We start from the raw sequence: 72,089 nt of genomic DNA on the forward strand, positions 1-72,089 counted from the left end.
CCTAATAAAGCACAGAATAGGAGAGAAGAAAAATACAATAATAGCGGCCTGCTGCTTGTGTTGCTATTTTGTAACACATTGACCAGGCCAGACACTTTTTAATGTGATGTGCTGCAACCTTTTATTTCTGCTTCTTGGTTTGTTCCTTTTGTCACTTCAGCCAAGTCTTTCCATTTGATCTGCTCTGTAAATCAGCAGAAGGCAGAGAGGCAACAGAGCTGATTTTACCACGTACTCCAAATGAGATAAATTCAAATTCATGATATTCTTTAATTAAGATTGAAAATGTGAAGCAGTGTACCTCAGGGGCGATAATCCTATCGGTGGCATGGTGACGCAGCTGTAAGCTACAGCGCCAGAGATTCCCGGGTTTGATCCTCACCTCGTGTGGTATGTAGTTTGTATGTTCTTTCTGGGACTCTGTGGGTTTCATTCAGGTGTTCTGTCTTCCTCCCATATCCCAAGGACACGCAATGCAGATTTGGAGGTTATCTGGTCCTTGAAAAAATCAATTGCCCCGAATGTGGGCGTGGATGAGAAAGTGGGATAACATAGAACTTGTGTGAACTGGAGACCAATGATCATCATGAATTCGGTCGGCCAAAGGGCATCTTTCCATACTGCACAACTAAACTAAAACTATATTTATAATAATTATTATTTACATATTAATTATATACTAATAATAACAATTAAAATAGTGAATTTATCATGCATCTCGGGTAAATGTCTGCATTTTGAAAGACATTCTAATTTTGTGGTGTATCACAGCCAGTACAAAGTAGATGTGAGTAGAGTTATAGGTGATGTGAAATAACGTACCCAACAGTTGTTTCGTGCAACCAATTTTCAGATGACGAGGAACTGAGTTTCTAGAAGATTCTCCAATTTTATGTACATCTCAATTAGTGGAAGGAATAATTGAGAACAATTATTCCGTTCTTAAATGTGACTTCTCCAATCTTATGGCACAGGGTACCAGGATACGATCATATCTACAGTGAAAACATAGAAGAGTACAGTACAGAAACAGGCCCTTCGGCCCGCAATTTCCGTGCTGAACATGATGCAAGGATAAACTAATCTCATCTGCCTGCACATGATCTATTTTCCTCCACTCCCTACATATCTATGTGCCTATCTAAAAGCCTCTTAAAATGCCACTATGATATCTGCCTTTGTCACCTCCCCTAGCAGCATGTTCCATGCACTTACCACCCTCTGTGTAGAAAAACGTTCCCTGTACTTCTCCTTCAAATGTTGCCTCTCTCACCTGAATGCTATGCTCTCAAGTACTTGACATTTCCACTCTGCGAAAAAGGCTTTGACTGTCTACTCTATCTGTCTAGCATATTTTTATATATTCTATTAATGGACCTGTCCCACTTAGGTGATTTTTCAGCGGACTGCACAAACACACACAAACACTTCCCTTCCTTTACCAGCCCATGTGAATTTTTTAGACAGCGCTCCCCCGCTTGCCCTGTTTAAGAAATTCACACAGTGCAAAACCAAGGTGATACAGACACACACCGCGATGAACAGGAAGGTGGGTGCTGTAATTAAGACAGCTAAAGCACAGTGTATGGTAAGAACTTTAAAAGAGGGGGAGAAGGGGGGAGAAGGAGTGTAGACAACTTTAAAGAAGCCACAGAAACACGGCTGTGAAGCTCGGTGGACATTTAACATGTCCTTGGTTCTGAAAACTACTGCTTACCTTTTTTTTCCCCAATGAGCCAATGAAATTCACTGGTCAGCATCGGCTACAACCTACGAGAACCTCCAAGAACCTTCGACCTCCTGGCAACCCATTAGGACCTCCTGGCGACCCACCTACGGCTCGAGAATTCTCGCTACTCTCCATTCTAGTCGCTGCTAATTTTGCAACATGTTGAAAAATTTGCGCCGACCATAATGATTCCGTGACTAGTTCCCAGAATGCGGGAACTCTTCACGACCATGAAGGCGACTCCCCGGCAACCACCCGCGAACATGTGGCGACCATGTGGCAACTGCATAGTGTCCTGCAGTCGCCTAAAAAGTCGCCTATGTGGGGCAAGCCCATAAGTCTCCCCTCAACCTTTGGCATTCCAGAGAAAACAATCCAGTTTGTCCAACCTCTCCTCGTAGCTAATAACTCCTATTCCACGAGGCATTCTGGTAAACCTGGCAACGCTCTCCAAAGCCTCCACATTCTGCCTGTGATGTGCAAACAACACTCCAAATGCGGCCAAACCAAAGTCTTATAGCGTGGTATCATGACTTCCTGTACTAAATGCCCTGCCCAATGAGACAAACATACCACATGCCTCCTATAGTTATTTCAGGGACCAATGGACTTAGACGCCAAGATCCATCTGCACTCAATGTTGTTCAGGGTCTTGTCATTAACTGTCTACTTTTCCCTTACATTCAACTCCCTAAAGTGCAACACATCACACTTGTTTGGATTAAACTCCATCTGTTATTTTTACCCTCATTTCTGTAGCTGATCTCTGTCCTACTGTCTATTTTGACAGCATTTCTCATTATCCACAACCAACAATCTCTGTGTTTGCAAATTTACTAAACAGCCCATCTACATTTATTATATGGCAAGTTGGAAAGGGTACATAGAAGATTTACGAGGATGTTGCTAGGACTCGAGGGTCTGAGCTACGGTAAGAGGTTGAGCATGTTGGCAATCTATTCCTTGGAGTGCAGGAGGATGAGGGGTGATCTTATAGAGGTGTATAATATCACACGTAGATGCACAGAGTCTCTTGTGCAGAGTAGGGGATTTGAGAAGCAGAGGATACAGATTTAAGGTGAAGGGGGAAAGATTTAATAGGAATCTGAGGGGTAACATTTTCACACAAATGTTGGTGGGTGCATGGAATAAGTTGCCAGAGGACATAGTTGAGACAAGGACTATTGCAACATTTAAGAAACAATTAGATAGGTACATGAATAGGACAGGTTTAGATGGATATGAGCCAAACGCGATCAGGTGGGACTAGTGTGGCTGGGAGATGTTGGTCGGTGTGGGCAAGTTGGGAGAAGGATCTGTATCACTCTATGACTCTATTTAAGAAGGATGGGCCATTTCAATGTTTTAGAAGAACATGTGATTCAAGCAAAGCAGACTGATTGCAACAGGTACATCTACCCCTACAACACACTCCCATCCATGGAATGCTGCTTTATTTCCTGGGGCTCATCTATCCACTAGCACAGAGGACATGTTGCTCAACTCATTGAACTGAGCTGGATAGGCACAGCACTGAAAGACAAGCCAGTCTGCTCTTCACCTGTATTTATCTGGAGAGTCATTGGAGAGAGACCAAGGGGAAATTTTATGACTGATTCTTAATCTATTCATGTCAAGGGCGTGAGGTTTGTTCAAAACTCCCTTAACCATCCTGTCAGTCATTAATTGCAACATCACACTTGTTTGGTGATTTTAATGTAACAAAATATCTTATTCACCTCAGGAGTTTTAGCTATCAATAGTGTAGTGTAGCATAGTGTAGCATAGTGTAGCGTAATGTAGTGTTGCACAGTGTAGTGTAGTGTAGTGTAGTGTAGTGTGTAGTGTAGTGTAGTGTAGTGTAGTGTAGTGTAGTGTGTAGTGTGTGTAGTGTAGTGTAGTGTAGTGTAGTGTAGTGTAGTGTAGTGTAGTGTAGTGTAGTGTAGTGTAGTGTAGTGTAGTGTAGTGTAGTGTAGTGTAGTGTAGTGTAGTGTAGTGTAGTGTAGTGTAGTGTAGTGTAGTGTAGTGTAGTGTAGTGTAGTGTAGTGTAGTGTAGTGTGTAGTGTAGTGTAGTGTAGTGCAGTGCAGTGTAGTGTAGTGTAGTGTAGTGTAGTGTAGTGTTGTGTGGTGTAGTGTAGTGTAGTGTGGTGTTTAGTGTAGTGTAGTGTAGTGTAGTGTAGTGTAGTGTAGTGTAGTGTAGTGTAGTGTAGTGTCGTGTAGTGTAGTGTAGTGTAGTGTAGTGTAGTGTAGTGTAGTGTGTTGTGTAGTTTAGCTTAGTTTAGTTTAGTTTAGGTCATTATTGTCATATGTGCCAAGGTACAGTGAGAAGGTTTTTTGTTGCATGTTATCCAGTCAGTGAGAAGACTATACATGATTACAATGAAGCCGTTAAAGTCACAGGATAAAGGATTATTTAGTGTAAGATAAAATACGTTGAGTCCGATTAAAGATAGTTCAATAGTCTCCAATGAGGTAGATAGTAGGTCGGGATTGCACTCTAGATGTTGGGAGGATGGTTCATTTGTTTGATAACAGTGAAACTTACCAGACCTCATTAGATCAGGTGACAAAAAGACTGGTGAAAGAAATAGGAGTGACTCTAAGGAGAGGGAGAGAGAGAGAGAGAGAGAGAGAGAGAGAGACACGCACAGAGAGAGAGAGAGAGAGAGAGAGAGAGAGAGAGAGTGAGAGAGAGCGAAAGAGAGAACCAGAGGATGGATACCAGAGGATTTGTAAAGTTGGAGGTGGTTACAGAAAGAGTGAGGGGAGAGGATACGTGGTGAAGTTATTAGCTGAAAGGAGAGCTTGGGCAAATTTGGACTGTTTTTTACGGAGCGTAAGAGGCTGAAGGTTGACATGATAGACAGTCCTTTTCCCTAGGGTGGAAATGTCAAAGGCAAGAGGGCATGAATTTAAGGTGCGAGTAGCAAAGGTACAGTAAAAGAAGATTGTGGGGCAAGATTTTGTACACAGTGGTGGGTGCCTGTAGCATACTGTGGTGGTGGAGGCTTTTGATGGTGGTATTTAAGAGGTTTTTGGAAAGGCATATGGATACGCAGGGAATGGGGGGATTTTGATCACGTGTGGGCAAGGAGATTTGGTTATCTTGGCATCATGTTTGGAGTTGACATCATGGGCCGAAGGGCCTGTTCCTGTGCTATGTACGCTTCTATGTTTTATGAAAAGCAGAAAAACAGAATATTGCTTAAATGGACAGAAACTGCAAAATGCTTTTGTATGGAAGGAGCTGGTTGTCTTTGAAAATGAAACACAAAACAAATTACCATGCAGGTAGAGCAAGTCTCACATAAATGAAATGTTGGACTTTTATTGCTAGGAAGACGAGTACTGCTGCAGTAAAGTATTGCTACAACTTTACAAAAGGTTTGTGAAATCCACACCCTGAATATTGTATACAGTTTTGATTTCCCTGTTTCATAAAGAATCTGACTGCATTGGAGCCAATTCAGAGGAGGTTGACTAACTTGGTTCCTGAGATGAAGGTGATTTCTTATGAGTAGTGATTGAGCAGGTTGGACCAGTACTCTTTGCAAATTTAGAAGTACAAGATGTGACTGTAATAAAACATTGAAGAAGAACAACACCATTAAGAACTTAGCAGCCTGTTTGATAGGCACCACATCTAAAATCATACACTCATACCATCCCTATTGCACAATCTACAGACACATTACAGCAACTCACCAAAACTCCTCAGATTGCACCTTAAACACACAACCTTGACGAGCTAGGACGACAAGGGCAACAAAAGCTTGAGAACACAACCACCTTGAAGCAAACATTCCATCCTGACCTGGAAATATGTTCCTTCACTGTCACTGGGTCAAAATCCTGTATACCCCTGCCTAACAACACTGTGGGTTTACTAACACCTCCAGAACTGCAGCAGTGCAAGAAGGCAGCTCAATTAAGAATGAGCGTTTAAATGCTGGCTCAGCCGACAGAGCCCACATCCCTTGAATGAATAAAATAATAAGTTATAAGATCTTTAAGAGGGTAAGACCTGGGTGGCACAGTTTCAGAAGAACAGGTCATTTTAGCAAGGTGCATATGAAGAAGACTATGATCCTGGTGGGGAATAGATAGGGTAAAGACACAGAGTCTTTCACCCAGAGTAGGGAAATCAAGAACCAGGGAACATGGGTTTAAGGTTTGAGGGGAAAGATTTAATAGGAACCTGAGGGGCAAGTGGGTAGGTATATGGAATGAGCTACCTGTGGAGGTGGGTGAGACAGGTACTATAACACAATTTAAAAGACATTTAGGCAGGAAGATGGATAGGACAGGTTTAGAGGCATATGGGTCAAATGTGGGCATAGAACTAGTGTAGATGAGGCATGTTGGTCGGCAAGGGCAAGCTGGGCCAAATGTCCCCTTTCCATGCTATATGACTCAATGGCAGGTTTTCCTCAGAGGATCACAAATGTTTGGAATTTGCTCTTCCAGCGAGGTGTGGAGGCAGAACCGTCAACTATATTCAAAGATGAGATGGATTTTTGGCTTATTGAGAAGTCAAAGGTCATGGGGACCAGGCAGTATAATGGAGCTGTCCAAAATCCAAATTTTCATTGAACAATGGACCACACCAAGGGAGGCATACAGCTTATTCCCGTTCCTATTTTTATGTTGACATGTTCTAATAAGTTTAGAACAATTGTGAGAAATTTTAAAATCGTCATTCTCTTCCTGTTTATAGCTAACTGTCCTCTTATTGGCAACAAGTGGTGATCCACCTACTAAATCAGAAATTTGAAATATGTAAACAAAAATAATATCCACGTTTTAAGTTCAATACGAACTGTCAAGCATGAGACCATTTCAATGTTTTTCAGCAAATAAAATATCCTTTTTCTTAAGACTAACACAGCAAACTTTGTTTCCTGTGCCAGTTGCCTTGAGCAATTGCACATCACAGTGAATGGAAGTGATTTAAACTGGGAAGAGAAACCTAGCTTGACACTGGATTTAATTTTGATCAGAAAAATCTCAAGAGGCATCCCACTAGAGAAGGAACGGAAGTCTAAAAGTGCAAATCAACAGCACCGACACAGCATGGCATCACTTGAAGAATAGTGACATGGGCATTCCATACGTGCTGAGAATTATTTAATTTTTTCCATGTAAAACATTCAAAGATAATACAGGTTGAAATCAAACAATTAAAAAAACAAGAAAAGTAAACGTAACTCTTTAATAAGAGAGGAAACATAAGCAGTCACCATACACCATACAGCGGCTCAGAGGAAAGCGCTCCAGAGGGCCATTGACAACGCCCAGAGGATTGTCGGCTGCCCTCTCCTTACCTTGGAGGACTTACACAGTTCCCGCTGCACCAAAAAATCCCAGAGTATCATAAAGGACATTTCCCACCCCGGACACTCCCTGTTTGAACTGTTGCCGTCAGGCAGACGGTACAGATCTACAAGGACAAGGACGAACAGACTAAAAAACAGTTTTTACCCCACTGCTATAAAAGCACTAAATGTAGCCGCCAAGGAACGCAGGGGCGAGACATACTAAGGGACTGTGGTACACTGTGAAATCGACAGAAGGATGGAGGGTTGGGTGTTTATGCGTGCTATTTTCGCGATATTTATTTTAGTTGTTTATCTTTTAATATTTTACCTTGTATGTATCGTTAGCTTTTAGAAATGTTTGAATGGTGCACTGACTGGCTGACATTTTTAAATTTCGTTGTACATGGTTCATGTAACAATGACAATAAAGAAACTATTCTATTCTAAACTATTCTATTCTATTCTACATTGATGGCCCTATTCCTCAGAGTAGGATACAGAGTGGGCTTTACTTCATAACCCTAGAGTCTTCTTCATTACTCTAATCCCCTAAAACAAAAATCTACAACTAAAGTTTGGGAATTAAAAGATCACCACTATGAATCCTGAATTAAAAGCAGATGTTTTGGTACAGTAACCCTATGATTTTCTCAACTGAATGTCTATTGTCTGACAACAACCTGGCCCTTAACTCCAAGAAGACCAAGGAACTCATTGTAGACTTCAGGAAGTCTAGGTGCGGCACGCACATCCCCATCCACATTAACGGGATGGAGGTGGAACGTGTTTCCAGCTTCAGGTTCCTGGGGGTCAACATCTCCGATGACCTCTCTTGGACCCACAATACCTCAACTCTGGTCAAGAAGGCTCACCAGCGTCTCTTCTTCTTGAGGAGACTGAAGAAGGTCCATCTGTCTCCTCAGATTCTGGTGAACTTCTACCGCTGCACCATCGAGAGCATCCTTACCAACTATATCACAGTATGGTATGGCAACTGCTCTGTCTCCGACCGGAAAGCACTGCAGAGGATGGTGAAAATTACCCAACGCATCACCGGCTCCTCGCTCCCCTCCATTGAGTCTGTCACCCCAACCATGGACTGTTTACCCTCCTACCATCCGGGAGGCGCTACAGGTCTCTCCATTGCCGGACCAGCAGATCCAGGAACAGCTTCTTCCCTGCGGCTGTCACACTACTCAACAATGTACCTCGGTGACTGCCAATCCCCCCCCCCCCCCCCCCCCCCCCCCCGGACACTCCTTCCACAGGAAAAACACTACCATTTCGTTGTCTCTGTACTGTACACTGACAATGACAATTAAAGTTGAATCTGAATCTGTATTTGTTCCGCGCAAAACAACAATGCCTCGAAATTCACCCTAACCCGCACTGCTCCGCATCCTTTATATGTGGAGATACTGGTTGTCCTCTGATTCCAGAATTTAGTTCCATGAACTTTGTAGGCAGAAGTGCAACACACTACAGGGGCTGACCCACTGCGGCGACCTAATTGGCGAGTTTAGAAGAGTTTGCCCTCGACTCATACACGCATCATGGTTGACACGAGGTCCTAGGAGGTCTTTGTAACTCTCCTTCTTGCTCGAGAGTAGTTCCCGCGTACTCGAGGCCTCAGCTGGGTCGCGGTGTATTTTTCAACAGTCTGAAAAATGCACACGAGTAAATATTTTTAAAGGGGAGTTTGATGGGTTATTGCTGGGATGTCCAAGATTGCAGTGTGAAGGCAGGAAGTTGAGTTGAGAGGGAAAAATAGATCAGCCATCGTTGAAAGGCAGAGCAGACTCAATGGGCCAAATTGCTTAATTCTGCATCTATGACATGAACATGAACCTTATGAATTAATTCCCAGTTTGTATCACGAAGGGCATCATATAGTTTGAATTCTGGAAGGAAAGCAGAACCCTCGGCTGCGACTGATAACATATTTTATTGCACCAACTGGTGAAGAGCAGACTGATGAAGTCCAGACCAATATTCTATTAACTTGGTCTGCAGGAAGTGCAGATGCTGGTTTACAGAAAAAGGTCACGAAGTGCTGGAGTAACTCGGCGGGTCAGACAGCACGACTGGAGAACATGGATAGGTGACGTTTCGAGTCAGGACCCTTCCTCAGACTGATGAAGAAGCTGAAGAATTCCATGAACTTAGTTCAGAATCAGGAACAGTGTTGTGCAGCATTCAACAAAATAGTTAACAAAAATGGAAAGTGGTCTGCTTAGTTGTGATTTACAGGGAAATGGTGAGTTTGAATCACTTTACTATTCCATCCTTCAGTACCAATGATGCCAAGAGATTGAGTTACGCTGTGTTCAGAAAATGCAGCAATATTACAAAGAAAAAGACACGTGGCATATAAAATCCAAAGCATTCTGAAAATATATAATTAATGTTGAAAATCCACTGATTTGAATAAATACTGCACATTGTTTGTTTAACCTTGTAGTCGCTCTTCCCCTGTTTAAATGCAGCCAGCAGTACTGCTTCATTATAATACCAGCTTGTGGGATGTTTTATAACATTCATGTGGTGAAGCTTAATGAGAGTGTCTGGTAGTACTTTGGATCATGGCCAAGGTCCCACTAGGTTACCACTATCAAAAAAGGAAGGGACTATTTGAATTCCATCTTAGCATCATAACAGAAGTCTGGTTTGCTTTTAGCATCCATGATCGCTGGCAGTTAATAACCGACTACTGAAGAACTGATTCATTAAAAAATGATTTAGACTAACCTTGGCTAACAACTAAAATTTATGTTTTTTGTTAAAACAAACAAACACAAAACATACGACATGTTCTTCTTCTATAAGGGCTTTGTTCCAGATGAAAATATTTCCAAAACCATATTCCTAATAAGCGGTCACAACTTCACCACTGGTTTGTGGTATTAGTGCCCATGATGACTTCTTGAGATCTGCCCTTAAGCTTGGAGTCAAATCCCAGAAAAGAAGTATATATTTTTAAAGCGTTTTCACCAGATAAATTATCTTCTCCTTCTGAATAACATTAGGAACAGAAACTGTCAGTACAATCTTAATTCCAGTTTCCTAAACCACTCCAATGCCTTGTTGAGAACAAGTTATTACAAGACGTGCCCTGCGGTCTAATCAAGGTTTCCGCATCCACAACACACAGCTTTAAGATGCCACATGCATCAAATGGTCATGATCCATCCTTCTCCTGTTAGGCTGTTGAGGGTGTCTATATTTTCCACAGAAGGTTGGTTGATCCACGACTACTGAGTTGTTGGATTGGAAACAAGCAGATTGTTGGTAAAGGCGTTTTTTTTGGCAAAAACTTTCCTTCAAGATTCTTCAGTAACGTGTGGTATTGGGTTTGCATCCAAAAGGAGGCTCTGAAGCTTGTACATCATGTTAGAAAAGTTGGTAAATTTCTAATACAAGGTGTGTATTATATGCGTTGTTTCTGTGACCCCCACATCCAAGTTGAAAAGACTGTGACCCCCACTTCCAACTGTTGAAAACACTGATGAACCCTACAACATTGACGTACAACATTAGGAGCTGAAGTGGGGCAATTAGTCACTGGAATCTGTTCTGTTATTCGATAAAACCATGGCTGATCATTTATCTCAATTCCTTATATCCACCACCTCATCTATTATGTTAAACATTGTTACTAAATATAATCTCAATAATATTACCAACTTTTCCAGAACTCTGCTGGTTTTGCATTAGGTTCACTGGACAATGTCTATCATACTATGATTCACCCCACTGTGACCTCACTTTCCACACTCCCTTTCAACTCACCAAAGCCCAGGTTACTGTGTTTTCTTCAAAAACTGACCAGGACTCGGTTTCTCATATTCTCTTGAATTTTACCAGGTTTATTGGAAATTTATTATAATACCCCGTAAACTCTAAAAACATGAATTCAAACTTTATTGGGATATTAATGGCAATACATCCATTATTCCAGAAAATCTTGCACCATCAAAGTCCCGAAATACCAAATTATTGGAGGATTTACAGCATTTCTTTCATAAGGGTGTTTAGCACATTAAATATATTTTGGCAGAAACTGCAACCCCTACTTCTAGTATTTTCACCCAGCAGAAACATCCTCTCTGCATCCATCTTATCAAACCCTGTCATAATTTTGTATTCAATGAGCCCTTTTCCCATTTTCCTAAACTCTATTGAACACAGGCATAGTTGACCTCAATCCCTCTTCATAAAACAATGCTACCAGCCCAAGAATTTTATTTTCTTTGGCATGGAAACCAAAACTGTGCACAATACCCAAGGCAAAAAATAAATGGAGTGAAATATCCTTGATCCCAAGTCTAAATATTATTGCAATGAAGGCTAACAAACTACTTGCCTTCTTAACTACTTGCATCACACGTATGTATGCTTTCAGTGACTGGCACGCAAGAACAACCAAATCCCTTAGTACATTTCCTAAGAAGATTTGACTTTAATGTTCCAGAGATCGCCATCATTCACAAGTGATGTGCTAAAGACTTTGGTTTAATGTCAGCAGCCCACTCAAGAGTATTCAGCCACTAAGAAGATCAGAACCGTGGCTGTAATGCAGAGGACAAAAGCTGTCCAACCTGTGCTGGTGGCCATATGGACTACATCCACTCATGTCTTCATTTGGAAATTATGAAATAAATAATCAAGGAGTACAAGGACTTGTCAAATTATGCCTGCGCATGTATCTGCGGGTTCATTGATCCACTGAAGGGAACCTGGGAATCATTCTAATCAATTCAAATGTGGAAGATAGACACAAAATGCTGGAGTAACTCAGCGGGTCAGGCAGGATCTCTGGAGAAATGGAAAAGGTGATGTTTCTTCAGACCAGCATCTGCAGTTCCTTCCAATAAAAATGTGGATTTATCTTAGCTGTTCTCAACGGGGGTACATTTTGGTTGCTACTTTGACCTCAGCATCCTGAACTTGAGAGGGAAACAAACAAAAATTGCTTAGGTCCCTCCACTATAGAAATGTCTGCATCTATTTAGCACCTATTGCGTTGTTCCAAGACACTTTATTGCTGTTTACAGGTATGTGCTTTTAAATGTATTCAAGGTTGTAATCTCTGAAATATGATAACCAATTTATGTAAAGCTAGTTTGCATTAATGTCAAAGTAATAATGACAGGATAAGTTGTTTTACAATTGTTCATTGCATGATAGATATTAGCCAGGATACAGGGAATCATTCACAATTTTTCATTAATCTTTACTGTAAATTACAAGATTGGTTCATGAACATGTCATCAATATTGGCACATTCTCAATCAATCAATTTACATTCATTTGCCGAATTTGCATATAAAAAGTGTTCATTAACAGTGTTTGTGAAATGATATATAGGTGAGAGTTTACATCATCAAAGATGGCGAGGAGCAAACCAACAACAAATAAAATGAGGCAACAATAAAAGCAAGCAGTTCTCTTGACTACATGGAAGTAAAATGAAACCTGAAGATTTGTGGGTCTGAAGATTTACACGCACAAGTGTAAGGCATTCCATTGGAAGCCTTGTGAGAAGAAAGACAAATAGACTTATTGCCTTTCATTTGGAAAACGTTTTCCTGCTGGTCTTATTTTTCTTCCAGTAATAAAGCATAAAAAGATATGGAGGAAATTAATGGGGGAAAGAACAGAACATATTTTTAAATGATTCAGTGTGTGTTTATTTCAAGTGAGAGGCAAAATAAGGAAGTCATTTTAATTGAGGTCCTAACGTTTGAGTTCCACATGCCAACAATGCGTTAGTAGTCTGTCCACATTTATATAGATTTGATGGCGCCAGTTGCATCAAAGGATAGCCCCTGGATCATTTTATTTTTGAAGAAGAAAACACGGAATGGCGATAAAAATTAACATTAAATATTTTAATAATCTCTTCTAATAACCATAAGTCCCTTGCCACGTTGATTTATCTTTTGAATCAACCGTTATGGACATGTTGTAACCAGCCTCATGCTTCTCCTTCTTCATATCAACAGTAATAATTTCTGTTTGTTTGGTACAAGAGTCACAATATCCTTCCACTGGGACACACCACACTTATCGCCTGCATTTTAGTCAAACCCAGGCACAAGTAGTAATATATGAAATTTATGTAGCATTTAATATTTTAATGCTGTATAAATTTCATGCTTTTATGCGCTATATTATTTTCAACATTATAATTATGTTGTAGATCTTGTTTGAACCTTAGATCTTCACCCAAAACATTCCAGGCTTTAGTAATGATATACAAGTGGTCCCGTACTCTCTGCAAAATTGAATTGCAAAACTTTATGATGAATTCATAAAGCATCCACCGATTATGCTATCATGTGGAATTACCAACTAACCATTGTGCAATGTGATAAAATATTTACACCTCGATCACATGTATAGAATATGAATTGTATCCATGTATTTAGAACTCAGCTAGCAAAACTTCCAGCTCGCAACGAACTGGTGTTTAAGAAGGAACTGCAGATGCTGGAATATCGAAGGCACACAAAAAAGCTGGAGAAATGCAGCGGGTGCAGCAGCATCTATGGAGCAAAGGAAAAAGGCAACGTTTCGGGCTGGTTTCGGCCCGAAACGTTGCCTTTTTCCTTCGCTCCATAGATGCTGCTGCGCCCGCTGAGTTTCTCCAACATAAACTGGTGACCTGAATCTACAATGTAATATGAAAATATAAAACTTCATCAATAATCACAAATTCAATTAAATTTTTAGAGGTATTTTTATAAAAAATACATTGGTGTAGCAGAGTTTACAAAAATAAATTAAAAGGAGTTTTCTCAGATTTTAAAACAATCAAATATCCCTATTTCGTATCCCCGGAGGAGAAATTACTTCAGAGATTGTGCACTTCTGTTAAAATACCAATCCAGTCTAATGCTTAATTGTGGAAGCTTAAGTCTTGCAAAACAGGAAATGTCAGTTAATGTGCTACCAAATTGTAAGTCACCATGCTGAAAATCCATGGGGATAACCCACACATTTCCAAACATAAAACAAGGAGGAGCAGGGACAGAGGGAATGGTTAACCTAGCCCACCCTGCATTCATAACGTCTGCAGAATGGCAACTAGCCATTTCCCACCGTGTGTGTTGACTTTTCAGCTTCTACTTGCCATCAGCATAAATGGGTATTTCCTTCTGCAGTAAAACACCATTAATCTGGCACTCTCTGGAGCTTGTTTGTGCTGAATGGGCACAAGTTTATGGAAGGCACAAGAAATGGAATTTAAAGGGAGCATTGGAAATGTGGATCCTATATCTTTAAAGGGATCACAAGAAACAAGGTTGCAGTTGCTGAATCCACACAATCCAAACAAAGTATTTTCACAAAACATCAACCTATGTTTTTTCAGAGTTTTACTGTGTTCAGTATTTCCGGTGCACATATTTTTTAATGTATTTATGATTTCATTCAAAATACTAACCAGAAGTAATCATCCTGCATTTGTTCCTGAGAACAAATGTTTCCAACCAGTTTTTCATTCTTTCATTTAATATTCTGGCTTCCCGGTTCCAAACTTGCTCGATTTCTTTCAGGCATTGTGATCGTTCACTCTGATGTGGTGCAGAACTACGGAGCTACTTTTAATCAATTTCTTTCTCTCCCATCCCCCCCAGCCAACATTAGTCAGTCAAATATTGTTCCCTCATGTTAATGCAGAACGGCTTGAACGGAATATTTTTAGAGCTGGTGAAGCCTAAAGCTATATTTTACCTCACCTAGTGTTGGGAGGGGGGTGGTATGGGTGATGTGGATTGAAAGAAGGAACTAAAGCAATGGATGTAAACAAGAGAGAAAAGTATTGTTCTAAAAGTTGTCCATGCAAGTAAGACCAATAGCTGCGGATCATGTCCCTCATGAGGAGAGATATAACCAACAATCTATTTTGCCTCACGACAGTAATTTAACTGAAACCTGCTCAATTTTCTTTAACATTCATAGTTGGAGACGAGACAGATTGTTCCTGTAAAACTGTTCTTCATGTGTGCGTTTAGTACCTTTTGAGCATTGTCGAGACTTTATTGTTACTGACTGCTTATTTACCTTTACTTTTGTTGTTATTTGAATACTAATGGCCCTGTCTCACAGTGCGAGTCCACCCACGAGTAAAACAAATCAAACTCGTGGTAATCACGTAGAATTAACGTAGCATGAACGTCGGAACTCGTAACGCTAACAGCAGGCACTCGGGAAACTTGTTAACTCGTGAAAATCTTTCAACATGATGAAAGATTTCCACGAGTCAAATTTACTCTTGAAGTAAAAATGTTTTAATTTTAAACTCGTTGTAAGAAAGCAGTAGCCTGTGAGTTTACCGTAGTGACTGGTGAGTCTAACGTGGGCACTCTTTAACTCAGCGGGACAGGCAGCATCTCTGGAGAGAAGGAATGGGTGACGGGATGATGTTTCCAAAATTCTGCTGTGTATTTGTGTTACTCCAGCACTGTGTGTTCACTTTTTGTCAACCAGCATCTGCCCTTTCTTGTGTATGACATTATTTGTATCCGTGGCAGTTGATTGTCGCTCCCTTCAGTTTCTCAGGGGGTCGGGACGGGACTGGAGTTGGGAGGGAAAGGTTGGGGTGACTTAGTACGGGAGACAAGTGTAGGAGAGGTGTACTGACTGTGTGGGCAGGCACTTTGGTAGTGATTGCCCATGAGGTTCACTGTCGACGACTTCATTATGCAGAGAGCATTATAAACAGTTGCACAAAAAAAGATTTTGTGTGGATCTGGTATATCTGGGTAATGAAGGCACTTCTGGTCTGCAGTGTGCAATAGTCACCAAAATACACTGCATCTTTAGAAAGGAAAAATACAAAACATGTCAATCCCACTGGATAGGCCTTAGTCATAGTGCTGTACAACACAGAAACAGGTCATTCGGCCCAGCTTGGCCATGCCGTCCCAGTTGGCATCTTGGGTTAGTCCTATTTGCCTGCACATGGCCCATAGCCCACTCAACCCTTCCCATACATTTATCTGTCGTTAATAACCTCATGAAAATATTACGTCTACGTGAGCCTGCTTCAGTTTCCTGGGTCCAACTCAGAGAGAAGTCTCCCCCCCTTTCCAGGATTAATCGCTCCACTGTTTATAATGCTCTCTGCATTATGAAGACCTCAACAGTGAACCCCATGGGCAATCACTACCAAAGTGTCAGTACACCTCTCCTACACTTATCTCCCGTACTAAGTCACCCCAACCCCCCCTCTCCCGGAGTAACACAAAGACGCAGCAGAATTTTTGAAAAGTCATCCCGCCACCCATTCCTTCTCTCCAGAGATACTGCCTGTCCTGCTAAGTTAAAGAGTGCCCACGGTAGACTCACGAGTCACTACGGTAAACTCACGGGCTACTACGTTCTTACAACGAGTTTAAAAGTAACATTTTTCAAGAGTAAATTTGACTCGTGGAAATCTTTCATCATGTTGAAAGATTTTCACGAGTTAACAAATTTCCCGAGTACCTGCCGTTAGCGTTACAAGTTCCAACGTTCCCGCTACGTTAATTCTACATGATTACCATGAGTTTGATTTGTTTTAAACTCAGGATCACTTGTGGGTGAACTCGCACTGTGAGACAGGGGCTTAAATCTAAAGAATCAAAAGGGCCTGTCTTTAAGGTGAAGGTGAACTAATCCAAATGGAGGAAACATTCATATTATCCTATCATTTGAGGCACCAAAATATCCAGCATTGTTTAAATTTCATGCATCATTCTGAGAGAGAGTGTCAACAATAAAGGATGTGATGACAATTCACTTCATTGGGAATATAAAAAATAGGCCAAGAAATAGACATAAATTGTTCCATCGTCTGCATTAATTCACCTTCACCTTAGAGACACGGTCTTTTAAATTCTTTAGATTTAGTCTTTAAATAATAACAACAGTAAAGGGAAATAAGCAGTCAGTAACAATTGCCTTGGTAATGTTCAAAAGGTATTAAATATACATGAAGAACAGTTTTACACAAACAATCTGCCTCATGTCTCCAATATTAATTGTTTAAATATTTGAGCTGGTTTCAGTCTGTTTACTGCAGTGAGGCAAAATAGATTGTTGGATATGTCTGTCCCTATGGGAAGTGATTGACCATTATTGGTCTTGCTTGCATGGCAACTTGTAAAACAATACATTTCTCCTCTTGTTTACAACCATTGCTTTGTTTCCTTCTATCAATACACACAACCCATCCAGTTCGACACTTTAATAAGGAAAAATCCTTTTATTTTGGCAGAACTAGAAGCGGGCCATCTGTGACGGTACCTGGACGTGGCGCCGACAGACAAGAAGCCGAAGCAAAGAAGTCGAAGCCAAAGAACCGAATGGAAATGAGGCCGAAACGGCAATAAACCGAAACCACTCTCAACCCTCATAGGTTTTAGGACCATTGATGCTGTGCATCAATATGGGAACTTGGCTCAAGTGAGTTTTCTTCAAGTTCAAGTTCAAGTTCAAATGACTTTATTGTCATGTGTCCCAGATAGGACAATGAAATTCTTGCTTTGCTTCAGCACACAGAACATAGTAGGCATTTACTATAAAACAGATCAGTGTGTCCATATACCGTAATATAAATATATACACACATGAATAAATAAACTGATGAAGTGCAAATAACAGATAATTGGTTATTAATAATCAGAGTTTTGTCCGAGCCAGATTTAATAGCCTGACGGCTGTGGGGAAGTAGCTTTTCCTGAACCTGGTTGTTGCAGTCTTCAGGCTCCTGTACCTTCTACCTTCTTTAACTTATTGCCTTAACTCCTTTCATTTGGATTCTGTCTTGCTCCCCCTGCAGAACTAACCCTCATCCCCATTCAGATTATGATCTCCACGATTAGCCATGCTCACCGATCTCCCAACTCCCAAGCCCTCAATATCATGGCTCTAGACTCAACTCTCAGATCCTGATGGCATATTACCACAGCCAGACCCCAGACTACTGACTGTAGAATCCTATCTGCCCATGCTCTGATTCAGTAATAACTCCCCACCTCCACCTCCCCCCACCAACCGATAATTGACCATTGCTTCAGTGAACCCATCCCCAAACCTCACATTTGTAATCAGTCATTGGGAACTGCCCCAACATCAATTGTCCTGAAGGTAGACACAAAATGCTGGAGTAGAGTAGCGGGGTCAGGCAGCATCTCTGGAGAAAATGGAGAGATGATATTTCAGGTCACTCCAGAGATTTTTCTCCAGACATGCTGCGTGATCCACTGAGTTACTCCAACATTTTGCGTCTATCAATTGTTCCCAGCCTGCTTGTAAACCTTAGCTTCCCCTCCACTCCCCTGAACCTCCCCAACCTCACCCCCTGACTCTAGCCTCAGACATTACCTAATGTTAACCTGGGCTGGTCTGATAGAGAAGGCTTATCTCACAAAAGGCCAATCCAGTAACTCGTAATACCTTGGGTCTGGGCTGTAAATGAAATTTAAATGGGAGACCCAATGCAATCATTGGCAAGCAACACACCCAATAATTAATGTGTCTGTGTATCACTTCCTGGGCCAATTTCCTATATACAGCATAGTGAATAGGAAAAAGTTGTGGTCTTCATGATGCCAAGTCAAGTCAAGTCAAGTCAAGTCAAGTTTATTTGTCACATACACATACGAGATGTGCAGTGAAATGAAAGTGGCAATGCTCGCGGAACAACAAAACAACCAAAAAAATTATAAACACAATCATAACACACATATTATTTTACATAATAAATAATAGAAGGAAAAACGTTCTGTACAAATAGTCCCTGGTGAGAAAGGCGTTTACAGTCCGAATTGCCTCTGGGAAGAAACTCCTTCTCAACCTCTCCGTTCTCACTGCATGGCAACGGAGGCGTTTGCCTGACCGTAGCGGCTGGAACAGTCCGTTGCAGGGGTGGAAGAGGTCTCTCATGATTTTGTTTGCTCTGGAGTTGCACCTCCTGTTGTATAGTTCCTGCAGGGGGGTGAGTGAAGTTCCCATAGTGCGTTCGGCCGAACGCACGAGTCTCTGCAGAGCCTTCTTGTCCTTGGCAGAGCAATTCTCGAACCAGATGGTAATGTTCCCGGACAAGATGCTTTCCACCGCCGCTGCGTAGAAGCACTGGAGGATCCTCGGAGACACTCTGAATTTCCTCAATTGCCTGAGGTGGTAAAGGCGCTGCCTTGCCTTACTCACCAGTGCTGAGGCGTGTGATGACCATGTCAAATCCTCAGAGATGTGGACTCCCAGATATTTAAAACAGTTCACCCTATCCACAGGATCCCCATTTACACTCAATGGAGTGTACGTCCTCAGATGATGTGCCCTCCTAAAGTCCATGATCAGCTCCTTCGTTTTTTTGATGTTCAAGAGGAGGCTGTTCTCCTGGCACCAGAGTGCTAGGTCAGCCACCTCCTCCCGGTAGGCCCTCTCATCATTGTCTGAGATCAGGCCCACCACCACAGTGTCATCAGCAAACTTAATTATTGAATTGGAGCTGAACCTAGCCACACAGTCATGTGTGTACAGGGAGTACAATAGGGGGCTGAGGACGCAACCCTGGGGCGATCCTGTGCTCAGGGTGAGGGACTTCGATGTATTCCCTCCCATCTTGACTACCTGGGGCCTGGCGGTGAGAAAGTCCAGGACCCAGGCACACAGGGAGGTGTTGAGCCCCAATTCCAGTAGCTTCCCGGCCAGTCTGGTGGGGACTATCGTGTTGAAGGCTGAACTGTAGTCTATGAACAGCATCCTCACGTAGCCCCCCTTCTGGCTGTCCAGATGGGAGAGAGCGGTGTGCAAGACCTGGGAGACCGCATCGTCCGTGGACCTGTTCGGACGGTATGCAAACTGCAACGGGTCCATGTTACGAGGGAGGAAGGCGCAGATGTGACTCTTCACCAGCCTCTCAAAGCATTTCATGACTACCGAGGTAAGGGCCACCGGACGGTAGTCATTCAGGCAGGCTGGGGAGGCATTTTTTGGTACCGGTACAATGATGGATTTTTTGAAGCAGGCAGGGACCACGGACTTGTCCAGGGAGAGGTTGAATAATGTAGTGAGCACTGGAGCTAGCTGCGTAGCACAGGACTTGAGTACTCGCCCCGAGATGCCATCGGGGCCTGCAGCTTTTCTTGTGTTCACCTGTGTCAGTGCCCTCCTCACGTCGTGCTCGGACAGCAAGAATGTGTGCATATTCCTCCCTTCAGCTTCGGTAGCCAGCCCGCTGTCGGTATTGTCGATAGTCGGCAGACCTGGAGTGGTGTTGCCCCTCTCGAAACGAGCGTAGAAGGAGTTCAGGTCGTCAGCTAGGGAGGTGCCGGCACATGCGGATGAGGGAGGGGTGCTTCGGTAGTTGGTTACAATCCGTAGCCCGTGCCACCGGCTTCTGGTGTCCTGCTGCTCCATCTGTAACTCCATCTTGTCCCTGTACCTTCTCTTTGCGTCCTTCACCGCCCTTCGCATTCGGTAGGACTCTGCCTTGTAGACGTCCATGTTTCCTGATGCCAAGCCCGAGTTGTAGGCAGCGGTACGAGCATTCAAGGCCACACGAACAGATCTGTCTACCCAGGGTTTTTGGTTCGGGAAGGTGCTTACCTTTACCGTGGGGACGATGTTGTCGGTTATTGTTGCGATGAAGTCCATGACTGCTTCCGCGAACTCACTGACGTCACTGGAACTTGCTTGGAACATATTCCAGTCGACATCACTCAGTGCATCTTGCAGCATGGCCTCTGACTGGTCGGACCACCGCTTTACGTCCCTCGTCTCTACCGGTTCCCGAACTATCCTCTGTTTATACTCCGGCAACAGGAAAATAGCAGCGTGGTCAGATTTTCCTAGGGGAGGGAGTGAAACAGCCTTGTAGCCTTTCCTGAACGGTGTGTAGCAGTGGTCCAAAGTTCTCTCCCCCCTGGTGGCACACGTGATGTGTTGGTAGAAGTTCGGCATGACCTTCTTGAGATTTGATTTATTAAAATCTCCAGCCACCACCATAGCCGCTTCCGGGTACTTGTTTTGATGTCGACATAGCACATCGTGTAGGGCCGATAGTGCCACGTCGGTGTCCGCCTGCGGTGGAATGTAGACGGCTGTGACGATCACTGAGCCGAACTCCCGGGGAAGGTAGAATGGGCGGCATGAGATTGTCAGGTGCTCCAGATCCGGCGAGCAGGAACGGGAAAGCAGCTTGATATTTCCAGGGTTGCACCAGTTGTTATTGGTCATGAAGCAGACTCCTCCACCCTTGGATTTCCCAGATGCTTCTGTTCTGTCAGCACGGTGGACAGTGAAGGACTCGGTTGGGCAGATTACCTGATCCGGAATCAGTGAGGTCAGGGCACACTTGGTATATGTATGTCCAGGTCTTTTATATTGATCATGCTTGACCTTAACTAAGCAATACTCATTCTCCGATTACTCCAGAATCACTCCTTTGGGTTGAAGACAGCTCCATGGAAATCTATTTGCAATATCAACCATCTCTTCAGTATCCCACATATGTCTTTAGGAATAGTCTCTGCATCCCAACCTCCAGCACCAAATTTGATGTGATCTCTTAAGTATCAAAGTATTACTAAGACCAAAGTGCTGGAGTGAGGCCACATGCCCTGGCCTCAATCTCCTAACCCCACCCATTCTCCTCTTTTTTGCACCTCCGCACCAGTCACCCCCACCCCTCACCTGCATTCACCGAGCACTTGCCAGGCTTTGCCCAACCCTTACCTCTCTGTTCCAACTTTCTTCCACCCCGTCGACTACAACAGTCTGAAGATAGGTCCCATCCTGAAATGGCATCTGTCCATTCCCTCCACAAATGCTGCCTGACCCACTGACCCTCCAGCACTTAGTTTCTTGTCCCTATTACATAGATCTCCCTGGTTTTTTAAGGTCCTTCAACAGGAGGGGGCCTGTCCTTATCTCACCTGGCCTTTTCTAGGTCTCCAAACCAATGCAATTAATCCATAACTGCCCTCAAAAGTAATCCAGGGGGACAATTATTGGTGGGAAATTAACGATAGTAGTCCTTATGAGTTTGCATAGCATCAACAAATAAGAAGAAATTTACTGCAGAAAATATTGGTATTTTATCTGCTTGTATACATAATTTGCTACCATCCACAACTTAATCCACAAATGTTGTGTCCTTTCGAATGTATAAAGAAAATCCACCTGAATTTCTTTTACTTACAACTTGGTCACACAACCTGTGTTCCTCCCACCTGTTGGGTCTCTTTGCCAAAGTCGATAATTCTTTTAAAATGCAATGTTTCCTGACAAAACCTTTAGTGGGAATGAGTATTTTTCCAAATGAGCCAGCCACTTATTGGAATAAAAGGTCACAAAGTGCTGGAGTAACCCAGCGGGTCAGGCAACATCTCTGGAGAGCATGAAGAGTTGATATTTAGTCAGGACCCTTCTTCAGATGAATTTATTGTATTTAAAACTGCAGACCGACATAAAATGCTGGAATAACTGCCGGGTGTCAGAAGTTATGGAGAGAAGGCAGGAGAATGGGGTTAGGAGGGAGACATAGATCAGCAATGATTGAAGGGTGGAGTAGACTTGATGGGCCAAATGGCTTAATTCAACTCCTATCACTTATGATCTTTGAACTCAGCATTCAGGCAACACCTCTGGGATAAAGCATCTTTAAACCAGCAGCTGCAATTGTTTCCTACACTGCAGATGTTGGAAATCTGAAATAAAAAGGTTGGGCAGCATCTGCGGAAAGTGAAACAGGGAAAATGCTTCAGGTCCGAGATCCTTCAGCAGTGCCGATTATTTGACCTCACAATCACCTTTTCACAATCCCTTTGTACAGATTCTTCCCATGATTCTTCTGAGTGTTTCCGGCATTTTCAACTTTGGTATTCTACGTGAAAAAACAAAAAATGAAAGGAAAGGAAAGGTTGAGGAATTGAGTGGGCTTTAAATGCATGCAACTTGGTACTAATTCCTCATCTCCTTCCACTTAATGAAGTAAACCAAAGGCCTCATCCTTCTGGAAAGATGGAACAGACCCAAATATTTAGAAATCATCTAGAGTTAACAAGCCAGAAAAACTGCATATAATCTCAAAACCTTATATAAAAAAATGTCTTGGCTCCATATCTGTTGGATTTTTCTTTAATGTGCAGCTCAATCATGGTTAGGAAAATAGTTCTATGGAGCTGACTCAGGAGAACAAGATTCTTAGATGGTCAGCGTTGTCATAGCCAAAAATGTAATGATTTTAAAATTCTCCGAACAAATGTAGGTCTGAGTTATGCACAAACAAGAAATTAACTCTTTTGTGTGCAACATTTAAATAGCTTACTGCCATCATTTTCTCCTTCCTTCATTTGCCCTAATAAAAATAAGGATTTTTCTTCTAAATCGTGTTTCACCAGCATTTTCAGTCTTACTTTTCTGCTTCTTCCAACTCATTTTCCTCCATGCCCCTCTTTATTATAGTTTTCCATTTCTTTTTTAACCCCTAATTAGAGTGCAGAAGGGTCCCAATCCAAAATGTCACAGGATGGTACAGTGGAGCAGCAGTAGAGTTGCTACCTAACAGCACCAGAGGCCCGGGTTCGATCCTGACTACGGGTGCTATCTGTACGGACTTCGTACATTCTGCCTGTAACCACATGGGTTTTTTCCAGATGCTCCGTTTCCTCCCACACTCCAAAGACGTACAAGGTCGTAGATTATTTGGCTTCGGTAAAATTGTACAATTGTCCCTAGTGTATAGGATAGTACTAGTGTATTGGGATCGCTGGTCAGCACTGTGTCTTTAATGTCTCAAGCCTAAAACCTGTCCATTCCCTTCAGAGCTGTTGCCTGATTCGCTGAGTTTCTCCAGCACTTTGTCGTTTGCTTCAGGTTCCTTCAGGTTCTGAAGGTTTATAGCCCTGTCCGACTGTACGAGTTCATTCAAGTGCTCTCCCGGGTTTAAAAAAAAATCAAACTCGTGGTAAGCACATAGAATGAACGTAGCGGGTACGTCGGAGCTCGGGGACGTCGGAGCTTAGCGGCTCATAACGCTAACGGCAGGTACTCGGGAAACGCGGTAAGCTCGGGAAGACTCGTGAAGATTTTTCAACGTTGAAAAATGTCCACGAGAGCCCCGAGTACCTACGAGAGGCCATTACCATAAATCTCAGAGTTCGAATCAGGGCAAACTCGAGAGAACTCTTTGAATGAAATCGTACAGTGGGAGAGGGCTTTTAGAGCGTCTTCAGTTAGACTGATCTAGGTTCAATGATACCAGAGATGATAGCAATCCCTCTCATTTCCCATAAATTTCCCTTACGGTTAGAAATTGTCAGAATTATTTGGTCTGGGCTGAACATGCCTCCAACCCAAACTGATCCCATTATCCCTTAATGGACCTCTAAATTAAACCAAAAGGACAATTAGATGTGATAAATATGACCTTCCACGTGACTCTCTACATCGTGAATAAATAACAAATACAATTCGCTACAGTAACATATTTAATGTCCATTTATATCCATTTATACTTTAATATACTTTAAAATACTATAAGTGTAAATCTGAGAGACACACAGGCAAAAACGTAACTCCTTTGTGCACACGCAATTATTTGACTTCAAGCTTCACTATCTTCCTTCATTTACTATATATAGGGTGGCTCGACCAAAGCCTGACTCTCCACCAAATTTTGCTTGCAGTTTTCTTCCCTCAAATCCTTCATGGTAATGTGAAGAGAAAAAAATGGATTAATATAGGATATAATGTGATTTGTTGGGCTCTAGAGCTTGTTTTGTGCTACGTCGCCCAATAAATCTATTCGATCTTTTCATATCAGGAACAGGGACAATATTAGTTTTGGAGATAGAGCATGGAAGCAAACCCTTTGGCTTACCATCGATCACCCATTCACACTTGTTCTACGTTATCTCACTTTCCCCTATGCACTAGCAACAATGTTACATGAGGCCAATTAACCTACAATCCCACACATATGGGATGCGGGAGGAAACCAGTGCACCCATGCGCTCACGGGAAGAACGTGCAAACTCCACATAACATCCTCCAAGGTCAGGTGCAAACTCAGGTTCAAACTCTGGCGCTGTGGGGTAGCAGCTCTGCAGCTGCGCCATTTGCTGCCCATAACTGTTGAGAAACAAACTCAAAACAGTACAGCAAACGAATAACTTAGCAAGCCTCCATCTCATGGTAGATGTTCCTGGTCACCTTTGTCATTTAGGCCGATTGTCCAGGGGAGGAACATTTTTCTTATTTTTCTCCAGCAGAAGATCAGTGTCTGCCAAGCAAGATTTCAAGCGTTACCAACAATGCCCATCAACATCCTGGGAGACTGAAACGTCCTGCAGATGGACGTTAAACACCACAGAGTCTATTGGACACAATAGGTTTAAGATGAAAGGGGAAAGATTTAATGGAAATCTGACGGGTAACTTTTTCTCACAAAGGTTGGTGGGTGCTGGAACGAGCTGCCAGAGGAGGTAGGTGAGGCAGGGACTTTTGTTAAACTTTTATTAAACAATTAGATAGGTATATGGATGGGACAGGCTGAGAGGGATATGGGCCAAATTCAGACTAGGGACATGTTGTTCAATTTGGGCAAGTTGGGCTGAAGACTCAATGACATGATAATGTAATTGCTGTAAATACTCCTGGTCATTTAGCAAATTGACTACTGCCCTATTGTAAAGCAAGTTCATGACAGTAGATGTAAATGGTCATGACGTCCTTGCATGGGAGATGCCCGGGGAACCAAGACTATAAAATCCTTGTGTTGAAAGCCATGAATGAATCACATGTACATCGCGGAATGTTGCAAACAGCTTGTCAAAATTTAAGGCTCCTGAGGTGATAACATGCTGACTCACATCTTGTGACTCAAACATGCTGCAATGCGGGATGAAAGAGCACCAGTTTCTGTCTGCAGTTTCACAAATGACGATTTCGCTCACTAAATTATTTGGTTTCGCAGAAGATATGAAAAATAACAGAAACGTATAATACACCAGTCCATGTAAGTAGATAATCTAAGTATCTTCATATCATTTTCATAAACAAATGTTTCATTTTAAAAATAAACGACACATCTTGTCCACCTTCAATTACATCAGTTTTCCTGGAATATTCTTAAGACGATTCAAAGCTTTATCTTGTTTCTTATATCCAAGATCCAGTTAAAAAATATATATATTTATGCCATTCTCTCTTTTCATTGCCTTTTTTAAATCACACCAGTTCTCCCCACTAGACCTCTACATGTTACAACACATACATCAATGTTTTGGATTTCCTTTTGCATAGACAACTGGACACTGGCTCTTCTGCTCTGAAATACCAGCATCAGTGGGCCGGCACAGTGCCACAGCGATACAGTTGCTGCCTTACTGTGCCGGAGACCTGGGTTCAATCCTGACTATGGCTGCTGTGTGTACAGAGTGTGTACGTACTCCCTGTGACCACGTGGCTTTTCTCCGGTTGCTCTTGTTTCTTCCCACACTCCAAAGTCGTACAGTTTATAGGTTAATTGGCTTTTGTAAATTATCCCTAGCGTGTAGGATGGTGTTAATCTATCGGGTGATCACTGGCCAGCATGGACACGGCGGGCCAAAGGGCTTGTTTCTACACTATATCTCTATAGTCTAAAGAAAGGTTAACGAGATTCAGCAACTTACATTAGGAGATCTCTTCACCATTTTCCCATCGCACTAATGATGCTTCATCATGATGCTTTTATCCTATAGGAGAAAAAAGGTGTACATGAAAGTTGGCATATTTACAAAGCACAGATGAACAGTGGAATCACCACTAACTGATCATTCCTTTGATAGTGCAAAATCCTCTTCACCTGATTTTCACGAACATACTGAGGCAGACATCATCAAGGCGGGTTAAATGTGTGTCTAATATTGCTAAGAGGCAAAGAAGCTATTGTAATATTTATGCTCTCTCTCTTAATATGTGTGCAACCACAGACAACTAGCAGAGAACTCTCAAGCAGCTGAATCTAGCGATTTGGATAACGTTGTAAACTTTGACAATATTAATTTCTGACATTTTGACAATATTTCAACTGGATGGCATTGTAAAGTGTGTAAGCCTTCAATTGAGAGGGATCCCACAAAGGTAATTCTAGAAATGGAACTAATGGTACGCAAGATATAATTGTCCAAAATTCCTCTGGATTTCTCTTGTTTTTTTCCCTGGCTTTTATTGCTCAATTATGAGACGTCCATCTTGAGAAAATTGGAACAATTGCAGGAGTCATTTAGTCATTAACATAGAAACATAGAAAATAGGTGCAGGATGCCATTCGGCCCTTCAAGCCAGCACCGCCATTCTTTGTGATCATGGCTGATCATCCACAATCAGTACCCCGTACCTGCCTTCTCCCCATACCCCTTGATTTTGCTAGCCCCAAGAGCTCTACCTAACTCTCTTTTAAATTCATCCAGTGAATTGGCCTCCACTGCCTTCTATTGCAGAGAATTCCACAAATTCACAACTCTCTGGGTGAATTTTTTTTTTCCCATCTCAGTTTTAAATGGCCTACCCTTTATTCTTAGACTGTGGCCCCTGGTTCTGGACTACCACAAAATTGGGATTTTTTTCCTGCATTTAGCTTGTCCAGTCCTTTTATAATTTTATATGTTTCTATAAGATCCCCCTCATCCTTCTAAACTCCAGTGAATGCAAGCCCAATCTTTCCAATCTTTCTTCATGTGACAGTCCCGCCATCTCGGGAATTAACCTTGTGAACCTATGTTGCACTCCCTCAATAGCAAGGATGACATTCCTCAAATTAGGAGAACAAAACTGCACACAATATTCCAGATGTGGTCTCACCAGGGCCCTGCACAACTGCAGAAGGATCTCTTTACTCCTATACTCAAAGCCTCTTGTTATGAAGGCCAACATGCCATTAGCTTTCTTCACTGCCTGCTGTACCTGCACTTTACTTTCAATGACTGGTGCACAAGGACACCCAGTTCTCGTTGCACTTCCCTTTTTCCTAATCTGACACCATTGAGATAATAATCTGCCTCCGTGTTCCTGCCGCCAAAGTGGATAACCTCACATTTATCTACATTATACTACATCTGCCATGCATCTGCCCACTCACTCAACCTGTGCAAGTCACCCTGCAACCTCCTAGCATCCTCTTCGCAGTTCACACTGCCAGAAAGCTTTGTGTAATCTGCAAATTTGCTAGTGTTACTTTTAATTCCATCATCTAAATCATTAATATATATATTGTAAATAGTTGCGGCCCCAGCACCAAGCCTTGCGGCACTCCATTCGCCACTGCCTGCCATTCTATCAGGGAACCGTTTATTCCTACTCTTTGTTTCCTGTCTGCCAACCAATTCTCCATCCATGTCAATATCCTACCCTATACCATGCGCTCTAATTTTGCCCACTAATCTCCTTTGTGGGACCTTATCAAATGCTTTCTGTAAATCCAGATTCACTACATCCACTGGCTTTCCTTCATCCATTTTACTTGTCATCCTCAAAAAATTCCAGAGGATTAGTCAAGCAGGATTTCCCCTTAATAAATCCATGCTGACTTGGACCAATCCTTTTACTGCTATCCAAATGCGCCGTTATTACTTCTTTAATAATTGACTCCAGCATCTTCCCCACCACTGATGTCAGGCTAACTGGTCTATAATTCCCCGTTTTCTCTCTCGCTCCTTTCTTGTAAAGTGGGATAACATTAGCTACCCTCCAATCCACAGGAACCGATCCTGAATGTATAGAAGAACATTGGAAAATGATCACCAATGCATCCACGATTTCTAGAGCTACTTCCTGGAATACCCTGGGATGCAAACTGTCGGGCCCTGGAGAATTATCAGCCTACAGTCCCATCAGTCCACCCAATAATATTTCTCGCCCAATGCAAATTTCTTTCTGTTCCTCTGTCTTCCTAGATCCTCTAGTATATCTGGGAGATTGTTTGTGTCTTCCTTTGTGAAGACAGAACCAAAGTAACTGTTCAATTCCTCTGCCATTTCCTTGTTCCCCATAATAATTTCATCTGTTTCTGCCTTCAAGGGACCAACATTTTTCTTTACTAATCGTTTTCTCTTAACATACCTAAATAAGCTTTTACTATCCTTCTTTATATTCTTGGCAAGCTTACCTTCGCACTTCATCTTTTCACCCTGTATTGCCCTTTTTGTTACTTTCTGATGCCCTTTGAAGGTTTCACTGGCTTCCTGCTACACTTTGCTATGTTGTGCACCTTTTCTTTTAGTTTTATACTGTTCCTAACTTCCTTGTCAGCCACGGTTGCCTCTTACTCCCCTTAGAATCTTTCTTCCTCTTTGGAATGAAATGATCCTGCATCTTCTGGATTATGCCCAGAAATTCCTGCCATTGCTGTTCCACTGTCATTCCTGCTAGGATCCTTTTCCCGTCAACCTTGGCCAGCTCCTCTCTCATGGTCCCCTTTGTTCAACTGCAACACTGACACTTCGGATTTAACCTTCTCCCTCTTAAATTGTAGATTAAATCTTATCATATTATGGTCACTACCTCCAAGCGGTTCCTTTACCTTCCGTTCCCTTATTAAATCTGGTTCATTAGACAACACTAAATCCAGAATTGCCTTCTCTCTAGTTGGTTCCAATCCAAGCTGCTGCTCTATGTATCCATCTCGGAGGAACTCTACAAACTCCTTTTCTTGAGGTCCAGTACCAACCTGATTTTTGCAGTCTACCTGCATATTGAAATCTCTCATAACCATAGTGGCATTACCTTTATTACATTCTAAGTTTAACTCCTGCTGCAACTTTATCATCTATCTAGGCTACTGTTTGGGGGATTGTAGATAACTCAAATTACCTTCTTTCATTTACAATTTCTCAATTCTATCCACAGCGCCTCTACATCGACTGAATTTCATCCCTCGCCAACAGAGCTACCCCACCTCCTCTGCCCACCTGCTTGTCCTTTCTGTAGAACGTATAACCCTGAATATTCCGTTCCCAGCCCCAATTCTCCTGCAGCCATGTCTCTGTAATCCCCACAATGTCATATCTACCAATCTCTAACTGAGCCTCAAGCTCATCCACTTTACTTCTTATACTTCGCGCATTCATTTATAATACTTTTAATCTATTGCTCACCTCACCTTTCACAGAGTTACAGTGTGTAACCAGGCCCTTCAGCCCATCTTGTCCACACTGGCCAACATGTCCTATCGTCACTAGACCACCTGCCTGCCTGCCTTTGGCCCATATCCCTCTAAACCTGTCCTATCCATGTACCTGTCTGAATGTTTTTCAAACGTTGCGATAGAACCTGCCTCAACTACCTCCTCCAGCAGCTCGTTACATAAACCACCACTCTTTGTGTAAAAAAGTTAACTCTCAGGTTCCTATTAAATCTTTCCGCCCCACATCTTAAACCTATGCCCTCTGCTTCTCAATTCCCCTACTCTGGCAAGAGGTTCTGTACATCTACCCAATCTATTCCTCTCATGATTTTGTACTAGATCTACTAAATCAATGATAAACTTGGGTGCTCATAATGGGAGGTGCAGTATTTCTAGAAGTAATCTCTATGCTTTTTATTATGGAATCCAGTGAAAGTATTTGAGTGGGCAAAGATGGAGACATATTTTGCTGATGGAATCTTTGATGAAAAGGAGCATGATCAGAATCAGGATAATCACAATTAAAAGAACAGCTCCATCATAGAAAGCCTGGTATAAGAGTGAAACTCCCTTCACAAAAGGCATTGGTGTTCATGTAACTAATAACAAAATCTGATAGCAATAAACCTTTGGCAAAACACAAAATGCTGGAATAACTCAGCATGTCAGGCAGGATCTGTGGAAGGAATGCATAGGTGACATTTTGCATCAGGACGCTTCAAGGTCCCAATCCGAAATTCACCTGTCCATTCCCTCCCCAGATGCTGCCTGACCCATTGAGTTACTCCAGCACTTTGTGGTAAATCTCAAGATGCCAGCATCTGCAGATCTTTGTGTCAACAATATTGCATTGATAGGTGTATTAGACTTTACTTTAGACTTTAGAGATACAGCACGGAAACAAGCCCTTTGGCCCACTGAACACACGCCAACCAACAATCACCCTGTACCCCAACACTATCCTACACGCTAGGGACTGTTTATAATTTTACTGAAGCTAATTAGACTACAAACGTGTACATCTTTGGAATGTGGAGGAAATTGGAGCACCCGGAGAAAACCCATGTGGTCACAAGGAGAACTTACTAACTCCATACAGACAGCACATGCAGTCAGGATTGAACCGGGTCTCTGGCCATGTAAGTCAGCAGCTCCATGGCTACACCGCTGTGCCTGCATATTAAAGTACATTGAGCCAAGGTAGGGGGAAGAGGTTTAGATGCAGATCTTCATCTAACATTGAATTGCCATATGAGCAAAAGCATCTGAATAGACTATTCTTGTTCCAAAATTCCTCCGTTACCTACATGTGGGAGCTCGAAATTGGAAAATTGACAGGATTATTGAAAGAAAAGGCAGCGTAGAAGCTTCTGATCCAACCCACGGACATGTTCACACACACCTTTCTGCTAAAGGTCACCAGGATGTTATTAAGAATGGGAAGCATAGCTGATTTTTTTCCCCACCCTTACCAAATGTGAGTCATTGCAATGTCAGCTGTATCTCAAAGGTCAGGCCATTTACTTCTTAGCCAAGGTATAAGTTGAAATCCAACTGCAGCACAAAAATCTAGGCTGTCAACAGTTCTATACAAATGTGGACTTCAAACCATTTGAAGATGTGTTATTCAGAACATGGAACAATACAGCCCACAAAATCTGTGCCAAACAGGATGCCAAGACCAACTCTTGGATGCCTGCACATAATCCAGATCCCTTCATTCTCTGCATATCCATGTGCCTGACAAAAAGCCTCTGAATGGCCACTCCACCATCACTCAAGGCAACTCGTTCCAGGCACACCACCTTCTGTATAAAAAACATGCCCCACACATCTCCTATATATATTGCTCTTCTCACCTTAAAACGATGCCTTCTAGTCTTTGATAAGAGGTGCCAGGCCAAAGCTCTGTCATCCCCATAATGTTAACATTAACTATTGTATTGAAGGGGAAGAGTAGCTGTTATCCCCAGAATCCCAACCAATATTGATTATTCAACCAACATTACTACTACACATAGTCATAATGTTGTTATGGGATGTTTAAGAAGGAATTGCAGATGCTGGAAAATCGAAGGTACACAAAAATGCTGGAGAAACTCAGCGGGTGCAGCAGCATTTATGGAGCGAAGGAAATAGGCAACGTTTCGGACCGAAACCCTTCTTCAGACATAACATGTTGTTATGGGATCTTGCTATGTCGAAAGACAGAGCTACCCCTTATCCTACATTACAATAGTGACTGCAATTAAAAAAATGCTTTATTAGCTCTACGCAACTCCAAGATTTTCTTGACAGGAATGAGCTGCTTAATGGGATTAGAATAACTGACCTACAGTATGGAAGCCACAATATGGACTGTTTATTTAGAAACACAACCCCTCCATAAAGCAGGGATAAACTGTATACAATCCACTGCTTCCCTCTTTAAGAGAAAAAGTTAAAAAAAATAGTTAACACATCCAAACTGTTAACTTTAACTAATGCAAAATTATGTTATGATTTACTGCAATATGTTGTAATTCAAATGATAAAATTCACATAATCTCTTGGTCTCTTATGTCAATGAGCATTTAATTGCAAGCTGTACCTGATTCTCAAGAATTTACATCAGGGACTAATAATTCCAGCAGACCATTTCTCAAGGTAGACATCAATCACATCTGGTCTCACATCCTGCCCTGTAATTGTGCTTTCATTAAATAATACTATGCAATCTGGGTCACTATCTTTTTGGCGTCATCTTTTTGCACCAAGCTGTTCACATAAAACTTAATAGAGAGAAGAAGGGTTCTGACCAGCAATGTCCATTTCCCAATTTGTGGCTGATAATTGCCTGGAATAGGAAGGTTCCCTTAGGAAGAAAGGTTGACCGGACTAGATTCAGGTTTTGATTTAAGTTTGAATTCATTGGGATTTAGAAAAGTTAAGGGGCTGCCCCACTGTACGAGCTTATTTCAAGAGTTCTCCCAAGTTTCCCCTGATTCTGAGAATTACGGTAATAGCCGCTCGTCGGTACTCGGGGCTCTCATGGACATTTTTCAACATGTTGAAAAATCTTCACGAGTCTTCACGAGCTTACCGCATTTCCCGAGTACCTGCCATTAGCGTTACGAGCCGCTAAGAGACGTCCCGAGCTCCGACGTACCCGCTACATACATTTTACGTGCTTACCATGAATTTGATTTTTTTTTAAACTCAGGAGACCTCTTGAATTAGTTCGTACACTGAATTAAAGGGCCTGTCCCCACTGTACGAGCTAATTCAAGAGTTCTCCCGAGTTTCCCCTGATTCGAACTCGGAGAATTACGGTAATAGCCGCTCGTAGGTACTCAGGGTTCTCGTGGACATTTTTCAACATGTTGAAAAACATGTTGAAAAATCTTCACAAGTCTTCACAAGCTTACCACGTTTCACTGGTACCTGCCGTTAGCGTTACGAGTCGCTAAGAGGCGTCCTGAGCTCTGACGTACCCGCTATGTACATTCTACGTGCTTACCACGAGTTTGATTTTTTTTTAAACTCGGGAGAGCTCTTGAATTACCTCGTACAGTGGGACAGGCCCTTAAGAGGACTCGTGTATGAGATTCTGAGTAGCCCCGACAGGTTTGATGTGGAGATATTTCCTCTCGGCACCCGGGTCACTGGCGCAATGGTGACGCAGCTCGACCACTGCGCCACTCTGCTGCCTACAGTGGTACAATGCAGCAAGACAGGCAGAAAAGGCTTAATGAAGAATTAAAATCCTTTAGATCCAAAGAGGGAAAGTCAGAATAGGTGAACTTTGTAACTTCGAAAAGGATATCAAGAAAGCATTGCATAGCACCACTGTTTAAATGTAAGGGGTTGTCCATTTAAGACATAGGTTAAGCATTTATTACTGTCAAAGGCTCGTATGCCTTTTGAACTTTCTTCCTCAAAGGGTAGTGGCAGCTGAGGTGTTGAATGGTTTAGGCAGAATTAGATAGACAACATCAGGTGAATGGTTACCATGGATAGACAGAAATGCAAAGTTGAGGTTATAAGCAGATCTGCCATGAGCTTACTGGAAGGAAGATCAGACTCGAGAGGCTGAGACATTTGTCATAGACATTGCGGGCAGAAGGGCCGGTTCCTGTGCTATACTGTTCTATGTTCTATGTTCTATCAATCTTTAACTACTTCATAATCAGCAACATCCCCTACTTATTACTGCTGCAAAATTCTTAAGCATATTTTCTCTCTTTATTTATTTCATTTCTTTCTCTCCTTTTTATTGTATGGCTTTGTAAATATTTGATTAGTGTATAAATGTAAATCATTTGGTGTACATATGGAAATAGGTGAATAGGTGTTTATAGCTGCTAAATTTGTATAAGATAATTATAAGCAGTTGAATAAGGGGTGGGAATTAATAAGCTTTGGCTTCTTCCTGCTCCTTTTCGGACACATACGATTTCATTTATTTATAGATATTGTTTATGACACTTTATAAATATTCTTGTTTTGTTTTTTGTTTTTTTGTTTGCTGTTTCTTACTTGCTTTTTATTTTTATTCTGTTCGAAATAAAGAATTAAATTAAAAAAAATATATATATATACAAATGAGAGAGGCAGAGCTAGGGCAGCATGGTGGAGCAGCGATAAAGTTGCTGCCTCACAGCGCCAGAGACCCAGGTTTGATCCCGACTACGGGTGTTGTCTGTATGGAGTTTGCACGTTCTCCCTGTGACCTGCAGGGTTATTCTCCGAGATCTTTAGTTTCCTTCCACACTCTAAAGACATACAGGTTTGTAGGTTAATTGGCTTAGTATAGTGTTAATGTGCGGGGATCACTGGTCGGCACGGACTCGGTGGGCTGAAGGGCCAGTTTCCACGCTGCATCTCTAAACTAAACTAAACTATCCTTATTGAAAGCAATAACTCTTAAATAATGATTAAACTACGTACCAAAGTTACAACACTTGATGAACCCAATTCTTAATGTGTGGTTAGCACAGTGGCAGCTAGTAGAGTTGCTGTCTCACATCTCCACCGACCCAGGTCCAAGTCTGATTCTGGCTGCTATCTGGTAGGAGTTTGCACACTCTCCCTGGGACCGGCTGGGTTCCTTCAAAGTGCTTCAATTTCCTCCCGTCCCAAAAACTTGCATGTTGGTAGATTAGCCAGCTGATGTAAAATTGTTCCTTGTGTGTGGGCAACGGGATGGATCTGGGAGGTGTTGATGGGAATGTGGGAAGAATAAAAAAGGAACCAGTGTAGTGTGGGATTAGCCGCAAAACCCAGCTGGCTGTAGCTTACTTGCGCCAGCTCATTTTCAACATTCACCACTGAATTTATGAATATTGGCTGACACTCGGTTAGACAATGTTTTAATTTCTAAGATAGACGCAAAATACTGGAGTAACTCAGCAGCACCTCTGCTGAGAAGGAACGGGTGAAGTTTCTGATCGGGACCCTTCTTCAGACCCTAACATTTCTAACATGTCTAACATATTATTTCTAACATATTTTCCCTCTTTCTTTTTTTTAAAGCCCATTGTGTCTTCACTCTCCCTGTCTCTATAACTTCACCATCCAAACTACCCTCCGAAATATCTGCCTTCACTAATTAGTCCTTTCAGGCACTGCAAAGCTAATCGCTCCACCATTTGCAACCAGGCCCTCAACTTCAAAAACTCTGAATTCCTTCATATGCTTAAGGCATGCTTCTAACCCATCATAAATGCTTCGACTCAAAAAAATTAAACATACTTATAACATAATTAGAAAAAAAAACAGAATTTCAACAATGTCATTAAGTGATTTAATTATTAGCATTTTAATACAGGTATTATTATCATAATGTAACAGAACGTGATCAATATCTTTTGCATAATAACATTATACATGGAGCTATTGCCTGATTATAAATAATTGACATTAACCGTAGGAATATAAATTGTGAATACATTGCAATGTTGGTTGCATTGTAAAATGATAATGGAATATTTGTGAATATTACAAAAGGAAAACACTTCTCAGAGAGGGAAGGTGAGCGAGTGTGGGGAGGAAGCATAATTGGATGGACAGAGTACAGTGTGTTAGAGAGAGGGTAATACAGGGACAGAGAGGTAGGGAAGGGGAGACAGAGAGAGAGTGGGGTTGAGTCAATAGGTGGAGAGTGCAGAGCAAAGCTTGGTACACTTTGTTCTTAAAAAGGCAATATGCCTCAGCTAAGATCTGCCTTCTTCACCCCGCACCACACGAGATGCCAGGACACCTGTGTGGCTGGGCTCAGGAGCAGGGGAACTGAAAGACTGCAGTCTGCACTGTATGGTTCGTTGACTGGGGGAGTGACATGACTCTCTTTGACACCTGTCTGTATTGAGATTGAAAATAAAAAACCTGCATCGCAGAGGACCTCATTCAGCCGGCAGCTCTGGCCCTGAGCTTCCTGCCAGTTCAATTCACCATCCCCTCCATTCTGACCTATCAATATGTGGGTTCCGCACATTTATAGTTATGTCCCATAAAGGCTTGGGGGACACTAACTTGTCTTCTTTCCGGCCACCTTGTAGACTGCAAGATAGATACAAAATGCTGGAGTAACTCAGCGGGACAGGCAGCATCTCTGGATAGCAGGAATGGGTGGCGTTTCGGGTCCAGACCCTTTTCAGACTGAGAGTCAGGGGAGAGGGAGACACAGGGATAGGGTGAGGTGGGTAAGAAGGTGTGAAAATAATAGATCAAAGGGGAAGAAGCTAAGGAAAATGTAGAATAGATCATTGTTTGTTCGGGGAAGTTGACGACGAAGCATACAAAGATAAAATGTAATCAGGAGAACAGTCAGACTTGTTGGAGAACTAGGATGGGGGAGGGATGGAAAGAGAGGACAAGCAAGTGTTACTTGAAGTTAGAGAAATTAATATTCATAACGCTAGTATTCAGACTGCAAGCCTAGACATCAAATTTTCTAAAATAGATAATTCACTCTTTCATCTGTATCAGAACTAGGGCAGCACAGTGGTGCAGCTGGTGCAGCTGGTGGAGCTGCTATCTCACAGTGTCAAAGATCTAGGTTCAATCCTGACTGGGTGCTGTCTCTGTGAAGTCCGCATGTTCTCGCTGTGACCATGTGGATTTCTTCCGGGTGCTCCGGCTTCCTCCCCACCCCAAATACCCGGCGGGTTTGCCGTTTAGTCGTCTCTGTAAAATGTCCCAAGTGTGCAGGGGAGAGGACACAGAAGTGAGATAACATAGAACTGTTGTGTATAGGTGATCAAAGGTTGGCATGGACTCAGTAGGCCAAAGAGCCTATTTCCATGCTTATCTTTCAATTAATTAAACTGCAAGACAGTAAAGCTTAAAAAATCAGGGAAGAAATACACACTGAGATTTCACAAGCATGTAAATCTCTGTTCTTTCCACTTTTAAGATGATTCTTGAAACTATAACTTCATCTCCATACATTTTCCCCTATCTCTTTATGTGACACATAGCAGTTGTTCTGGTGATAAACTCCATCGGACATTTCTACTAATGTGAAATGAGCTCTACAAATGGGTGTTGTTTATGTTATAAGTGACATAGAACCGCAACATTCAATTTTATTTTCCTGACCATTGAAGAGCGATCAATGTATCTTAATTTGTCTCGGATAGCCGGGAACTTATCAAATGATGAGATTAGAAAGAACGATTTAATGTAACAAACTCCTGACTGTTTACCGTATCTGAAAGTTGCATCTAAGAGGCAAGTCTTAAGCATGCAAACAAAACCAGATTTCAGTTAAGATCAGCTGAACGGGCAGTAAGTGGTTAGGGATTCTGTAAAAATACACAGCTCAAGTAGAAATAGCAAAGGGTTAACCATCGTGGAAATCCACAGTGGCTTTCAGATCCAAGAGCACTTATTGGTATCCTCCCTTTTAACGCCCTTCCCTTTTTTATCCTACTCATGTCCCTGTCATTACCAAGGACCAAGCATTCTCCTCTGCCCACACAGAGAAAAAAGCACAGGGCGGACTTAAGACCAAACGACATCACAGACCTAGTCTTCTTCGCCTTCAAAGAGGCTGAGCAACTTCATCCACCACAAAATGGAGGTGGGAAGACTCTGTGGCGCTACCACTGCCTGAGGGTGTCTGGCAGGATCAGCTAGAAACTGTGCGCATTTAAGAACCCAATAAACCATCAGAATCAAAGTCTCATGGCGAGGGATGTTATTAAAATACTGTCGGCAAACTGACCTGGAAAAAAGGCAAAGGGTTCTGGTGGGAGAGAGGTGAGGACTGCAAACATCAAGCTGAAGATCTTGGGACCCCTCATGCAAATCAAGGGTGCACTGTGGAATGAAGCAGAGAGAAAAAACTGAAAGAGAAACTTCATAGGCAGGACACACAGTTAACTCTTGAGAGACGACAATGGGAAGAGCTGTAGCATTTCACGTACATACCTTTCAGGCTGTGTAAGAGATGTGGCAACATTGGATACACACTGCCCTCCAATGGCCACATGGCATGTTGCCTTTGCGAACGTAACCTCGAGATTCTTCAGTCTTTGAAGAGATACATTGTGATCCTGGTGTGGGTGGCATGTCAGCAAAGCAGACCAGACGGATACTCGAGGACTCAATCAGTTCCTGTTGAGGGAGCATCTGGTTTACCACAGGGTGTTTGGTACAGAGCGTGTGCTTCATCAATTACTCCCCCCCCCCCCCCCCCTCAACCCTCATTCAAGTTCACTGAAGGAAATTAAAGGCAGCAGAAAATGAACAACATGCACTGAAAGGATGATGCCACCAGGTTGAACAGAAAGGGAACAAACAACGAAGGGATAGGCTTATATATTGAAGTATTCATGAACGTGAAACCCAGTCTGGAAAAATCCCTTGCAGGGCACTGCAAAATAGACATAAATCTGTCGAATTTCCCATATAGCAACCCCTCTTCTACCTCGCCCCCCCCCCCCCCCCCCCCCCCCCCCCACCATAGTCACCCCACTAGTTCCGATGTTCGCATCCTTGTACCCCTGTCGTTAGCACGTCTTTCCCAGCCAACAATTGGCCATTATGGACTCCACCCTTCCTGAGGTCATCTGTTGCCGGCCCTGCTTTGTTCTGCCCTTCTCCATCTTTCAGTCCGAAGAAGGGTTCCGAAGCAAAGCTTCACCAATCCCTTTCGCCAGAGATGCAGCCCGGCCCACTGAGTTTCTCCAGCATTTCATGTCAAAAGGACTAAAGGGTATGGGGAAAGTGTAGAAACGTAATGTTGAAGCCAAGTTTGGATCAACTAGGATCTCATTGAATGGCAGAGAAGGCGTGAGATGAAAATTGGCAAACTACTGCTTCGGTTTCTTATCTTTTTACATTCTTTTGCTAATTATTTTAAATCCATAATTCAACTTCCTCTGAAATTCTCCTCTTTTATGCTATCAGTTTAAAAACAATCTCCATTCATCCCAACAATACTATTTAATGGCAGCTGCTTGTTCTAGTCTATGGCTCTATGACTCTACTCTGCTTCTGAAATTCAGTTCCATTGAAGCCAACGTGAACTCACTGATCCTTCAGTGTGGCATGTTTAAAAGTATTGATCAGGAATTCAGCTCCTTATTCAATTTCCCCTGGCCCTTCTCTACCTGAAAGAAAACAACGCCACTCTCTCAGAATTGAACTTCATCATCCTTGATCACCTCTCATGGGAGAATTGAGAACTAGGAATTACTGTTCATGACCATGAGGCTGCTCACCGAATTAAGTATTTTTCCCCATCTTCTCGAAGAGAGTCTTTTTAATGCTCTACCCCAAAGGAAGGTAGAGAAAAATGCTGGAGAAACTCAGCGGATGAGGCAGCATCTATGGAGCGAAGAAATAGGTGACGTTTCGGGTTGAGACCTTTCTTCAGACTGATTTTTCCAACATCTGCAGTTCTTTCTTAAACACTACCCCAAAGGAAGGTAGAAACAAAGTATTTTTACAGCAGAGATGGGTAGATTCTAGATTAGCCAACTTTTTAAATTGCCAGATCATACAATTTGTACCTCATCATGCTTCAGTTTTCTGTAAATTCTATCCTATGCTAGATAAATGGATCATGTGGCAGAATTTCTACTTAGTCATAGTCATACAGCCTGGAAACAGGCCCCGGAGAGAGGGATGGAGATGGTAAGGTCAAGGAATGGTAGGGAAGTGTTGGAAATGGTCTAGGTGTATTGGAGTGCCGGGTGGAAGTTGGTGGTGAAGTGGATGAAGTTAGTCAGTTGTGTGTAGGTGCAGGAGGTGGCCCCAAAGCAGTTGTCAATGTGATGGAGATGGTGAGGTCAAGGAATGGTAGGGAAGTGTCGGAAACAGGCCCTTTGGCCCAAATTTCCCACATCAACCAACATGTTCCATCTACACTAGTCCCACCTGCTTGCATTGTCCCATATCCTCTAAACCTAACCATGTAAATGTCTAAATGTTTCTTAAATGTTGTGATAGTATCTTCTTCTTTATTCCCTTTTACAGAGGCAATGATTGGATAGAATTGAGAGATGAGATGGAAATGGTAAAGAAAGAACTTAAAAAAGGCTTAACCACAATTTTTACTCTAAAGTTGCAGAGAAAGATCCAATCGTAGAAAAATGTAAGTAATGCAAAATCAGATCAGAGACATTTCATATCCAGAGGTTGAATTTAGAAATTATTTCTTGCGCACCAAAATAATTTAAATATTAAAACATAATTCATCACTAGGCTAGAATTAGTAGAATGGAGAGTTAAGATTCAATTCATCTCCATTGACATATTACAGGTAATCCATTCCACCTCCTTTGTTTTTCTGTTTTTTTTTGTTTTTTTTATTTGTAACTTTCTACCCTCTCTTTCTCTCTTTTTCTATAAAAAAAATAAAAACACTAGAAGCAGAAGTAATTGATAATTGAAAATTTTAATAATGTATGACTGATGTATATGAAAAGTCTTTTTACTATAATATGTAACTATACTTTATAATATGTCTACTTCTAATAAAAATATTAAAAAAAAAAAAAAAAAAATATTCAATTAATCAAATGGACTCTCTAATTTATTCTTGATTTACGCTGTGACAATATATTATTGGAGGGAGGACAGGGATGATTCCTCATTGTTTTGTGGTACAGGCATGATGCAGGGATGTGCAATAAAGACATTGATTGTTATATGGCATGTGCAGTTTAGTAAAATGAGAGGCGTTCTCATTGTGAAAGATTGGCAGGGTGGATGTGGAGAGGTTATATCCAGAGGCAGAAAATCCCGAACCAGGGATCAGAGGAAGATTCTTTCATTAACTTTCCTCAAATCCATGGCATTCGCCATACCAGTGGGCTGCAGATATTATAATTAAGCACATTCAATAAATCTTGAGATATCAAGGGAATCGCAGACTAAATGAAAGGAGCAGGAATCTAAATATGACACAAACAGAAGGTCAACCATGCTCATTCTAAACAGGGAGTAGGGTGAAGAGACCACATAACATGCCCCCGTTTCATACATCCTTGAGTTCACAATAAGCTGTTGTGCTTCCTTACCACTTGAGTGACAGTAGCAAAAGCTGAAAGATTAATTTATTCCATACCAATATAAGAATCACCTCATATTCTGTGGGCATCAGAAGATAAGGATATTTTTAGTTTGGAGATACAGTGCGGAAACAGGCCCTATGGCTCACCGAGTGCACTTTGACCAGCGATCCCCGCACACATCAACACTATCCTACACACACTAGGACAACTCACACATTCACCAAACCAATTAACCCTACATACCTGTACGTAGGAAACCGAAGATCTCGGAGAAAACCCACATGGTCACGGGGAGAATGTACAAACTCCATACAGACAGCACCCGTGGTCGGGATCAAACCCGGATGTCCGGCGCTGCAAGCTCTGTAAGGCAGCAACTCTCCTGCTGCGCCACCATGCCGCCCTTATATTATGGCATAATATGGAACTACTGAGTATTCAAGTGTTTTGTTATTTACACATAAAAAAACATTGGGATGTCACACTTAGAGGCAGCAGGATTTTTGCATTATGGTATGGCAATTTAAACGCATAGGAATGTAAGTGGCTGAAGAGAGGGGTGAATTCATCCTGGTCCATCATAGGCACAACCGTCCCTGCCATCTAAAGCATCTCCATGAGGCACTGTCTATCTTCAAGGATTCCCTCCAATTGCATTATGCCCTTTTCTCACTGCCACCATCGTGCAGGACATACAGAAGCCCGAGGTTCCACACCACCAGGTTCAAGAGCAGCAGCTTTACTACAACTATTGGATTATTGAACCAATTAGCACAACCCTCAACCTACCTCAGCAATGGAACACTACTGCCCACCTATTGGACTACTATGGACTTGTTGTATAATTGCGTCTTTTTGCACTTTTTTTGCAGCCTTTTACTCTTCACCGTTTTGTAATTCATATGCAATATATTATGATTTATGTTTTTGTGTATCGTCTGAGTCAAAGTGTTTTTGTTGTGTGGCAAACAAAATTTGTCATAGTATTTGTACCTCACCGTATTTGTACAGGTGCACAACCTTTTATCCGACAGCCTTGGGACCAGACACTTTTCGTAATTCAGAATTTGTCGGTCTTCGGAATGGAATTTTTTTAGCGTAGATTTTAATGGCTGGCTCAGTGGTAGAGTGCTCGGCTCATATCCGCAAGGTCGCGAGTTTGCGCCTTGATCCCGGCAGTTACTCGGTCGCGAGTTTGAGTCTTCAATGTCGTTTTTTCATGCAGAATAAATGTTTGTATGAAATGCAGTGTAGGAGAGGTGTACTGACTGTGTCGGCAGAACTTTGGAAGTGATTGCCCACCAGTCTAAAACGCTGCTGTGTCTCCCTGTCCCTGGGATAGCAGGGGGCGATCAAACAGCACAATACCTCCCTCCCCCTCCAACTCCAGAGGAATCCGCTCCCCGATGGGCCGCTACGGTGACAAGTGGCAGTTTGCCCACAGCCCGAGCTGCGCCACCCCAAGAACACCTTGCACACCATCAGCTTCTGCCCCTACGTGTTCCTCTGGAGTTGGAACGGGGCTGGGCTGGAGTTGCTGCTGGCTGTGGGTCTCTGGGATCTCCGTGCTTGCAGTGGGCCTGGGGGTCGCTGACCCGTTGGTCCTGACGTCTCCGGCCACCCCCCTGGACTGGAGCTGAGACTGGGAACTGTACCGCCCTTGCCCCTCCCTCTGCAACTGCAAACAACCCCACTCTCCTGCAAGGGCGGTACAGTTCCCAGAGGATAGCAGGTGGCCGGAGACGTCAGGACCAACAGGAACCCGCTCCCCGATGGGCCCCTACGACGCCCCGAGCTGCGCCCCGTCATCCGCAACCCAGGTTCCTCTGTAGTTGGAGCGGGGCTGGGCTGCTGCAGGCTGTGGGTCTCTGGGTTCTCCGTGCTTGCGGTGGGCCTGGTGGTCGACGTCCAATTGGTCCTGACGTCTCCGGTGACTGCACTAGCCTGCTGGCAGCCATCGCCGACGTGAAGACAGTACAAAGCCCCCGCGCCGGTGCAATGAGCGGGGAGCTGGAGAGGGGAGGGATGGGGTCACACACATGGCCGGGAAGCAGAGGGGTGTAGGTGGGGTGAAACTGAAGGGAGCGACAATCTACTGCTGCCTGCATGCTGAGTTAGAAAGTTCCCACGCAAGACTCACGATACACTGTGTATCGTGTCTACCATGGGAACTTTTTAACAGCGGGCAGGTAGCAGCATATTGTCAATTATTAACCCTCCCACGCAATATACTCTCACCTTCTCTTTTATGAATGGGGATTTAGTTCCCCTTTCTTCGAGGACCGACCGGAGGTTCCGCTGTCACCTCTGCGGGCCGCCCTCGGTGAACGTCCTGTCTCCCTGTCCCTGGAATAGTAGGGGGCGATCAAACAGCACAATACCCCCCTCCCCCTCCAACTCCAGAGGAATCCGCTCCCCGATGGGCCGCTACGGCGACGTGGCAGTTCGCCCACAGCCCGAGCTGCGCCACCCCAAGAACAAGACGTACCCCTTGCACACCATCAGCTTCTGCCCATACGGGGAGCGTGTTCCTCTGGAGTTGGAACGGGGCTGGGCTGGAGTTGCTGATCTGGGATCTCCGTGCTTGCAGTGGGCCTGGGGGTCGGTGTTCCGTTGGTCCTGACGTCTCTGGTGACTGGCACTGTGCTGCTAGCATCGCGACGTGAAGACAGTACAAAGCCCCCGCGCCGGTGCAATGAGCGGGGAGCTGGAGAGGGGAGGGAAGGGGTCACACACATGGCCGGGAAGCAGAGGGGTGTAGGTGGGGTGAAACTGAAGGGAGCGACAATCTACTGCTGCCTGCACGCTGAGTTAAAAGGTTCCCAAGCAAGACTCACGATACACTGTGTATCGTGAGTCTACCGTAGGAACTTTTTAACGCAGCTGGCAGGCAGCAGCATATTGTCAATTATTAACCCTCCCGCGCAATATACCCTCACCTTCTCTTTTATGAATGGGGGTTTAGTTCCCCTTTCTTCGAGGACCGACCGGAGGTTCCGCTGTCACCTCTGCGGGCCGCCCTCGGTGAACGTTTTCAAGGACCTTTCTTCAAGGACCGAAAAAATGTCGCTATTCGGAGGTTTTCGTTATTTGGATCTTCGGATAAAAGGTTGTGCACCTGTACATAATACAATAAACCTGACTTCACTTGATTTGATTCTATCTAGAAATAATATAAAACTAGCTGTAACTTGATAAAATGATTTATTTTTCTCCTGAGCTAACATACACTTTTCAAAAGATGGGAGACTTTTCCAGCACTATTTATATAATTTCTCCAGTTAGTCACTTAATTCAATTAATGTGATATTACTGTATGACTATCAGTGCAATGAGAAGAGTTTGTGTTGCAATACCTGGTAATTAAAGTAATGCTATACATAGACAGAGCTGGAAAGACAATTCCAACAGATTCATTTTCAAAATGCAATTGGGCCTGAGTTATTAGTATTTTATCTTACAATGGTGGAACAAACTACATCCAGAACCTAAACAACACATGTGAAGCAGGTAATGTCAAATGTTGTCCCATCATTAATCTGGACTGATTGTTGGCAATGGAACCCAATGTTGCTGACAGGGGAATTAACTCTCCGAATCTGCATCAAAACACAAAATGCTGGTGTGGCTCAGCAGGTCAGGCAGCATCTGTGGAAGTAATGGATAGACAATGCTCCGGATCAGGATCCTCCTTCAGACTGATTGTGGTTGGGGAGAGCACATTAGTCTGAAGCAAGGTCCTGACCCAAAACGACACCTATCCATTCCGTCCACAGATGCTGCCTGACCTGCTGAGTTATTCCAGCGTCTGCAGTTCCTTGTGTCGCCGAATCTGCACCTGGGTTGAGTTAGATTTGGGTAGAGTTCAACATCCCATTGATTGCAACGGAGATTGCAAAGCAAAGTGCGTTATGTTTTGTTACTCTTTTGCATTAGTTGAATATATGTTTTCTACAGGGCTTTTAATTTATTATATTTGTAGAAGAAATAATAATGGTATTGTTGAAAAAAACGTGTTTATTTCTATATTAATTCTAAGTATCCCTAATTGTCAGAGATATTTAAATCTTTGTCACGGTTTTAAAAGTCAGGAAAGCTGGGGCAGGTCTTTGTTGTCTGTCAGAATCAGTTCAGTGGGAAGACCTCCTACCTATGCCATCAGAAACCTGTTGCTGCTCAGGCCTCATTCATGGGGTGAGGAACACTTTGATCCAGCAACATTGGCCCATTAAATCTGAGCCAGGAAAGTTGTATGAAGGAGGGACAATTTTTAATGGAGATGATCAAGTTAAGTTTTCACACAGAAGGTGGTGGGTGCCTGGAACACACTGCTGAGAGTGATAGCGGAGGCTTTTACCTACACACATGGATATAGAATCACAGAGTGATACAATGTGGAATCAGGCCCTTCGGCCCAACATGCCCCAGCTACACTAGTCCCAACTGCCTGCATTTGGTCCATATCCCTCCAAACCTGTCCAATCAATGTACCTATCTAACTGTTTCTTAAGCGATGCAATGCACTGACCAGCGATCCCCATACACTAACACTATCATACACATTAGGGGCAATTTCAATCTTTACCGAAGCCAATTAACCTACAATCCTGCATGTTTTTGGAATGTGGAAGGAAACTAGAGCATCCGAGAAAACCCACGTGGTCACAAGGAGAACGTACAAACTCTGTACAGCTAAAACTCCATATTAACTTGCAGTACAATTAATATTTTGTTTCTAAGCTGATGTCAAATGAAATAAAATTAGTAAGCAAAATTGTGTAGTTTCAATCAATGGCTTGGAAGTGGTGTACAGTTGTATTTAGACACAGAGCAACTTGGAATTGCAAATTACTTTATGGTACAAGATCAACAATTATACTATTATAAATGGTTGGGTACATTACCCAAATCTCAACCCTCCATTTTAGATTTCAGATAGATTCATAGTTACAGCTCCTGCACTTTATTTAGTCATCTAAAACATGGCTAATGGCACAGTGCCAAATGTATACTGGGCGGCATGGTGGCACAGCGGTAGAGTTGCTGCCTTACAGCGTTCACAGCACCAGAGATCCGGGTTCGATCCCGACTACGGGTGCTGTTTGCACGGAATTTGCACATTCTCTCCGTGACCGCGTGGGTTTTCTCCGAGATCTTCTGTTTCCTCCCACACTCCAAAAACGTGCAAGTTTGTAGGTTAGGTATCAGTCTGAAGAAGGGTCTCGACCCAAAACGTCACCAGTTCCTTCTCTCAAGAGATGCTTCCTGTCCCGCTGAGTTACTCCAGCATTGTGTCTACCTTCAAGTTTGTAGGTTAATTGGCTTGGTATGATTGTAAATTGTCCCTACGGTGTGATGGGATAGTGTTGACATGAGGGGATAGCTAGTCAGCGAGGATTGAGTGGGCTGAAGGGCCTGTTTCTATGCTCTGTCTCAAAACTAAACTAAACTGAAGTAAACTATATCTAAACCCATTCTTTAGTCATAAAGAGCTTTCACTTTGATTCTTGACTTCAAAAACACACGCAGGAAACAAACAATTCCAAAGAAGGTTATCACAGCTGGATGGGAAACTCGGAGATTGAATAAGAAGGTCATAAATAAAAGATGTCTAGACATATTTCAAGGTAAAAGATAGCAGTTAAATATCAAATGAACAATGGGGCAATAACTGTTTAGGAAATGGCCTTGGTCAGCAGAATTCCCTCACTGTGGCGCTGAAGTGTCACCTTAAGTGATGTCTTTATTTCTCTAGAGTGAGGCATCAATACACAATCAATCTATTGATTTAGAGATTGCTACCACTGAACCACTGCTGGAGCCTCCATATATCCAGCATCGACTTGCCTGTTCAAAAGGTGGTCGAGAATATTCTCCACATGTTTTCCCTTTGTTCTATTTCAAAAACATTTTCCTTTGTAATCGGCACACTAAGTGTCTTTTCAATGCAATTCCGCAAGTGTAGAATTCGGTACAGGTTTTTAATGACCTTCAAAACATTAAGTAGCCTTCCTCCATGTCCCTTAAGTGTTACACATCTTTTCAGCAGTGTTCTATTTTGCTGGCAGAGATTATTGGTCATGAAAACAGTGGGTTCTCGGTTCTTATATAAGCATCCAGAGCAGTAAGCAGCAACTCCCTAAAGTTATGGGACTGAATCAATATCTACACACTCCGTGAAATACATCCCAATCATTTACCTTATTTATAAAGTTACAGAGCCGCAAAGTAGTCCTACTGTCCACCTAATGCATGTCAACCATTATCCTTATCTATACTAGTCCCATTTGATCGTAGCTTCCAATGCCATATCAATTCAGGTGTTTGCTCGGTGTTTCTTAAATATTGTGAGAGTTCCTGCCACCATCATTTCCTCAGGCATCACATTCCAGATCCCAACCACCCCAGTGTTACTGTGTTAAATAATTCCTTTCTCGAACCCGCATTTAAACATGTTATCTCTCACCTTACACCAATGCTCTATTGTATCGACAGGCCAAGAGAGGGAAAAATGATTCCTATTCCTATCCTATCTAACCTCCTCTATCAGGACACACTGCACCCACTTCCAGTCTAGGGAAAACAATCCCCAAAGCAATCACATCCTAACAAATCTCTCCTTAAGCGCTCGAATCCAACCAACATCCCTGTGAATCATTTAAACACCCTCGCCGTCACAATCACATCCCGCCATAAGTGTGGCGACCAGAACTGCGTACAATATTCCAGGAGGGACCTAATAAATGTTTCATAAAGATGTAACACAAGATCATAAGACAAAGGACCAGAATTAGGCTGGTCGACCCATCCAGTCGGCTCCGCCATTTGATTAAAGCTTATCTATTTTTCCCTCTCAAACCCATTCTCCTGCCTGCCACCCGTGATCTTTGACACCCTTACTAAACAAACACATACCAATTTCCGCTTGAAAAACACCCAATGACTTGGCCTCCACATCTGTCTGTAGGCCTCTGATAGTCTATGCCGCAGTTAATGAAGGTAAACATACCATAGGCCTTCTCGATCACCCTATCTACGTATGTGGCCACTTGCAGGATCATGGACTTGTACCCCACGCCTCTGTTCATTAACACTTTCTAGTGCCCTACCCCTTACTCTGTATGTCCTACATATATTTGACCTTCCAAGATCCACCACTATGCACATGTCAGGATTAAATTCCATTTACCATTGCTTGCCCAACGATTATGTTTATCCTGCACGATGTTCAACTGATTTACATAGTGTTATTGAAATGCACAAAGTATAAGAGGATTGAGGATGTGGGCATGTTGCGGCATCAACACAAATGAGTGCAAGAGTTTAACCAAACAAAGCACATGATTTAATGCCCTAGGACATTAATTAGCTATTTGTAATATAACTGGTGTGTAGGAAGGAACTGCAGATGCTGGTTTATACCAAAGATAGAAATAGAAACATAGAAAATAGGTGCAGGAGTAGGCCATTCGGCCCTTTGAGCCAGCACCACCATTCAATATGATCATGGTTGATTATCCAAAATCAGTACCCCGTTCTGGCTTTTTCCCCATAACCTTTGATTCCATTAGCCCTAAGAGCTAAATCTATCTCTATCTAGAAAACATCCAGTGAATTGGCCTCCGCTGCCTTCTGTGGCACAGTAAGTGAACATGCTAGCATTTATTTCAAGTGCTAGAATATAGGAATGTAATGCAGAGGCTCTATAAGGTGTAGGAAAGAACTGCAGATGCTGGTTTAAATTAAAGGTAGACACAAAATGCTGGTGTAACTCAGCGGGACAGGCAGCATCCAGAAGGTGCTGGTCAGATTGCATTTGGAGTATTGGGAGCAATTTTGGGCACCATATCTGAGGAAGGATGTACTGGCTCTGGAGAGGGTCCAGAGGAAGTTTACAAGTATGATCCTAGGAATGAGTGGGTTAACATGTGATGAGCGTTTGACAGCACTGGGCCTTTATTCGCTGGAATTTAGAACGATGAGAGGGGACTTCAATGAAACTTATCGGATAATGAAAGGCTTGGTAGAGTGGAAGTGGAGAGGAAGTTTCCACTAATGGGAGAGTCTAGGACTAGCGGTCATAGCCTCAGATTTAAAGAACGTTCCTTTGGGAAGGAAATGATGAGGAAACTCTTTAGCCAGAGGGTGGTGAATCTGCGGAATTCTTTGCCAAAAAGTCTGTGGAGACCGTCAATGAATATTTTTAAGGCAGAGATAGAAAGATTCTTGATTAGTACGGGTGTCAGGGGTTGTGGGGAGAATTGGGTTAGGAGGGTGAGATAGATCAGCCATGATTGAATGGCGCAGTAGACTTGATGGGCTGAATGGCCTAATTCTGCTCTTATCACTTATGACCTAAGTGCTGGAGAAACTCAGCAGGTCAGGCAGCATCTCTGGGGAAAAAGGATGACTGATGTTGAAGGGCTCCGACCCGAAGATGGTCTACCTGACCCGCTGTAATGTAACTGGGCTGGATGCACACGGCACATTCAGGTAAAGGAACAGTCCTAATCATCATTAAAAAAAGACATGCCTACAATGTCTTTGGCAACCCTGGGATGTTTCAAAGTGCTTTTCCCACGATCAATCATCTCTGTTCAAGTGCACTTACTGCTACTGCAGAAAACCTCACGGTCTATTCGCACAGAACAAAATCTTACATAAAACTCTGGGTCGATGAACCAATCAATATTTTAGCGAGGATAGTTGAAGGCTAAGGAATGACTGAAACAGGAGGACTGCCTTCTTCATCTTCAAATAGCACTGCAGGACCTTTCTCATACATTTGAGAGGGCAGGTGGGCCCTTGAATTATCTTGAAATGCTTATTTGAAGCCTTGGGCTCTCAATTTCTTACTGAATTTTGAACCTACAGTAGGCACTATGTCTCTGGATGGGAACTAGAGCCCACAACTCATAGAAACCAATTAAAGATGGAATGCATTGAAAAATGCTCATTTGAGACACTTTGCCAAACCTCCTTGTTGTCAGCCAACACATGCTAAAAATAATGTATGGAGCCACTTTCTTTAACTGCAGTGCCGACTTCTACATTAAGCAATGTATTTTTATAATTAAGGTCACTGGTGTAACCACACTTGGAGAAGTAGTTACAAAAATATATAAATGCATTGGTAATGTTTCAGAGGAGGTTGGCAGGACTGGGTGGATTGGCATTGTGTCAAATGAGAAAAGATTAAACCAGCTCAGCATATATCAACAGGAGTTTTAGAAGAGTGAAAAGGTGAATTGATGAGGTGAGATTCTTGCACAGAGTCCTCGGATTGGAATAGCTTTAAGTGAGCATAGATATATTCTCTATAACCAAGGTAGAGAGAGGAAATTGTAAATCACCAAGCTGGGCAGGAATATAAAGGTGAGCTTAAGATCATCTTAAAAGTAGGGCATTCTGTCCCTCAAAGAAACAATGTGTTGGAGTAACACAGCATGTAACACAGGAACACAGGAGGCAGCATCTCTGGAGAACATGGAGAGGCGATCTTTTTGGTGGCAACTTTCTTCAGATTGATTGTGGTGGGGGAGGAGTTGGGGGAAAACAAGTTGTAAGGGAGGACTGGCAGGACAAAGCCTGGCAGCTAATATGTTGATACAGGCGAGGGGTTCTTTGAAAAACAGATGGTTGGACAAAGGCCAGAGAAGAGAAAATAGGTGTGGGACAAAAGGATTGAAGAGTTGTGAATTGTGAAGCTGGAGGAAGGAATGTAGGTGGAGGGGAAGGGTGAGGGCAGCAATAGAGGCAAGACCAGGTGGGGCATAGGGAAGAGGGGCAGGGGAGAAAGGGGAGGATGTGGGAAAAGTAGGGAGGGAGGAAGCAACGTTTTTGTAGTTACCTAAAATTGGAGAATTCAATGTACATACCATTCGGTTGTAAGCCACCCTTGTGGAATATAAGGTGTCATTTGGAATATGAGAAATGGCACTTCATATTCTGCTTGGGTATCTTACAACCCATCGATATGAACATTGAATTTTCAATTTTAGGTAGCAACATAAACCTCCCCTTTCCATTCGCACTTCTATCCCCCCCCCCCCCCCCCCCCCCCCCCCCCCCCCCCCCCAATCCTCCTCTCCCCAATATGTCCCATCTGAACATACCTTTTTCACCCCTCCCTCTCCTCTTTCAAGTTTATGCCTTCCTCTAGCTTCACAATTCACAACTATTCAATCCTTTTGTCGCACACCTTCTCTATTTTCATCTTTGGCCTTTATCTAAACATCCGTCTATCAAGTCCCCTCCCCTCCCCCCTGCTCTCTTCCAGCTTTCCCCACCCCCAACAATCAATCTGAAGAAGAGTCCCGTCCCGAAACGTCAACTATCCCTATTTACCAGAGATGGTGCCTGACCTGCTGATTTACTCTAGCACTTTGTGTCTTTTTTTGTAAACCAACTTCTGCGGTTCCTTGTTTCTATGTTCTGTCACTCAAACCTCCTCTGCCATGATCTTATTAAATGGCATGCAGCTTCGGGACGAGCCAAATGTCCCCACCCCGGCTCCTAATTTGTAGTGTAGCCTGTTTCTGAATCATTGCATCCTTCAGCAGATACTTTCAGCAGATAATTTGCCAATTCTGGTGCAAATTTGTGGTTACTATGAAATGCTTTGTTTCTGCAGAGTTTTACCTGCAATGCAATATATTTGCAATTCAAAACAAATGCAATTTCACAGTATTTTAAAACAATTTTTGTTCTTAAGTTTCCTTTAGAGCTATTTTCCTTTGTTTTTTTTTATTTGATTTGGGAAACACAGATTCACAGCCACTAGGGGCATCGCATTGATGGCAGCCTCTGCCTACAGTCTGTCTGTTTTTCTATCTTTTTTTTCATTTTTAGTTTGTTTAAAGAGTACGTTTTTTTTGTATTTTTATGTTGGTGAGGGGGTAGGGTAAGGGGGAAACCGTTTCTCAGTCACTTCCTGGCAAGGATGTGACGATTCTCCTTGTCGCATCTTCGCCCCCCCCCCCCGCGGCCTACCAACTGGATTGGCGCGGCCTTTCCTGCCGGGGACCGGACCAAAGCTTCAGCAGCGGTGCAGCACTGGATTCACCACAGAGCGGGGCGATGCCTTACCTGGATCACCTTTTGAAGCTCCGGAGTGTTGGGCCTGCTGCTTCAACACCGTGGAGCTGTGGTTTGTAGAGCTTTCAGGACGGGCGACGTTGACTTCAACATTGTGGAGTCCTGAGATCCCTTTGCCGAGGGTGGCCAGCGTGAATCTCCGCCCAGCTCGGTCTGTGGACTTCGGGAGCCGCAGTCTCTGGTAGGAAGTGACCGATTCGAAAGTCCAAGCCGCTAAGAATGTTCTCCTGTTCCGACGTCGGAGTTCCATCATCCGGTGAGCGGGCCTGAACATTGGGCTGCCCGTAGCGGCGACAGCGAGGGGTTCGGGAGCCCCCCGACCACGGGTGAACAACAGAGGCCAACGTAGGAGGATGACTGAACTTTGGTGCCTTCCCTCATAGTGGGAAACTTTGATTCCGCTTAGTGGGGATGTCTATATTAAAGGCTATCATGTTCGGTGCTCTTTTTTATTCGTATGACTGTATGGTGACCACACATTTCACTGTACCAATTGGTACATATGACAAATAAATGTCTCTTGTCTCTTGTCTCTCTTGTCTTGCCCACCGCGTTCAATCATTATTTATTCACAGTCTCCAAATAAATTAGCGTTAAATAGTTCCAATTTATTTTTTAAATGGTAAGATTGCTTTCTAGTTATATTGGAGTATCTTAATCAGTTTCTTGTTACATTAAAATAAAAAGTATATTTAAAACCTTATAAAACATGCCTTTTTGTATCCTCAGATCCAAAAGAAGCACTTCTATATTTGAAACTTTCTGAAAGCACTGTTTTGTTGCAGGCCCTAGGACACCAAAAGTTGTGTTTAGTTTAGTTTAGTTTAAAGATACAGTGCGGAAACAGGCCCTTCAAACCATCGAGACCACCGACTGCACATTAACATTATCCTACACACACTAGGGATCAGTTTTACATTTATACCAAGCCAATTAACCTACGAACCTGTACGTCTTTGGAGTGTGGGAGGTAATAGATTATCTTGGAGAAAACGCACAAGGTCACAGGGAGAACCAACAAACTCCACCCGTAGTCAGGATCAAATCCAGGTCGCTGGCACTGTAAGGCAGCAACTCTAACCGCTGCCTTATTTTGTAACGTTTTAAATTTACTTTTTATTTTAATTTAATAAGAAACTGATTAATATACTCCAATATACCTAGAAAACAGGAAGAAATTAATCACTCAATGTATTGTATGCAAGTGCAATTAGTGGGAACTCCCAAAGGAGATTAATTCGTCAACAGTGATATCCAAAATTATGGGTGGAGCTTGCTTCAAATGTGATAGAGAGAAGCATAGAATACAGGAATAAGAGGAGGCCAAAATGCGATAGGAAGGAACAGCAGATGCTGGATTATACCAAAGAAAACCAAAGTGCTGGAATAACTTAGCAGGTCAGGCAGCATCTCTGCCTGGAGAAAAAGGATAGGTGACGTTGTGGGTTGGGATCCTTCTACAGTCTGAAGAAGGGTCCCGACCTAAAACGTCACCAATCCTTTTTCTCCAGAGATTCTGCCTGACCCGCTAAGTTACAAGAGTAGGCCACTGGCTTGAACCACCATTCAAAACATCATCGTTTATTATCTATATTTATATCCTCTTCCTGTCTTTTCTTCCATGATCTCTCTTTCTTCAAGATATTAAGTGACTTAACCTCCGCTGCCTTCTATGGATTAGAATTCGTCTCTTCAAGAAGAAATGTCATCTGACCTCAGTTCCAAACAACCTACCCCGTCTCCTCTCACTAGGGCCATTAGTTTTGGACTCTCTAGTGATGTTTCGAAATCTACACACACAAAAACCCAAACAAAAATTCTGCGAAAATGTTCGCAGTCTTTTGTAAATTTTGCAGGCAGATTTCAACAGAAGAAAAACAGAGCAACAGACAGGAAACTCCAGGCCAGTTTATTCTTGACTGCTTAAGTAAAAGAATGAAGAATTTACAACTGACAGCTGGCACATATTGAAAAATAAAACATTATTTGCGTCTATGGACAAGATTTTTGTCCTGTTATGATGTTTTGAATGGCGAAAGGGTCTTTTATTTTCCTTAAAATATATAATGTTTCAAACCTTGGCAAATTAAAAGCACAACATTTTTTTAAACTTTGTTTTGACATTAATTTGGTCCTCTCTAGATATTTGGAATGGATTAAGTAACACACATCTGCACTGACTATTTTCCACACATTCTGAAGATATGAATCACAATCTCTCCTCCCTCTCCCCTCACTTCTCACACCAAGCTGAAAGGAAATTTGCACGCATATTGCCTCCAAGAATAAAAGAATGCAAAACGTGTGTGGGCATGTACTGTGTTTAACCTCCCAACAGCACATTTATGAATAAATTATAGCCAAACATTCAATGATGAATTATGTCATATTTAATCACTGTTCAATACCAGTGAACTTTCTACACGGGAGAGGAAGAGAAGAAAGTAAGTTGAGGTTATTTAGCAAGATTTCATGTTTTATCCTTCGTTACCTGTTTTCATAGTAAAGGGCGTGTCCCACTTGGGCGTCATTAGCGCGTCACGCAGATGGCGTGCAAAGATCTTGTACATCCCAAAATCCTGGGGCGCCGTGCGCGACTGCTCGTCACTGCCTACGACACCACGCACCATGCGCGCATAATGTGCACCATGCGCGCGTCGTGATGCGTACATGATGTAGCGTAAATGATGATGCACGAATGACGCCCAAGGGACAGGCCCTTTACTTGACTCCATCAGTGAAACAGAGATGCTGCTGAGAAACCTAATAACAATTTACAAAAAATTTGAAACAAGGAACTGCAGATGCTGGTTTACAACAAAAGGCACAAAGTAACTGGAGTAACTCAGCGGGCCAGGCAGTATTTCTGGAGCACATGGATAGATGACGTTTCAGATCGGGGTCCTTCTTCAGACTGGTTGTGGTGGGGAAGGGGGGGAAGGAAAGCTGGAAAAGAGGATGGGCAGGACAAAGCCTGTCAGGTGATTGGTGGATACAGATGAGGGATGGGGGGTTGTTGAAAGGCAGATGGTTGCACAGAGGCCAGCGATGAAAAATGATGATTGAAGAATTGCCAATTGTAGAGCTAGTGGAATGAATGTAGGTGGAAGGGAAGGGGGATGGGAAATATACATGTAGTCCAGGTAACACATTTGGAGAAATAGGGCAAACGAAAGGAGGGATGGGATGGGAGAAGAGGAGCAATGGGGGAGGGTTCTAGTTACCTGAAATTGGAGAAGGCAATGTTCATACCGTTGGGTTGTAAGCTCCCCCAGCGAATTATGAGGTACTGTTCCTCCAGTTTGCATGCAACCTCACTGTTGCAATGGGGGAAGCCCAGGGGAAAGCCCAATATGGGAACGGGAAGGAGAGTCAAAATGGTTAGCAAACGTGAGATCCAGTAGGCCTTGGTGGACCAAAAGTAGGTGTTGTGCAAAATGGTCGCCAAGTCTACATTCAGTCTTGTTGGTGTAAAGGAGGCCACATCAGGAACACTGGATGGCAGTAGGTGAAGTTAGAGGAGGTGCATGGGAACCTCTTTCTCGCCTGGAAGGACTACTGAGGTCCCTTTGTCAGATGTGAGGGAGGAGATACAGGGACAGGTGTTACATCTCACCTGGTTGCAGAGGAATGTACCTAGATAGGGGATGGTTTGGATGGGTTTGCTAGGGCAATCCTATTTGTGTGCTTTGAATAGGAGATAGAAGCGGGCAGTGTGGGGCTGGGGGACGATAAGGTTAGAAGCTGTAACGGGCAGATCGCCAGAGGTGATGAGATCAGAAACAGTCTGGGAGATGGTGGCCTGTTGTTCATATTTGAGGTCATTGTAAAGGGGTGGGTATGAGGAAGTGTTCGAGAGCTGGTGCCTGGCCTCAGCACAGTAGCGGTCAGATGCGTGGCCTAACAAAAAAACAAGCTTATGGTGAATCAAAACATTGTGCAGTGCTTCACAATCAACAGGCTGAATTTAGACTTTAGAGATAGAGAGAAACCGCCCTACATCTTACCGAGTCTGTGCCAATCAGCAATCACCCCCAAACACTAAAACCAGGGAAAATTTTACCACAGTTGACAAATTTATATGTTTTTGGAGTGAAGGATGAAACCGGAGCATCAGTTAAAAATCCACAGGGAAAACGTACAAACTCTATGAATTGGGGTCTCTGGTGCTATAAGCATCAAATCTACCGCTGCCCTCCAGTTTTATGGACCCTGCTTGTTTTTCGTACTTGCCACACATGGACCCTGCCCAATCTACTTTCTCCACCTGCGGAGGGTCAAACAAGCTCAACTTCAGCACTTGAGGGGCATCTTGACAACAGATAGTAGCCATCACAAAGTTTTGTCATCACAAAGTTGTTTACTAAAACATATGTGGATCTCCGTGGATGAACGTGCAATTGGAGTAAGCTTGTCGAAGGGATAAGCCTTGTGCTAATACACTTCAAGTCACAAAAACAGGTTCATTTTACAGACGAGTGAAGTAGAACTCTCCTCAAACATACCAGTCTGGCAGTAGAAAGTTCACTCGTATTGAAAGGATTAAACAAAACACTATGCTGCACGGGTCCCTGGAAGAATAGGGAAACAAGTATTTATAAAGCAGGGAATATTAGATTCACAATTAAACCAACCTCACCAGCTAAACCTTCCTCCGTATTTTGTGCAGTGTGATGTTAAACAGTTCAGTTTACATCGATGGACACCAAATTGTCAGTAACAAAATACCTGGTTGCCGTGTGCTCAGAAACATGACCTTGGGGAGTGAAGCAGCTGAAGAAATTACTGGCTATTAAACCTAAGTTGTTGAATGATTGGAAGGCTTGTAATGTTGCGCCATTTAAATGTAAGCAGAAAGTAACAAAAGGTACAGCTTAAACAGGGGAACTGATCTGCTGGGGAAGCTCACGGTTGCAATTTAATATTTTTCAGAAGACAACAAGAAAAAATGAAATGAAATGAAATGATTCAATTTATTGTCATTGTCAGTGTACAGTACAGAGACAACGAAATGCATTTTAGCATCTCCCTTGAAAGGGAGACACAGGGCGTCGCGGTGTGCCCGCGCCTGCCGCCGTACATTCCATTACAGGCAAAGGTGGGTGAAGTGTCTTGCCCAAGGACACAACGACAGTATGCACTCCAAGCGGGATTTGAACCGGCTACCTTCTGGTCGCCAGCCGAACTCTTAGCCCATTGTGCTATCTGTCGCGAGTTAATGAGTGCTGTGATTTAACCGAACCTATATGGAATTTAGCAAAACCTTCGACAATGTGTCACCAGGTCAAAAATATAAAAGCCCTATACTGGCTCAATGGCAGGAAGTAAAGTATGTACGATGAAAATGAATTTGTGATCGAATGCATATTAGCACAGTGATTATACAGGGTTTAGTACTTAGCACTTGGTCCCTTGCTCTGATGTAAATGGAATGACAAAGAAGTTTCCAATTATTTTAGTATTTACTTTAGAGATACAGCGTGGGAAAAGCTCTTCGGCCCATCGAGTCCGTGCCGACCAGCGGACCCCGCACATTAACACTATCCGACACACACTAGGGATAATTTATACCAAGCCAATTAACCTACAAATCTGTATGTCTCTGGAGTTTGGAAGGAAATTGAAGATCTCGGAGAAAGCCCACTCAGGTCACGGGGAGAACGTACAAACTCTATGCAGACAGCACCCGTAGCCAGGATTAAAACTGTGTCTCTGGTGCTGTAGGCACGCTACCGCTGCCGTGCCGCCCCATGATCTTAAAATTCACTGTATTGCAAACAGTGAGGAGGAGTTTAACTCCTCCTGTCCAACTCGCCTTCCTCCCCCCACAACATTCCCTTATGTCTGGACCTGTCAGGCATGTTCCAAGGATGTGCCTCCACAGCATCTGCCGGCAGTCTACATTTCATTGGGAATGTCATTGGGAGCTTCAAGTCCACGTATCCCGAAGCACATGGAAACTGGGTGTAAATGAGAGTAGGTCAACCCCATCTTTGGTGAAATCTGAGGCTACCATGCTGGCCAACTTAGATCTTGCAGGAACAGAGTGGATGGGACCACCAAAGACAATGTAGACCTCATGGCTTGCACTCCTATCTGTTGTCAAGATGCCCCTCAAGTGCTGAAGTTGAGCTTGTTTGACCCTCCGCAGGTGGAGAAAGTAGATTGGGCAGGGTCCATGTGTGGCAAGTACGAAAAACAAGCAGGGTCCATAAAACTGGAGGGCAGCGGTAGATTTGATGCTTATACCACCGGAGACCCCAATTCAATCCTGACTATGGGTGCCCTCTACACGGAGTTTGTACGTTTGTGATGATGTAGACTGCTGTTTAAATATATATATTAAAAACTCGCAAAGCAATGTATTCTCCTTCCTTTTTCCTTGATTGATAAATAGTTTAAAGATGTAGTTCTTTTCCTGGTGCTCTACATAATTGCATGAAATAATTCTCTTATCGGTGTATCTAGTAATGGTCAGCTTTATTATGTGATATATGAACTTTTGTATCTCAATTTTTTCTTTAAATGGCAATCTAAAGTCTTCAAATCATAGTGCCGTATGTTGCAGTTCTGGCCCACAATGCATGCGCCAATAGACAGAGGGCATTGTTTAATCTAGAGTTAAACAATGTCCTTTTAAATGCTAAGAAATATTGCAACTTCTATTTAATTAATTATGATTCCGAGTTCTAAAATATATCTTTCTACAGTTCTCTAGAAAATTGTAGGAAATGTTATATCAATATCACTTTTCTCTCACCAACTTCTACAGATGTGCTGCAGAAAGCATTTTATCAGGATGCATTACAGCATGGTTTGGGAATAGTTCTATCCATGACTGCAAGAAATTGCGGAGAATTGTGGACATAGCCCAGACCATCACAAAACCAACCTCCCTTCCATTGACTCCATCTACGCTTCACGCCGCCTCGGCAAGGCCAGCAGCATAATCATGAGGAGTGGCACCCTGGCCATTCCCTCTTCTCCCCTCTCCCATCGGGCAAATGGTACAGAAGTGTGGAAACCCACACCTCCAGGTTTCTTCCCAGCTATTATCAGGCAACTGAACCATCTTACCAACAAGTAGAGAGCAGTCCTGAGCTACTATCTTACTCATTGAAGACCCTTGGACTATAATTAATCAGACTTCACTGGGCTTTATCTTGCACTAAACATTATTCCCTTTATCATGCATCTGTACTGTAGACGGCTTGATTGTAATCATATTTAGTCTTTCTGACTGGTTAGCATGCAGCAAAAAGCTTTTCATTGGACCTCGGTGCACATGACAATAAACTAAACTAAAACTAAAAACTAAAACACTGTGATTTCCGATAATTATTAACTCTCCAAGAATGTGATTATTTTAACTGCAAACTTACTTTTACTGTTTCTTCTTGAGTTAAATATGAATTAAATTGAACAACAAGCACATACTTCTCAGAAGACATTGGTATTTGGAATGAAGAGTACAGCTAACTGACAACAATGTTTTATCCATTCATGAAGCATTATCGGTAGACAAAAGTGTTGGAGAAACTCAGCGGGTGCGGCAGCATCTATGGAGCGAAGGAAATAGGCAACGTTTCGGCCCAAAACGTTGCCTATTTCCTTCACCCCATAGATGCTGCCGCACCCGCTGAGTTTCTCCAGCACTTTCGTCTACCTTCGATTTTCCAGCATCTGCAGTTCCTTCTTGAACATGAAGCATTATGCACCTCTTTGAAGAAACGAACCTGTTTTTATGCCATGCAGCTTGGCTGAGGAAACACGATATCCACAGAGGCATTTGAACAGCATTAAAACAACCATTTAAAAAAGGAAGTCAACAAGCTTACATGACATGTCAAGCAAAGAAACAGACAAGTTGTTTTAATAGAATGTGCCTGATGTCTAGACCTTAAACCCTAAAATGTCATATTCAGGAACTTGACTTGCCAACATCAAAACAAGTATACAAGTATTAGAGAATTTACTGAAACTTGAGAAATGAAAAAAAAAGTTTTAAGTGAAGGAAGTCAGCTTAATGTATCAATTCATATGGATTCCTTTTCCAGGAAAGTGTAAGATCAGTTCTAAGAAGCTTAACTTTCACACAATACATAATTGATATTGGAGCATAGCCGCTCTGCCTAAAGGGAAAGGAACTGCACCTGTGACAGTGTGCCACTAAATGCCTCCTAAGCATTTCTTCCTCCTAATATACAATTTGAAATGCATGGAAACTAATTCAATAACATGGCAATATTCACATTTATGTGAGCACCCAGCTGGGCAGTGTTATTAATACAAATCTGAAAATGATTTTGAGCTTTGGAAGGATTAAATCTGCATGTATGTCCTAATTATTTCTTGAATCTGTTGGAAGAAGTGGTTGAAAAACCTAATACATGCTTGGTATAGTGCAGCAATGAAGGAGATTGGACATGCAAACACAGAGGTGTGAAATCATGATTGAATGAGAGAAAAGAGCCATTTAATATATTGTGTGTGGAATGAATCTGCGATATATCATTCTGTGGTATATGGTATGTTATCGTGCACATTAATTTCCCCGTACAACGTTGATTCAATCACACTGTTATCACAAAGTGAAGCACTGCTGCACAGCAGTAGAGTTGCTGCCTTACAGCGTCAGAGACCTGGGTTCGATCCTAACTATGGGTACTGTCTGTACGGAGTTTGTACGTTTTCCCTGTGACCGCGTGGGATTTCTCTGGTTGCTCCAGTTTCCTCCTACACTCCAAAGACGTAGAGGTTTGAAGATTAATTGACTTTGGTAGAATTGTAAATTGTCCCTAATGTGTAGGACAGTGCTGGTGTATGGGGTGATCACTGGTCGGTGGGTGGAAGGCCTTGTTTCCGTGTTGTATCTCTAAAGGCTAAAGTGAATTGTGATTCAATTCAGTAATCTTTAAAAAGTAGTTCAACAATGTTCATACAAATACCACTAAACTGATCCAAGAATATATTGGCCTTCCTTTCTAGTATTACATGTTACATGAAACCTCTGTTATTAATGCTTGTTGGTTTTGGCATTAGAGACAAAGACAGAGAGAGAAAGGCTACTCCCTCATCAAGGCAGCCCCAAGTTCTCCATCTTGTTGGTGAGCAGCTCTGGAGTAGGAGTTAGTGTTCCAACTGTCCTGTTTAGTGTCTGTACTTTAGTTTACTAGAGATACGGTTTAGAGATATATCATGGAAGCAGGACCTCTGGCCCACTGTGAACATGTTGACTATTTATCACTCATTCACACTAGTTCTGTGTTATCCCACTTTCTCATCCATTCCCTACACACCAAGGGCAACCCATGCAGTCACAGAGAGAACATACGAACGCCACACAGGCAGCATCTGAGGTACACCACATGAATCTTACATGGGACCACTTAACTCTGAGTTTACATTCCTCAACAATCTATTTGGTTTCTGACAGGAAATCAGATGAAAACATCCCTAACAACATAAAACACACACTTTCTCCTTATTCTCAATGACAGCACTAAAGAAAGGAGCTACAACAGAAGTATAATAAATTAAAAATTATAATGTTGATTTTTTTTAAGAGATCTGCAGGCAAGCCCTCTTGTAGCAATGAGAATCAGGAACATGTTGGTATGATGATGTTGGCCCATCTAACCCACGGACCATCTATATTTGGCACAGAGACAAGAGGCTTTATTGAATAGTACATGGCTAGGGGTGGGATGGGAAGGGGTATTGTTGGGGGGGGGGGGGGGGGGAAGGTGGGCAGGGGGTGATAAGTGTATTCCGTAGACACAAAGAATCATAGATGCTGGATCTTAGGCAAAAGATAATGCACCAGAAGAACTCAGCAGGTCAGGGGACCATCTGGGAAAGGAATAGACATATGACGTTTCGAGACGGGTTCCGAAATGTCGCCTGAACATTCTCTGTCAGAATTCTGCCTGACTCGCTGAGTTCCTCCAGCACTTTGTGAGATGGATTTGGTATCTTGCCTCAAAAGTTCAGTTCAGTTTTGGTTTATTGTCACATGTATCGAGGTACAGTGAGACCTCTTCTTGTGCTTCCTCTTCACCCTTGCTCTTCCCCATCTGCCATCCTTAAAAGGCTGCTGAAGCAAAAGTGCTACTGCAAACAGCAGTAAAACGTACATGGTCGAAGCCAGTTTTCAACATAGTCGTAGGAGGTTGTACACATAGTAGTGGAAGGTCGTAGGAGGTCGTAGGTTACCGCAACCTTGAATTTTTAAGTCATTTAAGGTCGTCAGAGGTCGTGAATTAGGTCATGAAAGTGGGACAGGCCCTTAAGTCATCTTCACTTTCAACTGCAATTTACGACACAATCTCAGTATATTCAATTATTCCTAAGAAATATTAGTTGAAACCACCTGATTAAATATTTTGAGTCAAAATTTACTGCAAAAGATCACAGATCTTGTAGTAAAACCCGGTATTCTCATAATAAGCACGGGCAAATGAATTTAAGGAAGAATGTCAAACTAAAGAGGAATTTAAAAAATATCTATACAGTATGTATTTTGGATATTGGTATTTAACATCTATGTAAGTTTCACTGGAATTGTGCATCTTACTTTAAAATCCAACCTATACGGAAAGGAGGTACAAATAGATGTAACTGTTGGGGATTAGATGAGTGAATTGCATACACAATTTCCATGCTTCTAATTTCTCGTGATCTGTAACCATGTGTCCTGGGACCATGCTGTATGATTCTATGACTAAATATGGCCCAAACGCGGGTAGGTAAGACTAGTGTAGATGAGGCATTATGGTCAGCATGGGCAAGTTGGACCGAGGAGCCTTTTTCCATGCTATATGACTCAATGACTCTATCTCTTTATGAAGAACTACACATGCTGCAAATATAGATTCTATTCATCTGTTGAGTTAATTTGTATAGTTACATTAACAGTTCAAACTTGTGGAAACTGTACCATTATAAAATATCTCCAAACTAGATCATCATGAATGAAGAATGTAGAACCTGAACATATTTTATGTTGGTTTTAGTTTAGTTTAGTTTAGAGATACAGTGCGGAAATAGGCCCCTTGGCCCACCGAGTCCGATCCGACCAGCGATCCCCACACTTTAACGTTATCCTACACACTAGGGACAATTTACAATTTTACCGAAGCCAATTATTTTACAAAGCATCTTTAGTGTGTGGGAGGGAACCGAAGATCTTGGATAAAACCCACGCTGGGCACGGGGAGAACGTACAAACTCCATACAGACAAGCACCAGTAGTCAGGATCGAACCCGGGTTTCTGGTGCTGTAAGGCAGCAATTCTACCAATGCGCCACCATTTCTTGGTGTTAATCTCTGCTTGCAGGCTTGGCTTAAAGATAGATGCCTGGGCAATAGGTGGTGGTGTGGTAGAGGAATGGAAGAGGAGGGGAAGTTGTGGGTTGAGAGGGAGGAGGAAGGGAAGAGGAACAAATCGAGACCTATGCAGTATAACCAAGGCTGATTATACGGCTGATCACCGTAACATAAAACTATCAGCCTCTCCATAAAAGTTATCTCAAAATCTACTCTACATTTCCAGGGCCGCAAAGGTTCAACTATGTTGCCATTTTAGAGCTTTAAATTGCCCTAGAAACAAATCACTTTCACTTAGCTAAACTCGTTCCCTTATGTTTTCCATCGATTGGCAGATTGAATTCCATTTTGTTTCTGCTCTCAGTGTTATATTTATCACCAGCAAAAGAGCAGTTGCTGAGAATTGACAACAAATCTTTTAAAAAAAAACATGTTGACATACGTCCATGAATTGAAAGAGAAAAAAAAAAGTCGTGCTGTCTAAATAGCAACACTGGGCAGCTGCCGCAGTGTTAAGTATCTGATTGTTCTCTTCTCTGTCATCTTCCAAAGTGTTCCTGCTCACATGAAGGCCAGACGATTGCTGTACTGCTGGGGGAGCCAGCAGTGGCTGGTGGCTGCTCTCCAACATCCCGTCAAAACAATAACCCCTTTGTAAAAAATTTGCTCAGAATCTTAATTCAATATTCACTAACAATGCAGTTTCTTTTAACAGTGAATAGAACATAGAACTTAGAACATAGAACAGTTCAACCAGCACAAGAGCAGGCCCTTTTACCCATAATGTCTATGCTGAACGTCATGACAAGACCAAATGTGCCGGTAGGATCTGCAGATGTTGGTTTATACCAAAGATAGACATAAAATGCTGGAGTAACTCAGCGGGTCAGGCAGCATCTCCGGAGCAAAGGAATAGGTGATGTTTCGGGTCGAGACCCTTCTTCAGACTGGGTGATTGGTGGATCATCGATGTTCGGCATGGACTCAGTAGTCTGAATGCCCTGTTTCCATGCGGCATCTCTTAAATAACCAACCTCACCATTATCTCGTTAACACTTTTACAATGCAAAATCTCACATTGATCTGGATTAAACTCCATCTGCCATTTCTCATCCATTTCACCAGTAGACTGATATTGCCCCCTATCCTACCATGACTCTTCACAATCTCAACGACTCCACCAATCTTGATGTCATCTGCAAACCTGCTGGTTGTGCCATCTATGTTCACTTTCAAATCATTGAAGTGTTTTACAACTCTCCCATAGTCCCCAATCATTTGGACCAGTGTCGTATGTGGGCTCCTGTCGAAGGCCTTAATAAAGTGTATATAAACCACATCGGTCCTCGTGAGTACATTTAGTTACCTTATCAACAAATTCAATCAGATTGGTCACATCAGATTCATTATTGATTAAGCCGTGTTTGATTAGCCCCTGCCTTTCCAAGTAATCATTAATCCTGACTCTCAGATTTTCTTTCCCCAAACTTCCCTTGCACTGATATCAGGCCCAGGCGCCTATAATTGCTAGACCTTTCCCTGTTGCCCTTTTTGAAAAGGGGGACTACATTTCCCATCCTTCAGTCACCTGGTAGCTCTCTTGTGGCCAGCAGAGATGTGAAAATATCACCGTGATCCAAAGAAATCTCTTCCCTTGGTCCCCATGGCACACCAAAATAAATCTTATCTGGACATGGGGAGTTACCTTCGAGAGACAATAGACAATAGGCAATAGGTGCAGGAGTAGGCCATTTGGCCCTTCGAGCCAGCGCTGCCATTCCATGTGATCATGGCTGATCATCCACAATCAGTACCCCGTTCCTGCCTTCTCACCATATTCCTTGACTCCGCTATCGGTAAGAACTCTATCTAACTATCTCTTAAAAGCATCCAGACAATTGGCCTCCACTGCCTTCTGAGGCAGAAAATTCCACGGATTCACAATTCTCTGGGTGAAAACGTTTTTCCTCATTTCCGTTCTAAATGGCTTACCCTTTATTCTTAAACTGTGGCCCCTGGTTCTGGACTCCCCCAACATCGGGGACATGTTTCCTGCCTCTAGCGTGTCCAATCCCTTAATAATCTTATATGTTTCAATAAGATACCCATCTCATCCTTCTAATTTCCAGAGTAGATAAGCACAGCCGCTCCATTCTATCAACAAATGACAGTCCCGCCATCCCGGTAATTAACCCCGTGAACCAAGGTATCAAATATCTCCCCTTTTTTATGGAAACGTGTGCTCTACTTTCACTCAGGGGCGGGAAAACCCGGGGAGGGCCCAGAGGGGACACGCCCCCGCCATGTTTTGAGAGGTGGGCGACATCCCCACCAGGTTAACCTGCCTGGGCTTGCGGGAAATATGGCCAGCGCGGAGAAGCAACGCTATTATCCCATCAGTCCAGACAGGGCTGTTGGTTAACAGGCAGTTGAGCTGCATTTAGCGCTGGATTGAGCCTCCAAAGACTCGCGCGCGTGTGTGAGTGTGCGCATGCGCGCACGGCCGCCAAATATTTTTGTCCCCCGTCCCCTCCATGGTTTGATAGTGAGTTCTGCTCTTGTTTTCACTTACCACTTCACTGAATTCTCCAACTGCAAAGTCCATCAACTTTGGGCAGATGTGAATAATCTACTCGCACTACTGACTGTGACATTACCCTTCAACCACCACCTCCATCCCTAACCCTGAGCTCCCTTCACTAAGGGGAAGGCTGCAATAGCATGTTCTCCATGTAGGTTTCCCTTGGGTGCACTGGTGTCCTTGGTCTGTGCAGGTTGGTGGATAAATCAGGTAAGAGGAGGGCAAGTTGATGTCCATGTGGCAAAGCAAATGGGTGCTTGATGGTCATGCAGATCTAGTGGACCGAAGGAACCATTTCCATGCTATGTCTCGCTATGACTTGATGACTCTCTATAACTCGTAGTGAGAGACCTTGGAGTTGGAGGGAAAGTCTAAAGAAGGGCCTCTACCCAAAATGTCACCCATTCCTCTCTCCAGAGATGCTGCCTGACCCGCTGAGTTACTCCAGCATTTTGTGTCTACTCTCTATAACTCTATGGGTTAAAATCAGAATATACCCTTCTTACTTCAGTGAACTTGGCCAGGTATTTCTCTGACCCATATTTATATGAAATGCAACAGTGTTTAAAAAAAACATGAGTTCTATCAATAGACAATAGACAATTGGTGCAGGTGTAGGCCATTCAGCCCTTCGAGCCAGCACCGTCATTCAATGTGATCATGGCTGATCATTCCCAATCAGTACCCCGTTTCTGCCTTCTCCCCATATCCCCTGACTCCGCTAACTTTAAGAGCCCTATCTAGCTCTCTCTTGAAAGCATCCAGAGAACCTGCCTCCACCGCCCTCTGAGGCAGAGAATTCCACAGACTCACAACTCTCTGTGAGAAAAAGTGTTTCCTCGTCTCCCTTCTAAATGGCTTACCCTTATTCTTAAACTGTGGTCCCTGGTTCTGGACTCCCCCAACATCGGAAACATCGTTACTTACATTTGCACAAATGCACAACTGGAAGAATAAACAGTAGCAAATGTTTTGCGGATTGAAGGAACTGCAGGTGCTGGTTTACAAAAAAAGATACAAAGTGTTGGAGTAACAAAGTGGGTCCGGCAGCATATCTGGAGAACATGGATATTCTCTGGAGAACATGGATAGGTTAAGTAAATGTATTTGTCTGCTGTAAATCTGTGACATTGTTTCATTATTTCTCCAAATGAAATACATTTTTTTTCTACTTTGCCGATAACTCGATGACAAATTTTGCTTCCTTTTAATCTGTTTGTCCACAAATTGTTCCACAAATTGTTCCACAATCTTGTTCCACAAGATGGAGCTAAATCTTTATCTACAAAGCACTGCCCTATCATCACCACACCAAGAGATGGTGCACTTTCACCCCTCAAGTAATTCATCCAACAAAATTATCTTAGTTAAAACTTTTAACAGCTTGAAAAAAGACATTGTATTTAATAATAATTTAGTTTTCAATGTCATCCTGACAGCTCATCATTTAACATAGAAACAAGGAACTGCAGATGCTGGCATATACCAAAGATGGACACAACGTTCTGAGTTACTCAGCGGGTCTGGCAGCATCACTGGAGACCATGGATGGGTGACGTTGGGTGATGTTTCAGACTGCATCAGAAGTAAGGGCACTCAAGTCCAGCCACTGTTTTTAGTAGCTATCTGATTTAGCATCCTGATTTTATGATTCTATGTTTCTATGTTTCTATGATTTAATCAGGCTGAAACCTAGCCGTGCTGTCTGCATTCTGCAATTGTGAGTTCTCTTAAAACATACTTCATTCACCAAGAAGCACCCTCAAACATCCTGAAAAGTGCTGCAGTGTCCTTGTTCAGAAAGAGGAATGTAACCATTGCAGAAGAAGAGTATTACATTGCATTACATAGGTGCTAATTCTTTTATGACTCATTCAAGTACTAATAGAATGAGTAGAAGACATCAAGAGATAAATGGTTGTCACAATAAATAAAATGACTTGCAGTGGAATAATATTGATGGATTAATGTAATTTATCAATACAAGTACAATTTTAAGTAAATGCAGCCAAACTTTTTTTTTTAAGTGTTAAACCTCAATTTACAGTCCTACATAAGTCCATGCAAGAAAAAAACAATGAAGAACTTGGCCTAACTACAATTGATAGACACAAGGTGTTGGAATAACTCAGCGAGTCAGGCAGCATCTCTGGGGGAAAAGGATGGGTGATGTTTCGGGTCAAGACCCTTCCTCAGGGTTTCTTGTGCAGTTCCTCGTTCCTACATTCTAATTACAATTGGATATGGTTTTTTTTAGAACAGTTGAGATATAATAAAAAGGAAAATAGAAGCAAATTATAGAGAGATAACACAATCATATCATATCTTTTCCCCAGCAATGCTGTCTGACTCGCTGAGTTACTCCAGCTTTTTGTGTCCATCTTTATATCATATAATCACACTGATTAAGCCACTTCCATTGCCAAATTAGAGCATTTCAAATGCCCTCAGTAATAAAGAGCTTACTAGGGGCCTCCTCCGCTGTCAGAGTGAGGCTAAACGCAAATTGGAGGAACATTTTGCTTGGGCAGCTTACAACCCAGTTGAATGAGTTTTGATTTCTCTAACTTCAAGTAACCCCTGCATTCCCTCTGTCTCCATTCCTCCCCCACCCAAGTCACACCAGCTTTTCTTTCTCACCCAACAAACAGCTAATAATGGTCTGTTTCTTTTATCATTGTAATGTTTTTGAATATCTTTCATTCATTTGTTTCATATCTCTCTGCATCATCGTCTGTATCTCTCATTTCCCTTTCCTGTATCTTTCAGTCTGAGGATGAGTCGCAACCCAAAACATTGCTCATTCCTTCTTTCCAGAGATTTTGCCTGTCCTGTTGAGTTACTCCAGCTTTTTGTCTTACTTGGGAAGTTTCTTCTCAACAGTGTTCATTCTTTGCGTGTGTTTATTGTATACAGGTAGTTAAAGGATGTTCCTGATGAGGATTAGATTTTTTTTCAATGTTCAATCACCACTAACCATTTCCAGTTTAAGACATTACCAGTGTAGGTAGCATGAGAGTAAAGAGCCTGTCCCACTTAGGTGTCCTTGGCACGCAAATCACGCAAGTCTTGTGGTCGCATTGAGACGAGACGGTCCCGCGAAGGTCGGGCACGATTCCATGCGTACACCCAGCCCAGTGCCTGCTTCTGCTGCTGTTGAAGGTGAGACGTTGTGTCGCGCCAGGGTCTTGGGCCTGTCCCACTTTGGCCGTCATTTCCACGACAGGCCGATTTCGTTCACTACAAAAATTTCGGAGCCCTGCGCGATGTCGCGCACAACTACATACCCCTCCGCGCTTCTAAGTGGGACCGGACCCGCGTGGCCATACGATGACCGTGCGCCTCAACGCGACCACGAAGTCGCATAATTTGCGTGTCAAGGACACGTAAGTGGGACAGGCCCTTAACGTTTCAATCCAAGCCGAAGAACTGCACCATTTGCAGCATTTGTTTTACTTGTCAAACAAGTTCCACATCCTTGAGACCAAGCGGAGGTTGGGCGATCGTTTCGCCGAACACCTCCGCTCGGTCCGCAATAACCTAGCTGACCTCCCGGTGGCTCAGCACTTCAACTCCCCCTCCCACTCCGTCTCCGACCTCTCTGTCCTGGGTCTCCTCCATGGCCACAGCGAGCAGCACCGGAAATTGGAGGAACAGCACCTCATATTCCGTTTGGGGAGTCTGCACCCCGGGGGCATGAACATCGACTTCTCCCAATTCTGTTAGTCCTTGCTGTCTCCTCCCCTTCCTCAGCTCCCCTGCTGTCTCCTCCCACCCTCCAGCCTTCCGGCTACTCCTCCTTTTCCCTTTCTTGTCCCCACCCACCCCCACCCCTGATCAGTCTGAAGAAGGGTTTCGGCCCGAAACGTTGCCTATTTCCTTCGCTCCATAGATGCTGCTGCACCCGCTGAGTTTCTCCAGCTTTTCTGTGTAACCTTCGATTCTCCAGCATCTGCAGTTCCCTCTTTAACACTCCACATCCTTATCGACTGATTTATGCCTCCTGATGTTAAAGAATTCAGGGTTCAAGATGTACTCACTTTCATTCCAAAATTATAAAAGGCAGCAAAGAAAGGCAGCCTCCTTTTGGGGAATTCCACCCCTAGGCACATGGATGTGCATTGATTGGAGAGAAATGGAGCACATACAGGCAGAGGAAATGAGTTTAACTTGGCACCATGTTCTGCATGGACATTGTGGGCTGAAGAGCCAGTTCCTGAGCTGTCCTGTTCCATGTTCCAGTTAAGTTGAAGTAGATTTAACCGTTGAGGCCAAATCTAATGGGGCATTTCTTCAAAGTAAAAACAATTTGCATCATTCTCTCCCCTGCTGAAGCTGCATGCCATTTATACAACAGCACATTATAGAAACCAAACTGAGGACTTATCTTCATATTGTTGGTGATGCATCACCATTGCGGCTTGTTGCAAACGTTTGGCATTTATTCAGTTTGCTCCCATTTAACAGAATGACTGCCTTTCAAGACCAGATTTGTTTGATTAATTTATCATTTACCTGACAAAATAACATTCAACACCTGGTGACTAATTCTGTCTGGAGAAATAACATTACAAAACTGTGTCTGTTAGAAAGTTTACAGCAGGAGAATGGATTAGCATCAAGTAGTGACACTGACTTCATTTCCCCCTGTACTAAAACATTAGCAGGCAGGCAGCATAGTGGCACAGTAGTTGAGTTGCTGCCTTACAGTGCCAGTGGCCTAGGTTCAATCCTGACTATGGGTGTCCCCTTGACTGCGTGTGTTTTCCCCGGGTGCTCCGGTTTCCTCCCATACTCCAAAGAAGTACAGGTGTGTAGGTTAATTTGCTTCGGTAAAAGTTTGAAATTATCCCTAGTGTGTAATGTGTGCTAGTGTAACAGGGATAGGTGGTCGGCACGGACACGGTGGGCCAAAGGGCCTGTTTGCACGCTGTATCGCTAAACTAATCTAAAGACTAGCGGGCACAGCTTTAATGGGAGAGAGGTAACATTTAAAGGAGATGTGCGGGGAATGATTTTATTTTTACCCAGAGAATGGTGGGTACCTGGAACATGCTGCAAGGGGTGGCAGTGGAGGCAGGTGGTGGCTGTTTGCGCACTGTATCTCTAAACTAAACTAAACGTGGAAGCATATTACTAAATGAAAATGCTGTGAAGATTGAGAATCTGTATTAAAAGAATGCTGATAATACTCAGCCGGTCTCACCTCTGTGGAGATCGGAACAGTTAATGGTTCGGATCACTGATCTCTCGTCAGGCCTCAATATGTTTTTGCCATAAGTCATCACTTGGGAAGGATTTAAACCATAATTTGAGCCAAAATAAAAAGCTTACACTTTGATAAGTGAAGCAATGGAAAAGCTCCCA

The 72,089-nt window shown here is 42.9% G+C and overlaps 1 long non-coding RNA gene across 2 annotated transcripts; it reads right to left on the bottom strand.

Annotated features, from left to right (window-relative positions):
* Positions 1 to 21,782: 21,782 nt before the first annotated feature.
* LOC129710347 (uncharacterized) lies at positions 21,783 to 38,795 on the bottom strand. Of its 2 annotated transcripts, XR_008725666.1 has the most exons (4): positions 38,624 to 38,795; positions 38,418 to 38,512; positions 26,718 to 26,780; positions 21,783 to 24,745 (listed from the first exon to the last, which is right to left on the bottom strand). It is a non-coding gene; the product is annotated as an uncharacterized LOC129710347 (long non-coding RNA). The 2 variants fall into 2 exon arrangements; XR_008725665.1 differs by lacking the exon at positions 38,624 to 38,795 and having other exon boundaries at positions 38,418 to 38,578.
* Positions 38,796 to 72,089: the final 33,294 nt, after the last annotated feature.

The sequence above is a fragment of the Leucoraja erinacea genome, chromosome 27 (assembly GCF_028641065.1).
Source record: "Leucoraja erinacea ecotype New England chromosome 27, Leri_hhj_1, whole genome shotgun sequence".
Lineage (NCBI taxonomy): Eukaryota > Metazoa > Chordata > Chondrichthyes > Rajiformes > Rajidae > Leucoraja > Leucoraja erinaceus.